The 72,089-nt window shown below is 47.4% G+C and overlaps 1 protein-coding gene and 1 long non-coding RNA gene across 5 annotated transcripts; one reads left to right on the top strand and one right to left on the bottom strand.

The window, feature by feature from the left end:
- Positions 1–22,576: 22,576 nt before the first annotated feature.
- Positions 22,577–24,512, bottom strand: LOC140419418 (uncharacterized). The gene is made up of 2 exons (XR_011945773.1): positions 24,311–24,512; positions 22,577–24,148 (listed from the first exon to the last, which is right to left on the bottom strand). It is a non-coding gene; the product is annotated as an uncharacterized lncRNA (long non-coding RNA).
- A 55-nt stretch (positions 24,513–24,567) lies between these two features.
- On the top strand, positions 24,568–48,031 carry LOC140421655 (uncharacterized). Of its 4 annotated transcripts, none has more exons than XR_011946969.1 (4): positions 24,568–25,033; positions 28,784–28,890; positions 30,755–30,870; positions 32,612–32,756. XR_011946969.1 is itself a non-coding variant. In XM_072506460.1 (4 exons), exon 4 carries the CDS (start codon positions 44,722–44,724, stop codon positions 45,691–45,693), a length of 972 nt encoding a protein of 323 aa, XP_072362561.1. In that variant the 5' UTR covers positions 24,572–25,033; positions 28,784–28,890; positions 30,755–30,870; positions 44,193–44,721; the 3' UTR covers positions 45,694–48,031. The 4 variants fall into 4 exon arrangements, 3 of the variants coding, with proteins under 3 accessions (XP_072362561.1, XP_072362562.1, XP_072362563.1); XM_072506460.1 differs by lacking the exon at positions 32,612–32,756 and adding an exon at positions 44,193–48,031 and having other exon boundaries at positions 24,572–25,033; XM_072506461.1 differs by lacking the exons at positions 24,568–25,033; positions 28,784–28,890; positions 30,755–30,870; positions 32,612–32,756 and adding exons at positions 43,480–43,564; positions 44,193–48,031.
- Positions 48,032–72,089: the final 24,058 nt, after the last annotated feature.

Here is a 72,089-nt window from a genome sequence, read left to right as displayed (position 1 = left end):
TGATGCAAAGTATTCATTTAGTACCTCGCCCATTTCCTCTGGCTCCACACATAGATTCCCTTGCCTATCCTTCAGTGGGCCAACCCTTTCCCTGGCTACCCTCTTGCTTTTTATGTACGTGTAAAAAGCCTTGGGATTTTCCTTAACCCTATTTGCCAATGACTTTTCGTGACCCCTTCTAGCCCTCCTGACTCCTTGCTTAAGTTCCTTCCTACTTTCCTTATATTCCACGCAGGCTTCGTCTGTTCCCAGCCTTTTAGCCCTGACAAATGCCTCCTTTTTCTTTTTGACGAGGCCTACAATATCACTCGTCATCCAACGTTCCCGAAAATTGCCGCATTTATCTTTCTTCCTCACAGGAACATGTCGGTCCTGTATTGCTTTCAACTGCCACTTGAAAGCCTCCCACATGTCAGATGTTGATTTGCCCTCAAACATCCGCCCCCAATCTATGTTCTTCAGTTCCCGCCTAATATTGTTATAATTAGCCTTCCCCCAATTTAGCACATTCATCCTCGGACCACTCTTATCCTTGTCCACCAGTACTTTAAAACTTACTGAATTGTGGTCACTGTTACCGAAATGCTCCCCTACTGAAACATCTACCACCTGGCCGGGCTCATTCCCCAATACCAGGTCCAGTACTGCCCCTTCCCTAGTTGGACTGTCTACATATTGTTTTAAGAAGCCCTCCTGGATGCTCCTTACAAACTCCGCCCCGTCTAAGCCCCTGGCACTAAGTGAGTCCCAGTCAATATTGGGGAAGTTGAAGTCTCCCATCACCACAACCCTGTTGTTTTTACTATTTTCCAAAATCTGTCTACCTATCTGCTCCTCTATCTCCCGCTGGCTGTGGGAGGCCTGTAGTATACCCCCAACATTGTGACTGTACCCTTCTTATTCCTGATCTCTACCCATATAGCCTCACTTCCCTCTGAGGTGTCCTCTCGCAGTACAGCTGTGATATTCTCCCGAACAAGTAGCGCAACTCCGCCTCCCCTTTTACATCCCCCTCTATCCCGCCTGAAACATCTAAATCCTGGAATGTTTAGCTGCCAATCCTGCCCTTCCCTCAACCAGGTCTCTGTAATGGCAACAACATCATAGTTCCAAGTACTAATCCAAGCTCTAAGTTCATCTGCCTTACCCGTAATGCTCCTTGCATTAAAACATATGCACTTCAGGCCACCAGACCCGCTGTGTTCAGCAACTTCTCCCTGTCTGCTCTGCCTCAGAGCCACACTGTCCCTATTCCCTAGTTCTCCCTCAATGCTCTCACCTTCTGACCTATTGCTCCCGTGCCCACCCCCCTGCCATACTAGTTTAAACCCGCCCATGTGACACTTGCAAACCTCGCGGCCAGGATATTTATGCCTCTCCGGTTTAGATGCAACCCGTCCTTCTTATACAGGTCACACCTGCCCCGGAAGAGCTCCCAGTGGTCCAGATAATGGAAACCCTCCCTCCTACACCAGCTGTTTAGCCACATGTTAGCTGCTCTATTTTCCTATTTCTAGCCTCACTGGCACGTGGCACAGGGAGTAATCCTGAGATTACAACCCTCGAGGTCCTGTCTTTTGACTTTCTGCCTAGCTCCCTGAACTCCTGCTGCAGGACCTCATGCCCCTTCCTGCCTATGTCGTTAGTACCAATATGTACAACGACCTCTGCCTGTTTGCCCTCCCCCTTCAGGATGCCCTCTACCCGTTCGGAGACATCCTGGACCCTGGCACCAGGGAGGCAACATACCATCCTGGAGTCTCTTTCACGTCCACAGAAGCGCCTATCTGTGCCCCTGACTATCGAGTCCCCTATTACTATTACTCTTCTGCGCTTTGACCCTCCCTTCTGAACATCAGAGCCAGCCGTGAGAGAGCAACAAAGATTCACAAGAACAATACCAGAACTGACAGCATTTAACCCTCACAGAATCCTTACAGTGCAGAAAGAGGCCATTCGGCCCATTGAGTCTGCACCGACCCTTCGAATGAGCATTCTGCCCATTTACAAGTGACTATCCCTACCTATCCCCGTAATGCCATAACCTAACCTACACAACCCTGGACATTAAGGGGCAATTTAGCATAGCAATCCACCTAACCTTCCCATCTTTGGACTGTAGGAAGAAACCGGAGCACCCGGAGGAATCCCAAGCAGACATGGGGAGAACGTGCACACTCCACACAGACAGTGACCCAAGCTGGGAATTCGAATCCAGATCCCTGACGCTGTGAGGCAGCAGTGCTAACCACTGTGCTACCATGCTGCCCTATGGCTCGGATTGCTTTTCTCTAGAAGGGAGAAGACTGAAGGGTGACCTGATGGAAGTCTTTAAGGTTATGAAAGGGTTCAACATACTAATAGGGATTTCAGTAGAAACCTCTTTATGTAGGAAATGTATTTACTTTAGATCTACCTGTCTTGGCAGGAGAAACACTATTTACTATCCAGGATAAAATACATCTACTTCATCAGCTTCTGTAAATCGTTTCCATGGAAATGTATTCTCCCAGGCTCAAAGAGCATCAGCCCACTGAAAGCAGAGTTGTGAGACCGGCCAGTCCAGCAAAAAGAAACCCTCCGTTTCCGGGTGCGGCGATGACCAGCTGAGTCGCACGCTTCGGCAGCTCCCTGTGAAACGGACTTTCGGGCTCTTGATCGGAGCCCCAACGGCAATTTTGACGGCTAAAAACACTGTGCGGTAAACCAGAAGGGAATCCCCCCTGGATATGGATGGAAAAAGGAGGAGAAAGTGGCCAGATTGCAGTGGATCCTTTAGAACAGCGGCAAGGAAGGCAAGCAAAAACCAAGATGGCGTCGGAAGGTGGCAGTTTAACATGGGGCCCTGAACAACAAGAGCTCTTGAAATGCTGTGTGGAAGAGGTCAAAAAGGAAATGAAGAAAGAGCTGTTGGCCCCGATACTACAGGCGATCGAAGGGCTAAAGGAGGAACAAAAGACCCAGGAGCGGGAGCTTCGGGTCGTGAAGGCAAAGGCAGCCGAGAATGAGGACGACATACAGGGCCTGGTGGTGAAGACAGAGATGCAGGAGGCACATCAGAAACGATGTGTGGAAAGGTTGGAGGCACTGGAAAACAACGCAAGGAGGAACAACCTGAGGATTCTTGGTCTTCCTGAAGGTGTGGAGGGAGCGGACGTCGGGGCATATGTGAGCACGATGCTGCACTCGTGAATGGGAGCGGAGGCCCCGGCGGGTCCGTTGGAGGTGGAGGGAGCATACCGAGTGATGGCGCGAGGACCGAGAGCAGGAGAAATTCCCAGAGCCATAGTGGTGAGATTCCTCCGTTTTAAGGATAGAGAAATGGTCCTTAGATGGGTGAAGAAAACTCGGAGCAGTAAATGGGAGAACGCGGTGATCCGCGTTTATCAAGACTGGAGTGCGGAGGTGGCGAGAAGGAGGGCGAGCTTTAATCGGGCCAAGGCGGTGCTTCATAAAAAGAAGATAAAATTTGGAATGCTGCAACCGGCAAGACTGTGGGTCACATATCGAGGGAGGCACCACTACTTTGAGACGGCGGATGAAGCGTGGACTTTTATTGTGGAAGATAAACTGGAATGAGCGGGTTATTAAAAAGAACGTTCGAACAAAGTGGTGGGGCGAATGTGGGGGGGCAAAGAGGGGTTTTATGTACTAATCCTGCGATGTGGTAACTTTTCTCTCTCCCACAGGTGGTGATGGGGGGAGGAGGGGAGGTGGAGGAGATGGGGCGTTGGCCATTGGGGGCGGGGCCAAGGGAGAAGCGCGGGCTTGGTTCCCGCGCTATGATAATCATGGCGGGAATAGAGAAGCAGGAAGGAGGGGGCGTCGCACGGTGCGAGCCGAGGTCACGGGGGGAAGCCGAGGTCAGCCAGAGTTTGCTGACTTCTGGGAGCAACATGGGGGGAGTAATTACGCTAGCGGGGGGGGGGGGGGGGGGTGGGAGGGGGGAATTACTGGGTTGCTGCTGCTGGGGTGAGGGGGGAGCTGGTATGGGAGAGGATGGGCGGGGGGGGCACCGCCTGGGGGAGATACAGCTGCGTGGGAACCGGGTGAGGAGCTGGAAAAAGGTGATGGCTAATCGACAAGGGGGGGGGGGTAGGAAGCCCCCCAACTCAGCTGATCACGTGGAACGTGAGAGGGCTGAACGGGCCGATAAAGAGGGCACGGGTACTCGCACACCTTAAGAAACTTAAGGCAGATGTGGTTATGTTACAGGAAACGCACCTGAAACTGATAGACCAGGTTCGGCTACGCAAAGGATGGGTGGGGCAGGTGTTCCATTCGGGGCTAGATGCGAAAAACAGGGGGGTGGCTATATTAGTGGGGAAGCGGGTAATGTTCGAGGCAAAGACTATAGTGGCGGATAACGGGGGCAGATACGTGATGGTGAGTGGCAAACTACAGGGGGAGACGGTGGTTTTGGTAAACGTATATGCCCCGAACTGGGATGATGCCAATTTTATGAGGCGGATGCTAGGACGCATTCCGGACCTAGAGATGGGAAAGCTGATAATGGGGGGAGATTTTAATACGGTTTTGGAACCAGGGCTGGATAGGTCGAAGTCCAGGACTGGAAGGAGGCCGGCAGCAGCCAAGGTACTTAAAGATTTTATGGAGCAGATGGGAGGTGTAGACCCGTGGAGATTTAGCAGACCTAGGAGTAAGGAGTTCTCGTTTTTCTCCTATGTCCATAAAGTCTACTCGCGAATAGACTTTTTTGTGCTGGGTAGGGCATTGATCCCGAAGGTGAGGGGAACGGAGTATACGGCTATAGCCATTTCGGATCACGCTCCACACTGGGTGGACTTGGAGATAGGGGAGGAAACAGGAGGGCGCCCACCCTGGAGAATGGACATGGGACTAATGGCAGATGAGGGGGTGTGTCTAAGGGTGAGGGGGTGCATTGAAAAGTACTTGGAACTCAATGATAATGGGGAGGTCCAGGTGGGAGTGGTCTGGGAGGCGTTGAAGGCGGTGGTTAGAGGGGAGCTGATATCAATAAGGGCACATAAAGGGAAGCAGGAGAGTAAGGAACGGGAGCGGTTGCTGCAAGAACTTTTGAGGGTGGACAGACAATATGCGGAAGCACCGGAGGAGGGACTGTACAGGGAAAGGCAAAGGCTACATGTAGAATTTGACTTGCTGACTACAGGCACTGCAGAGGCACAATGGAGGAAGGCACAGGGTGTACAGTACGAATATGGGGAGAAGGCGAGCAGGTTGCTGGCACACCAATTGAGGAAAAGGATAGCAGCGAGGGAAATAGGGGGAGTGAGGGATGAGGAAGCCGAGATGGAGCGGGGAGCGGAGAGAGTGAATGGAGTGTTCAAGACATTTTATAAAAAATTAAATGAAGCTCAACCCCCGGATGGGAGGGAGAGAATGATGGGCTTCTTGGATCGGCTAGAATTTCCCAAGGTGGAAGAGCAGGAAAGGGTGGGACTGGGAGCACAGATCGAGGTAGAAGAAGTGGTGAAAGGAATTAGGAGCATGCAGGCGGGAAAGGCCCCGGGACCGGATGGATTCCCAGTCGAATTCTACAGAAAATATGTGGACTTGCTCGCCCCGGTATTGACGAGGACCTTTAATGAGGCAAAGGAAAGGGGACAACTGCCCCCGACTATGTCTGAAGCAACGATATCGCTTCTCTTAAAGAAGGAAAAGGACCCGCTATAATGCGGGTCCTATAGACCTATTTCCCTCCTAAATGTAGATGCCAAGGTCCTGGCCAAGGTAATGGCAATGAGAATAGAGGAATGTGTCCCGGGGGTGGTCCACGAGGACCAAACTGGGTTTGTGAAGGGGAGACAGCTGAACACGAATATACGGAGGTTGTTAGGGGTAATGATGATGGCCCCACCAGAGGGAGAAACGGAGATAGTAGTGGCGATGGATGCCGAGAAAGCATTTGAAAGAGTGAAGTGGGATTATTTGTGGGAGGTGTTGACGAGATTTGGTTTTGGAGAGGGGTATGTTAGATGGGTGCAGCTGTTGTATAGGGCCCCAGTGGCGAGCGTGGTCACGAATGGACGGGGATCTGCATATTTTCGGCTCCATAGAGGGACAAGGCAGGGATGCCCTCTGTCCCCATTATTGTTTGCACTGGCGATTGAGCCCCTGGCGATAGCGTTGAGGGGTTCCAAGAAGTGGAGGGGAGTACTTAAGGGAGGAGAAGAGCACCGGGTATCTTTGTATGCGGACGATTTGCTACTATACGTGGCGGACCCGGCGGAGGGGATGCCAGAAATAATGCGGATACTTGGGGAGTTTGGGGATTTTTCAGGGTATAAATTGAACATGGGGAAAAGTGAGTTGTTTGTGGTGCATCCAGGGGAGCAGAGTAGAGAAATAGAGGACCTACCATTGAGGAAGGTAACAAGGGACTTTTGTTACCTGGGGATCCAGATAGCTAAGAATTGGGGCACATTGCATAGGTTAAATTTAACGCGGTTGGTGGAACAGATGGAGGAGGATTTCAAGAGATGGGATATGGTATCCCTGTCAATGGCAGGGAGGGTGCAGGCGGTTAAGATGGTGGTCCTCCCGAGATTCCTCTTTGTGTTTCAGTGCCTCCCGGTGGTGATCACAAAGGCATTTTTTAAAAGGATTGAAAAGAGCATCATGGGTTTTGTGTGGGCCGGGAAGACCCCGAGAGTGAGGAAGGGATTCTTACAGCGTAGCAGGGATAGGGGGGGGCTGGCACTACCGAGCCTAAGTGAGTATTATTGGGCCGCTAATATTTCAATGGTGAGTAAGTGGATGGGAGAGGAGGTGGGAGCGGCGTGGAAGAGATTAGAGAGGGCGTCCTGTAGGGGGACTAGCCTACAGGCTGTGGTGACAGCCCCATTGCCGTTCTCACCGAGGAACTACACCACAAGCCCGGTGGTGGTGGCTACACTGAAGATTTGGGGACAGTGGAGACGGCATAGGGGAAAGACTGGAGCCTTGGGGGGGTCCCCGATAAGAAACAACCATAGGTTTGCCCCGGGGGGAATGGATGGGGGATATGGAATGTGGCAAAGAGCAGGAATAACGCAACTGAAAGATCTGTTTGTGGATGGGAAGTTCGCGAGTCTGGGAGCGCTGACCGAGAAATATGGGTTGCCCCAAGGGAATGCATTCAGGTATATGCAACTGAGGGCTTTTGCGAGGCAACAGGTGAGGGAATTCCCGCAGCTCCCGACACAAGAGGTGCAGGACAGAGTGATCTCAAAGACATGGGTGGGGGATGGTAAGGTGTCAGATATATATAGGGAAATGAGGGACGAAGGGGAGACTATGGTAGATGAACTAAAAGGGAAATGGGAAGAAGAGCTGGGGGAGGAGATCGAGGAGGGGCTGTGGGCAGATGCCCTAAGCAGGGTAAACTCGTCGTCCTCGTGTGCCAGGCTAAGCCTGATTCAGTTTAAGGTATTACACAGGGCACATATGACTGGAGCACGGCTCAGTAAATTTTTGGGGGTGGAGGATAGGTGTGCGAGGTGCTCGAGAAGCCCAGCGAATCATACCCATATGTTTTGGTCATGCCCGGCACTACAGGGGTTTTGGATGGGGGTGGCAAAGGTGCTTTCAAAAGTAGTAGGAGTCCGGGTCGAACCAAGCTGGGGGTTGGCTATATTTGGGGTTGCACAAGAGCCGGGAGTGCAGGAGGCGAGAGAGGCCGATGTTTTGGCCTTTGCGTCCCTAGTAGCCCGGCGCAGGATATTGCTAATGTGGAAAGAAGCCAAGCCCCTGGGGGTGGAGACCTGGATAAATGACATGGCGGGGTTTATAAAGCTAGAGCGGATTAAGTTCGTCCTAAGGGGGTCGGCTCAAGGGTTCACCAGGCGGTGGCAACCGTTCGTCGAATACCTCGCAGAAAGATAGACGGAATGGGAGAAAGAAGGCAGCAGCAGCAGCCCAGGATCGGGGGTGGGGAGGGGGGGGGGGAGGAGGAACCAGAAGGACTCTCAGGGTTGTTAATATATACTGTATAGTATGTATAGGTCGTTGCTACAGATAATTATATATTGGACTGTTAAATTATATTTTTGGAGAGTGTTACTTGTGACAAGGCAGTTGCCAATTAGGGCTAGTTTTCATTTTTGTTATTTAATATTTATTCATTTTTTGTTTATAAAATAGGTCATTGTTATTTGTGTTGTTATAATATTGTGTAAAGGATGCACAATGTACTGTGTTGGTTGACCAAAAATTTTCAATAAAATATTTAATAAAAAAATAAAAGAAACCCTCCGACCTCCCACTTCACCCACTGTCAGAATGAACATGGTTCAGTTCTGGATGTGATTAACAGCAGCAAAAACAGCAGAATTCAATCCCTGTGATCACTTGTGAACACGCTGGTGTCTCAGCAGGTGGGATGACTGAGTGAATCCCTTCCCACATTCAGAGCAGGTGATTGGCCTCTCCCTAGTGTGAACTCGCTGGTGTCTCTGCAGGGCAGATAATTGAGTAAATCCTTTCACACACTCAGAGCAGATGAATGGCCTCTCCCCAGAGTGAACCCACTGGTGTATCTGCAGGGTGGATGAATTACTGAATCCCTTCCCACACTGAGAACAGGTGAATGGTCTTTCCCCAGAGTGAACTCGCTGGTGTAGCTGCAGGTTGGATAGCTGTGTGAATCCTTTCTCACACTTGGAGCAGGTGAATGGTCTCTCTCCAGTGTGAACTCGGTGAGTCAGAAGATGGGATGAATTAGTGACTCCCTTCCCACACTCAGGGCTGGAGAATGGCCGCTCCCCGGTGTGAACTCGCTGGTGCATCAGCAGATGGGATGACTGATTAAATCCCTTCCCACATGTTGAGCAGATGAATGGTCTCTCCCCAGGTGACCCCGTTGGTGCATCAGCAGGTTGGATGAATCACTGAATCCTCGCCCACACTCTGAACAGGTGAATGGCCTCTCCCCGGTGTGAATTCGCTGATGTGACTGCAGGTGGGATAACTGAGTGAATCCCTTCCCACACTCAGAGCAGAGGAACCGCCTCTCCCTCGTGTGATCCCGCTGGTGCATCAGTAAGTTGGATGATTTTCTGAATCCTTTCCCACATTCAGAGCAGGTGAATGGCCTCTCTCCAGTGTGAACTCGCTTGTGTGTCTGCAGGGAGGATAAAGGAGCGTCTTCCTTCCTACACTCCAAACAAGTGAAAGACCTCTCCCCATTGTGACTGTGTCGATGATTTTCCAGTTGATATGGAAAATTGAATCCTTTACCACAGTCCTCACATTTCCACAGTTTCTCCATGATGCGTGTGTCCACGTGACTCATTTGACAGTCAGTTTAAGCCTTGTCCACACAAAGCACCTGAATGTTCTCACCTCACTGAGACTGGCGATGTTTTTTTCAGGCTGTGTAACTGGTTGAAGCTTTTTCCACAGTCAGTGCACTGGAACACTCACTCGGATGTGTATATCTTGCTGCCTTTCCAGTCACACTGATGTTTCCAGTCAGTGCACTGGAACACTCACTCGGGTGTGTATATCTTGCTGCCTTTCCAGTCACACTGATGTTTCAAATCTTTGAAGCATACAGAACAGACAAATATTTAACTTTGTAGATTTAAAAGTCAACATTATTCTGATGAATCAAATCTCAGAGCTCCACATGTTATTTGTTTTGAGATTTGTGACTTGAAATCCTCCTCCTCTCCTGATATTCTGTAAAAGGAGTTTACAAAAGTTAGCACTGTCAGTACGGCTCAGAAATTCAGAACTGACAATTCTAGTCTCTGTAGAAAATTAGTCACTTGCTCCCTCCATTCTTACTCTGTTATGCCAAACATACACCCTCCCAATTCTCCTAAAGGTGCCAATTCACGTTGATTGACAAATCCATGTTCATCGCATCCTATTCAAATGTGTGTAATATACACCACTCATTACTTTGTGAGAGAAGTGGTGAGATGTGCAGTGAGCCGGCATGATCTGGAACTGGCTGTCCACGGGTGTGGTGGTAGTAGGGGCAATCGAAGATTTGAAATTGAAATTGAGTGGGCACTTGAAGGAAATAATCTTGCAGAGGAACGGGGACATAGAAGAGGAGTAGGAGTGATTGGATTGCTCGACAGTGGAGAGTTGACATGGACTCAAGTTGCACTCCTACTCTATGACTGGAAATATATAACATGGCTACAATACTGTGCTACAAGACTAGAAATAATAATGGTTGTATTTTATTATTGAACTGTGAATAACATTTCTGAGAAGGGTTTCTTTAACAGGATTTTCAAATTTGCTGATGACAGCACCGTAGTGGGTCGGATTTCAAACAATGACGAGACAGAGTACAGGAATGCGATAGAGAAGCTGGTGAACTGGTGCGACGACAATAATCTCTCCCTCAATGTCAACAAAACAAAGGAGATTGTCATCGACTTGAGGAAGCATAGTGGAGAACATGCCCCTGTCTACAACAATGGGAACGAAGCAGAAAGGGTCGAGAGCTTCAAGTTTTTAGGTGTCCAGATCACCAACAACCTGTCCTGGTCCCCCCATGCTGACGCTATAGTTAAGAAAGCCCATCAACGACTCTACTTTCTCAGAAGACTAAGGAAATTTTACTCACAGATGTGGCACAAGGGGGGGTGGTCAGTCTGTGAGAGGCTCAAACGCGATGAATACAAATTCCGCATTCTGATTGGCTGGAGGACCAGAGAAAATTCCGGTCCTCCAAGTCATCCCATTGGTCAGCGCCTCAGCACAAAGGTCAAGGTGGGTGGCAACTCTTCTCCTTTGGACAGGCGCTTTTCAGGCCGTTGGATAGAGCGGTTTCCCCGGTGCGGAGGATTCTGGGATATGCGGCAGCCATTATTCAGGTGGAATTTCAGCTTCGAAATCCTGGCTCTGGGGCGCACTGACCCAGCCTGACACAAAGTACACGTGGGTGGTCACTGGATTTGATTTGATTCCCTTCGGAAACGTTTGTTGACTTCAGATGTAAAGGTTTAGACAGCCGGCGGACATATTGAGGATGACAATAGGTGACTGCAACTGAACCCGAAATTAGCACCTTGAGAGGATGAGAATTTGGCAAAAGAAACAGGTGTATAAGAGGATTAACTGGCGCTATTATCAATAGAGAAGATGAGTGTGTGCGGGACAGAGATTTATAGTTTCAGAGCGAGATGGATGTTCAGTGACAAGTAGAATTGTCAGTTCTAAATTTCTATCTTCATTGAATAATAGAATCTCTACAGATCAGAAGGAAGCCATTCAGCCCATCGAGTCTTTACCTTTAAAAAAAAATGGAGTATTCAAACAGGCGCCTAGGGGATTTTTACAGTAACTTCATTGCAGTGTTAATGTAAGCCTACATGTGACACTAATAATCATTATTATTATTAAAATTGAATATGGGGGAAAAGCAATGTGTTCCCGATAATTGCCAGGGGCAGGAGAGGAGGCGGGGTGTTGCCGTTCCAAGTGGTGGGGGTGAGTTTGCACTATCTTGGGATATAGGTGGTGTGGAGTTGGGTCCAGCTGGATAAGTTCAAGGCGGACTTCAAGAGGTGGTATGTGTTGCCCTATCTTTGACAGGATGTGTCCAGACAGTGAAAATGATGTTGCTGCCCAAGCTTCTTTCTATTCGAATTTCAGAACCTCAACATCTTTGTTCCCAAGTCCTTTCTGAGAAAGGTGAATGGGATGATGTGTGGGTGGGGAATGCTCTGCGGGTGAGGAAGGTGTTTCTGGAAAGGGATTGATGTGGGCGTGGGGGGGCGGGGGTTGGCTTTGTCAAGCCTGTTGAATGACTACTGGGCAATTACTAGGAAATGGGTGTGGGATGAGTGGTCAGTCTGGGGACTGGATAAGATGCTGTTTGAGGGCACTGTTGTTGGCATCCATGCTGTTCTCGCTGATCCGTACTCCACAAGACCGGTGGGGTTATCAGCGTTGAGGGTTTGGAACCAGTGCAGGCAACACTTCGGACTGAAAGGCATGTCACTGTGGATGCCAATATGTGAAAACCATAGGTTTGCAGCGCTGGACCAGAGGTTCACATGTGGTGGCAGGTTGGGGATAGAGTACTTCAGGGACTTGTTGCTGGGAGAAATGTTTGCAGGCCTGGAGGAGCTTGAGGAGTTGTATCACTTGCCTAAGGGAAACAGTTTTTGATTATAAATCTAGAGTACCTAGTGTGCAGGATGTGGGGGCGATGAACCATGTGCATATGTTTTCGGTGTGCCTGAAATTGAGGGTTTTTTGGATGAAATGTCTGAAATTTTGGGAGCAAGGGTGGCTCGAAGTCCGGAGGTGGCGATATTCGGAGTATCGGAAGATCTGGGAGTTCAGGTGGGGAGAGATGCTTTGGCCTTTGTCTCCCTGATAGCCCAGAGACAAATTTTGTGGAGTTGGCGGGACTAGGAACAGCCAAAGACGAGGGAATGGGTGAGTGACATGGCAGGATTTCTGCACGTGGAAAAAGTTAAGTTTGTCCTACATGGAGTGGAAGGCGGATTCACCCTGAGGAGGAAGCCATGCATCATCTTCGTTAAAGTAATTAATTGTCGGTGGGGAGGGGGGGGGGGGGGGGGGGGGGGGGTAGTTAGGGGTGATTTGTTCGGAGGTGTTGGGAAAAAAAGGTTACCTGTTGCCGAGGATTGGCTTTTGTATTTTTGTATACGTGAAAAATGCCTTCGATAAAAATAAATTCTTTGCTCTTCAGGTTAAGAAAAATTGTGCAGCTCCATCCAATCCTGATCTGAAATTTTATGTGAAATCTTGACCACAAATCGTCCCCTTCTGAGACCAACTATGTTAACACGTATAACAAAGCTGGAGCATGGTTCAGTCCTGGATATGATTAACAACAAAATCCAAGCACAATAGTTATTTGTGAATTTGCTGGTGTTTCAGCAGAGTGGATGAGGTAACAAATCCCTTCCCACAATCAGAGCAGGTGAACGGCCTCTCCCAGTTGTGAAATCGCCGGTGTGTCAGCAGGTTGTCTGACTGAGTGAATCCTTTCCACACATGCAGCAGGTGAACAGCCCCTCCCCAGTGTGAACATTTCACCCCAAGACGAGATTCCAACTACATATCCACATAACCAAGAGCGCTTAATTCCACCACAGTCACATCGCTTAACTCCACTCCGGTCTCCGCTAATCTGCTGCTGACACCTCATTCATTCCTTCTCACATCTGGATTTAACTCTCCGAACACAATCCCTGCTATCCTCCCAAATTTAACCTCCCCGTAATCTTGAGATTATCCATAACTCCACTGCTCATGTGTTTACTCACACCAAGTGCTGTTTACTCATCACCCGTGCTTGCTGGCCCACAAAGGCTTCCAGTCAATAAACAAGTAAATTCCAACATTCGCAGCCATGATTTCCTTCATCTTGTGATCATCCCGGTCTCTGTAATGTGTGTACCCAGAATGCAATGGTAATGCTGCTGCACTTTGATACTATTGCTCAGACATTAGACTGTGTCAGCTCTTATTTATACTGAATAAAATCTAACCACTGCCACCAATAAGGGCTATCACTGTGAATCATTTCAGAGTTTGGAAAAGTGGGGGTGTTAAGGGTCAATACAAATTAGGAGTTGACCATTCGGCCCCTTGATCCTGCTCCACCATTCAATGAAATCAGGGTTAATCTGATTGTGGTCTCAACTCATTTCCTTCCTCCACCCTTTCACTCCCTTGTCAATCAAGAATCGATCAAATGCAGCCTTAAAGCAGATTCAATGGCCCTGCCTCCACCACTCACTGGGGAAGAAAGATTAACAGACTCACAGCCATCAGGGGAAAAACAATCATCCTGATCGCCATTTTAAATGGGAGACCCCTTATTTGTAAATGGTGTCCCCTCGTTCTAGCCTCTGCCACAAGGGGAAACATCCTCTCAGCATTCTCTCTATCAATTCCACTCAGCGTCTCTAACATCATCTCTCATTCTTCTAAACTGCAATGGATACAGGCCCAACCTGTCAAACCTTTCCTCAGAGGATAATCCCCTCAACCCAGGAATCCGGGGTGTCAACCTTCTCTCTACTGCTTCTAATGCACTTATCTCATTTCTGAAATAAGGAGACCCAAACTGTACACAGTGCTCGAAATATGGTCTCACTAAAGACCTTGTACAACTGCAGCAAAACATCCCTACTTTTATATTCCATTTCCTTTGCAATAAACAATAATATTCCATTGACCTTCCTAATCACTGGCTGTACCTGCAGACTAACTTGGGATCAGGCACCCCCGATCTCTCTGTAACTCAGAGTTCTGCAATCTCTCTCCATTTAAATAATATTGTTTTATTTAATACTTTCTGACAAAGTGGACAATTCATATTTTCCAAAGTTGTGCTCCGTCAGTTTTTTACCCACTCACTTAACCTGTTCGTAGTCCTTTGCAGAGTCCTTAAATCCACTTCACAAATTACTTTCCTACCTGTCTTTGAGGCATCAGAAAATTTAGCCGCCATCATTCAATCCCGTCATCCAACACATTCATACAGATTGTAAATGGTTGAGAGCCCAGCACTGATCCTGGTGACATTCCACTTGTCACATCTTACCCACCCAGAAATGACCCATTTATACCTACTGGCTGCTTCCTGTTGGCTAACCAATCCTCTATCCATGCTGATGTGTTGCCCCCAAGCCACAAGCTCTTATTTTGTGTGTAATAACCTTTGATGTGGCACAATGAGAAATACTTCCTGGAAATCCAGATAAAGCACATCTACAGGTTCCCCTTTATTGACATCCCTTGTTACTTCCTCAGAGAACCTTGATAAATTAGTCAGTCACAATTGATTCCCTGAACTCCATTTTCAAACACTGTGTCAAAAGAAAAATCAAATTTCCTCTACCCCTTTGGCTCCTTTGCCAACTACCTTAGAGGGACTCACTTTCTGTTAAAGAGCCTGTCAATCCATCTCACCCACTTACCCGAAAGTGAACAAATTTAATCAGGAAAGGTCCAACCAATTCAAATAATTTCCTGTTAAAAGTTTATTGATGAAACAGAGCGTGGTTAAAAAAAACTAACAGAAAATTACTTGAGGATCAAAGAAAACCAGAGTAACAGGATGTTCACAATGTTCTGGTCCCAAATGGTTCCCTTTAGCTCCTCTGTACTGTGTCCCCATGACTCCCCGCTTTGGACACTGGGGCATTGAACCCTGGGGGGTCACATCACCGTCAGCCTCAGTGACCCTCGCCCCTGAACCCTGATTGGTTGGATGTGCAATTCCCAGCCAGTCCGCCAGCATCTTCCTGTCTCTATTAGCGATGCCCATGGCAGTTCCCAACTGGGACACAGGCCCTGTTATTCTCAGCTAAATTCAGCCCTCAGCTCCGTCGCCTGGCTGTCAGTGACACGAGCAATAGAGACAGAAAGAAAGGTGCCCGAGGCTCAAATAGGAAATCAAAACTCGTCGATAAGGATCTCCATAAAGGTCAGCAACTTCTTATAAAAAAATCAAGTTCCCAGTCCACAAATTAAAGGATCACACGACGGGACTTCAAGTTTTATGACTTTTGATACAACAAACAAACAAACTAGAAGCTACTTTACCTCGGAAACCTACACAGTAAACTATAAAACAGAACTTTGCCCATTTACACAATCTAAAATCACACTCCACGATTATCGTTACTCTGTCCTGGAAGTCAAAACTTAATTGTCTCAGAACCTGTCCGAAGTGATGATTCATTCCCGAGGATTTACTTCAGTTCTTCGACCAAGACACTGAGAAACAAAGGGAGAATAGAATAGAATGTGAACTGGCAAAATACTTAAAAATGGACTGTTAAAGCTTCTGTGACTACGTAAAAAGGAAATGTTTGGCTCAGACAAAAGGTTTGTCCGTTATAGATAGTGTCAAGAGAATGTAGAATGTGAAATAGAGATCTCTACAGCCACCTCGTTCAACACTCTGGGATGTAGATCAGCAGCTTTTGGGGATTTATTCACTTTAAAGCCCATTAATTTCTCCAGTACAACCTTTTCACCAATACTAATCTCTGCCAGTCTCTTGGTTCTCTGGTGTTTTTTGGACAATTTCTGTATCTTCCTCTGTGAAGTCAGACACACATTGTTTAGTTTATCTGTCATTTCCTTACTCCCCATTCTAAACTCTCCTGGCTCTGCCTGGAATGGACCCACATTGGTCTTTGCTAATCTTTTCCTTTTCACACTCCTGGAGAAGCTTTTCCAGTCGGTTTTTATGTTTCTCGCCAGTTTGCTCTCATCAGTTTCTTGGTCCTCCTTTGCTGAATTCTAATGGATCTCATGGAAGCTTTAACGTTTCTTGTTAGCCAAGGTTACATCACTTTTCCTGTTGGATTTTTGTTCCTTAAAGGAATCTATATTTGTTGTATATATGCAAAATAAAAGTTGCAAAAATCCCAGAGGACCATAGGCTTCTCTCCCCTTTCTCAGTGAGAGAGCTGACTGGAGGTGATTTAACCCGAGTGTCAGCACACCTCAGGCGAGGGGCCTGGTTGCGAAGGCGGGGCCTTCATGAATAAACTCAGCCAGAACGGGAGTTGAATCCTCACTGTTGACCTTGCTCTGCATCACAAACCAGCTGTGCAGCCAACTGAGCTAACAAACCCCCTGATAAATATGTAATAATTCCTTAAATATTCGGCATTCCCTGTACCAATCAGTTTCCCAGACCACCTCTGACAACTTGCCCCTCATACCGTGTTGTTTTCCTCTGTGAGGAACACCCAGATAAATTAAACAAAAGAACCATGTAACCACCCGGGCCCATCCCCATGGTAACGTGGCATGCTTTAGGGGGTTTGAAATGGAAATGGAAACTAAATATCTTCACACTTCCAAATACCCTTTCACTCTATGATCCTTGTACAATTCGAAGCCAGGTATTAGCAACAAAGCTCAAAGAGCATCAGCCCATTGGAGGCAAAGTTGTGAGATCGGCCAGTCCAGCAGAAAGAAACCCTCCGACCAGCCCCACTGACCACCTGTCAGAATGAACAAAATGCAGTCCTGGATGTAGAGCAGAAACAATAACAGCAGAATCCAACCCCTGTAATCGATTGTGAAATTGTTGGTGTCACAGCAGGTGTGGTGAAACATGCAATCCCGTCTCACAGTGAGAGGTGGACGGCCTCTCCCCAGTGTGAACTCGCTGGTGTGTCCGCAGGTTGGATAATTGAGTAAATCCCTTCCCACACCGAGAGCAGGTGAATGGCTTCTCCCCAGTGTGAACTCGCTGGTGTGTCCACAGGTTGGATGAATCACTGAATCCCTTCCCACACTGAGAGCAGGTGAATGGCCTCTCCCCAGTGTGAACTCGCAGGTGTGTCTGTAGTTTGGATACTCGAGTAAATCCTTTCCCACACTGAGAGCAGGTGAATGGCCTCTCCCCAGTGTGAACTCGCTGGTGTGTCCGCAGGTTTGATGAATCACTGAATTCCTTCCCACACTGAGAGCAGGTGAATGGCCTCTCCCCAGTGTGAACTCGCTGGTGTGTCCGCAGGCTGGATGAATCACTGAATCCCTTCCCACATTGGGAGCAGGTGAATGGCCTCTCCCCAGTGTGAACTCGCTGGTGTGTCTGCAGGTTGGATAATTGAGTAAATCCCTTCCCACACTGAGGGCAGGTGAATGGCCTCTCCCCAGTGTGAACTCGCTGGTGTCTCCGCAGGTCAGATAACTGAGTGAATCCTTTCCCACACTGAGAGCAGGTGAACGGCCTCTCTCCAGTGTGACTACGTTGATGAGTTTCCATCTTTGACGGGGCTTTGAATCCCTTCCCACAGTACCCACATTTCCACGGTTTCTCCATGTTTTGGGTCTCTTCGTGTCTCTCTAGGCGGGACAATCAGTTGAAGCCTCGTCCAGAGACACAACACGTGTACGGTCTCTCCGCACTGTGAATGGTGTGATGTTTTTCAGGCTGTGTAACTGGTTGAAGCTTTTTCCACAGTCAGTTCACTGGAACACTCTCACTCGGGTGTGTGTTGTGTGGGTCTCGGTGCTTTTCCAGTCACACTGATGTTTGAAATCTTTAGCTGACAGTTCGGGCAAACATTTCACCTTCTAGATTCAAAGGCTGATGCTATTCAGGTTCCAAGGAATCGAGTGACTCTGTCAGGTCGAGACGTAATGTCTGAGATTTCTGTCTGTAATTCCTCCTCGTCTAATATCCTGTAAAAAACAATTTACAAAATTCTTCAGTGTCAGTACAGGATAGAAACTCATAACAGACAATTCTATTTTCTATGTCACATTTTTTCCTCTCTTATTCCCCCAAAGCTGTAAATCACCATCCCACACACTCTCCCTCCATTCTCACTCTGCTGTATCTAATATTCACCCTCCCTATTCTCCTGAAGATGCTGATTGATAGATCCAAGCTCACAGCTTCCTGTCCAGGAGATCACAACAAATATGAGCTGCAGTATGCCATTCGGCCCATCGAGCCTGAACCATTCAATGGGATCATTGGCTGATCTACCACAACACCGTTTTCCCACATTATCCCTCATTTCACAGTGGTTAGCACTATTGCTTCACAGAACCAGGTTCCCAGGTTCGATACCCGGCTTGGGTCACTGTATGTGCGGAGTCTGCACGTTCTCCCCGTGTGTGCGTGGGTTTCCTCCGGATGCTCCGCTTTCCTCCCACAGTCCAAAGATGTGCAGGTTAGGTGGATTGGCCATGCTAAATTGCCCTTAGTGTCCAAAAAGATTAGGTGGGGTTACTGGGTTACGGGATCGGGTGAAGGCTTGAGCGTAAGTAGGGTGCTCTTTCCAAGGGCGGTGCAGACTCGACGGGCCAAATGGACTCCTTCTGCACTGTAAATCCCTCCAAAGATGTGGAGGGGCGATGGATTGGCAACGTTAAATTGCCCCTTAATTGGAAAAAATGAATTGGGTACTCTAAATTTATTTTTAAAAAAGACTCAATGAACCGGAGGAGAGAATCCTGAACGTTCAGCAAGATGCCTCCGTCGAAATTCAATCCTTTGAAAACCAACCGAGTGGCCTTCGGAGGTCATGGATGACTTGGAGAACCGAGGGTCGGATAAAGAACATCTGAGTCGTCGGCCTGTCAGAAAGTGTGGAGGGTAAGGCTCCCGTTAGCTTATTCGAGGACTGGCTGCCATGCTGGGTGCCACGGTAGCACAGTTGCTTCACAGCATCAGGGCTGGTTCAGTTCCGGTTCAATTCCTGGTTTGGGTCACTGTCTGTGCAGTCTGCACATTCTCCCTCTGACGATGTGGGTTTCCTCCCACAAGTCCCAAAAAACGTGTTTGTGGGAGGAATTGGACATTCTGAATTGTACCCGAACAGGCACCGGAATGTGGCGGCTAGTTTATTTTCACAATAAGTTCATTGCAGTGTTAATGTAAGCCTACTTGTGACAATAATAAAGATTATGAATGGGCCAAAGGTCCTCTTTCTGTGCTGTAAAACTCTCTGACTCTAAAGTTAGAGGTGGGAGAGGGAGGGAATGACTTTATAGAGAAACTGCCAAAGCCACAACATTCACCAGCTCTGAGGACACACCTTAGCTCCCTTTCCAATCTGAAAGCAGCCTGAGCTGGATTTACATTCCCCTTAATTGATCATTGCTGGGTGATAATCCTGTACTTCCTCACCTCACACCACTGTGACAGCACCTTCACTACACAGACTGCAGCAACTGACCAAACATCACCTTCCCAGTTATTCCTGAAGGCACCGCCTTCCCAACCTGGCCCCTTGCCTGAGGTGCGGTGATCCTCAGGTCACATCACCGCCGGTCAGCTCTGTCCCGGGAGAAGGCCCTGGTTCACAGCCGCCATCTTGGTTCACCGAGGCAGCAGAGCGCATGCGCTGGCCTCGGTGATGCAGTAGCTGTGGGCGGGACCTGAAAGTTTCTGTTCCCAGCCGGGTCCTAGTGCCCGCCCGTAAGTTACCGTGCAACAGGTTTTTAAAATGTTTCACTCAATCTCAGGCTGCAGCTGATGTTTGTGGCCTGGAGGTGTCTCTGGATTACGTAGACATTCAGTGTGAGAGGCTGCAGCCTCTGTATAGCTACCTGAAAGGGGTTATACAGCGTTTGATTACATTTCGTGGTCCTTTCCATTCCATTATCAGGATGTTTGTGTGATATTTCCTTACCCTCAGTGTGATTTTTCTTTATTTAAAATACATTTCAGCAGCAGGCTTACTGGTAATTTTTAAAGGAATAAAGGTTATTTATTATCACACTATTTCCCTGGATGTTTGAACATCTCAGTCTCTCGTCTCTTTCACACTCACTGACACATACACAGAAATTAAGTACAGATCAAGGTGAAGTTGTAATGATGAAAATGGAATGTAGACTGCAATCTTTATATCGCTGCAGGCCTGTTGTCTTCTTGTTGAGCTGTTCCTTTAGTTGGAGTGAAGCGTTTTTAGAAACAAATAATTCTCATGAGGCTCTGAAGCTTATTGTAGATGAATAGCCAGGAGGTTGGTTCTCAGGTGGACTTGGAAGCTGGAATAAGTACAGTTCTGTGGCTGCACTGGAAAACATTCAGCTCTGCTGGTCCAGCTGGTTCCTGGTGCTTCAGATGCTTCTCACACACACATTTGATTTGTTCAGGGTTTATTATACTGCATCCCTGACAATTAACTAGAGGGTTACAAGTCTGAGACCCAGAACACCGCAATACAATAGCAGATAACGATGATCACTCACTCACTCTGTTCCAATTCAAGCTCATTCTCCGGTGTTCAATACGGCACTTGGAGACCAACAGTCGAGAGATTTTATATTCCTCAAATGCTGGTTCATCCTGACACAACAAGACATTTAAACTTCACAGGTGGCTGCAAAGTTTCCTTATTCAGGTCCGTGTTTAACTAAATATTGGTCACAGAATCGGATATTGCCCACAGTTTAATGTTCATAATAACCTGTTAAGTTGCAGCCATCATGACAGAGTTTGTGGATCTTACAGTCTATAGTATCCTTCTGCCGAACGTGACATCTTGAATCTACTCTTGGGTCTGGTTAAAACAGTTCATTGTAGCTGGGTGGGATGGGCGGTATTGTAGCAAAGTGGATAGCACTGTTGCTTCACAGCTCCAGGGTCCCAGGTTCTATTCCCAGCTTGGGTCACTGTCTGTGCGGAGTCTGCACATTCTCCCTGTGGGTTTTCTCCAGGCGCTCCGGTTTCCTCACACAAGTCCAGAAAGACGTGCTGTTAGGTGAATTGGAAATTCCGAATTCTCCCTCTGTGTACTCAAACAGGCGTCGGAATGTGCCGACTTGGGGCTTTTCACAGTAACTGGCAGTGTTAATGGGTGGGTGGGTGGGTGGTCACTCTGGCTGCCGACTTCTATTCCGTGGTCTTGTCTGTTCCCAGTGGCCCTGCAGAGGGAGCATGCGGTACCCGCCAGAATGCTTGACACCTTCCACAACCAGTGTATACCTCAGTGGACAGAATGTTTCAGAGACACTGTGAACAATATTCTGGTTCAGTTAGGAAGGTTCCCGGCACTTTTGTTGGGATTTCTAGCTGATGTTGGTCTTTTATTTTGACTGGACCACATGCTTGGGAAAAGCAAAAGAGGAAAGAAGGTTCTATAGAAACTAGAATGATCTGTTGTGAATTTCTATCCCATTCTTACAGTGATCATTTTTGTAAACTTCTTTTTTGGACATTAGGACGGGAGGATTGGCAGCTGGGCAACTCGAACCAAATACTACTCAAGATCTTTCTTGACAGTCACTCAATTCATTAGGATCTAAATATCACAAACTGTCAATGTGCTTGTCTGTTCTGGCTGTGGGAAGTGATTTCAAACATCACTGTGACTGGAAACGCCCCGAGACACACACACACCTGAGTGAGAGTGTTCCAGTGAACTGACTGTGGAAAGAGCTTTAACCAGTTACACAACCTGAAAAATTATCTTGTTTCCTCCGTGGGAGAGTCTAGGACCAGAGGGCATAATCTCAAAGTAAGGGATCTCAAATTTAGGACAGAGATGAGGAGACATATCTTCTCTCAGAGGGTAGAGAATCTGTGGAATTCTTTAGCTGGGCAATCAAACTGTTGTCTAATTGTCCCGGCAGTTACCAGGCTCCTGTGAGCTCCTCCAGCTGTTATTTTAATGCCGACTTCAACAAACTATTTTAAGTAGGTTTCTATTCAATTAATTCATTGTGACTGTCACACAAACACATTTTCAGTCTGGAAACTTAAACCAGCTGCTTTACATTCAATCAGGAACATCACAGTTTTACACCAATCTCTGATTTGACAGCACGTTTCCAGCATTCACCATCGTTCTTCCTGACTCTAAACACAGTTGTAAAGGTGCTTCTGTTCCGTGTCTAGGAGGTCTGAACCATGGAAGAGAACAGCTGGGACACATTTCTCTCACACCTCAGGATTAACCCACATGGGGACTTTGCTGACAGTGAAGAGAGATGAGAAAGACCCAAGTGTCTTTTGTCCCTCTCAGTGTGACCCTGAAGGACTATGTCCAGGCTGAAGTTCTGTTCCTGCCGTGTGATCCTCCTCCAGATTGTCCTTTCTGAGCTCCAGCCAGGTGCTGTTAAACACTCATGTGGGAAAGACAAAAATCTTCAATGTTTCAAACCAAGCTTATTTATTTCACATTTATTCAGAATATTAAACCTCATCAGCAGATTAAGACTGTCAAGAGTGAACCTGATTCAGTCCTGGACATAATTAACAGCATCAATAAGGGTAGAATCCAAACCTTGTAGTCGCTTGTGAACTCACTGGTGTGTTAGCAGGTGGGATGAGTGAGTAAACCCTCTTTCCACAGACGTTACAGGTGAACAGCCTCTCCCCAGTGTGAACTCGATGATGTTTCAGAAGATAAGATAAATGAGAAAATTCCTTCCCACATATGGAGCACGTAAACGGCCTCTCTCCACTGTGAACTCACTGGTGTGTCAGCAGGTTGGATAACTGACTGAATCCCTTCCCACACACAGGGCAGGTGAACGGCCTCTCCCCAGTATGAACTCGCTGGTGATTCAATAGGTTGGATGAACGAGTGAATTCCTTCCCACACACTGAGCAAGTGAACAGCCTCTCCTCACTGTGAACCTGCTGATATGTCAGAATGTTGTATGAACGTGTGAATCCCTTCCCACATTCAGAGCAGGTGAACAGTCTATTCCCTGTATGAAGTTGCTGGTGTATCAGAAGGTTGGATGAATTAATGAATCCTTTCCCACAGTCAGAGCAAGTGAATGGCCTCTCCCAGTGTGAATTCTCTGGTAGTTCAGTGGGGCACTTGGACGGCTGAATCCTTTCCCTCACACAGAGCAGGTGAACGGTCAGTCCCCAGTGTGAACATATTGGTGTGTTAGTGAATCCTTTTTGTTTTTAAAGCTCTTCTCACTGTCAGGACAGTTAAAAAGTTTGTGATCAGAGTGAACAAGTTGATGTGTCTGCAGGTGGGATGACTGAATGAATCCTTTCCCACACAGGGAGCAGGATAACGGTCTCTCCCCAGTGTGAATATGTTGATGTGTCAGCAGATCCTTTTTACATTTAAAACTCTTCTCACCGTCAGGACATGTAAACGGTCTTTCATCAGTGTGAACAAGTTGGTGAGTCACAATGTGGGATGACCGAGTGAATCCCTTCCCACACACAGGGCAGGTGAATGGCCTCTCCTCAGTGTGAACTCGCTGGTGTGTCAGAAGGTTGTATGAATGGGTGAATCCGTTCCCACAAATGGAGCAGGTGAACGGTCTCTCCCCAGTGTGACTGCGACGATGAACTTCCAGTTGTGATGGGTAACTGAATCCCTTCCCACAGTCCGCACATTTCCACAGTTTCTCCATGGTGAGGGGTTTTTATGTCTCTCCCGGTTGGAGCTTTGTCCACACACAAACAGCCGTTTAATTTCTCCCTGCAGTGAATGACGTGATACATTTTTTGAGCCTGTGTAACTGGTTAAAGCTCTCTCCACAGTCAGTTCACTGGAACACTCTCACTCGGGGATGGGATGTATATCTCGGTGCTTTTGCAGTCGCACCGCTGAAACTGAACAGACAAATATTTCTCCTTCCAAATTCAAAGACTGATTATATTCAGCTCCTGATGAATCAAGTGACAGTCAGATTTCGATGTGATGTTTGGTTTGATTTTTCTGTCGGCCAATCCTCCACTTCCAATATCCTGTAAAAGGAGTTTACAAAAGTCATCACTCAGTCCAGGATAGAAATTCTGAACAGGCAATTCTAGTTTCTCTGGAACATTATTTCCTCTCTTGTTCCTCCAAAGCTGTAAATCCCCGTCCCACACACTCTCCCTCCTCCCTGGGCTGAAATCCAAACCCACCTCACCATCTGCACCATTTCTTTCCTCCACTCCCAGTTTTCTCCCTCCCTCTCCTCTGCCTGGGTTCAGTTCTCCAGCTCCTGTCTGCAGACTGACAATAAAACCAATGGGTCTTATTGGGGGGTTTGGGTTCTCACCATTGTCCCCGCTCGCGGCGGCTCTCATTCAGCCTCTGGGAACCGCACTCACTCTCACCGCGGCTGCGCTCAGCCCGGAGCAGCACCGCGCATGCTCCACACAGGGGGAGGGATGGGGGAGCGACTTCCGGGGACGGGACATTCTGACGCCTGCGCGTTCTGGCTCCTGTGACGAAGACAACATTCATACGCGCCGGGCATTCCGGGTAGCCTTATCCGCCATTATTCCATCACGTTCCTCAGGCTGATAAATTGGTTCCGGCACTTTTGATACAGATCAGGTGTCTGTACGGAATGGGGCGGCCGCATCGGTGTTTTTCTCTCTGATCGGTCCCTGTCATCTGATTCGGGGGCGATATGCCGAAGGGCGCCTGCGCGGCCGCGTCGTTCTCAGGTGCAGCAGGGCGCATGCGCGGCCGTCCAGGACACGGAAGCAGGAAGGGAGAATCTTGTGAATTTCTCTCCTGGACTGAGAGTGAAATTCCTTTCGAAAGAGGCGGATTTACTAACGGGAACTTCAATCCAAACATCACATCATCATCTGACAGAGTTACTCGATTCAACAGGACCTGAATATCATTGGGAGGTAAAATGGTTTCTCTGTTCTGTCCGTGGATAAGGATTTCAGATATCAGAGTGACTGGGAAAATTTAAATGACCATTCCGGGTTAAATTTGAGACTAATTACACCGATCACATTGGAGAAGTTAAATAATTTGCTGTTGTACTCTTATGTATGCAGGTAAATTTTAAAATTACCACATTAGCATACTTGGCAGCTAAACTGGGCAAACTGCTGACCTTGTTAGTAGTGAGAGTTACTATCCCGGATTTTATTAAAGTTTGTTGTTCCTGTTGCATTTCATTCAGCTCATCGTGGCTACAAAGTAGGTATTCAGCCTAAACCCAATTTCCAGATTGTGGCCTGTAGCTTTTTAAGTTACATCAATTCAGATGTCTATCTAATTACTTTTTAAATGTTATGAGGGTTTCTGCCATCATTTCAGGCAGCATGTCACAGATCCTCACCACCCTCTGAACCTCCTAGTCCTTCCTTAAAACTCTGCCCCCTTTTATAAGTATCCCTCAACCAAAGGGAATTGGACCTTCCTATCCAATCTATTTAGATCCCTCAGACTTTAAAAAAAATATTAATTTATATATTTTTCTAATTAAGGGGCAATTTAATTTGGCCAATCGACCTACCCGGCACATATTTGGGTTGTGGGAGTGAAACCCACGCAGACAATGGGAGAATGTGCAAACTCATTACAGACAGTGACCTGGGGCCAGAATCGAACCCGGGTCCCCAGCACGCAAGCACACAAGCACTGTGCCACCATGATCCCCAGAATTTTATATATTTAGAATAATCTTTATTATTGTCAGAAGTAGGATTACATTAACACTGCAATGAAGTTACTGTGAAAATACCCTAGTAGCCACACTCCGGCACCTATTCGGGTACACAGAGGGAGAATTTGGAATGTCCATTTCGCCTAACAAGCACGTCTTTCGGGACATGTGGGAGGAAACCCATACAGACACTGGGAGAACATGCATTTTCTGTACAGTGTCCCAAGTGGGATTTGAACACTGGGACCCTGGTGCTGTGAAGCAACAGTGCTAACCACTGTGCTACCGTGCCACCCATAAAACAGTTCAGCTCAATGTTCTCAGATTAAAGAAGCTGAAGCGCCCAACGTGGGTCTAACCCACGGCCCTGGGATTAAGACTCCCATGCTCTACCGACTCAGCCAGCCAGGCTGCTTTTCAAAATTTCATTTTGGTCTCCCCTCAGTCTTTTCTGTTCCAAAGAAAACAGCCCCAGTTTACCCAAACTTTCCTCTGAGCAAACATTGTCAATTTCTGGCTGATGTTCTTAAATCCCCTCTATACTCTCTCTGGTGCAATCTTCCTCTACAGGAATCTAGCTCTGGCCTAACTAGTCTTGTCCTGCCATTTATCATGTAATCCTTTGCCTTGTTTTCCCTACAGCTTTTTCCTCACTATCAAGTGTTCAATTATTTTTGTGTCACAGGTAAACTTCTTCCACGTGTTCCTACATTTACTTTCAAATCAATTTAACCAGGAGTGAAGGGCCCAGTACTGATTCCTTTGAAACCGGCGCTGGAAACAGCCCTTTGATTTTCTCTATTCTTTATGGGATGTGAGTGTCACGGGCAAACCAGCTGGGTTGCCCATTCCTAATTGTCCTTAAACTGAGTGGCTTGCTGGGCAATTCAGAATTAACCACATTTCAGTGAGTTGGCCAGATCAGGTAACACAGGTACAGACTCGATGGGCCGAATGGTCTCCTTCTGCACTGTAAATTCTATGATTAATTCTGACCTTGGATCACTGTCTGTGTGGAGTTTGTACATTCTTCCTGTGTCTGCGTAGATTTCCTCCAGGTGCTCTGGTTCCCTCCCACAGTCCACAGATGTGCAGGTTTGATGGATTGGCTGTGTTAAATTGTCACTGGGAGGGATTGCGGGGATTGGGTGGGGAATCCATCAAGGTAGGATGCTCTTTCAGAGGGTTGCTGCAGATTCGATGGGCCGAATGGCCTCCTTCTGCACTGAGGGGATTCTATGATTCTACATTGGGTCCAATGATGTGTTCACTCACACACTGCAGCCTGACTCTTATTATGGGAACAGACACTGTGTTTGTTACTCTCAAAGTGAGTGAATCCTTTGCTGTTTCTCCTCTGGGCCCCATCTCCACTATTATTGTCTAATTGTCTCACTGAGACTCTCACTGTTATTATTGGGCAATCAGCGAGTCAGCCTGAGCCTGTGGCCGCTCTCACCATCTGTAACCGTCACAATACCCGGGTGATTGTCGGCAGCTCCTGACCAGTAGGAAGAAGCGGGGCGGGTCTGGAGGACCGAGTGAGGGCCACTGGTCCTCCAACCAATTGGAGTCAATGAGGGATGGGGTCCGCTGTGATTGAAGCATGCGCAGTATGGGTAAGTGTGAAGCATAAGGGCGTCTTCTTCAGATACCGGTAAGACGTCTTACAACACCAGGTTAAAGTAACAGGTTTGTTTCAAACACTAGCTTTCGGAGCACTGCTCCTTCCTCAGGTGATTCTTCGGATCCAAAATTGGTAAGAGGCAATAAACAATATGGAGGAAGCGAGAGATCACGGGGGTGGCCGGAAATGTTGTGTAAAGCTCTTGTAAGCCGCAAACCTCGGAAAACTTTACAGGACCCAGTTTGTACCGAGCGGGGCTGCAGCACGGTAGCACAGTGATTAGCACAATTGCTTCACAGCTCCAGGGTCCCAGGTTCGATTCCCGGCTTGGATCACTGTCTGTGTGGAGTCTGCACGTTCTCCCTGTGTCTGTGTGAAATGAAAAATCAAATGAAATGAAAATCGCTTATTGTCACAAGTATGCTTCAAATGAAGTTACTGTGAAAAGCCCCTAGTCGCCACATTCCGGCGCCTGTTCGGGGAGGCTGTTATGGGCTGTGTGGGTTTCCTCTGGGTACTCCGGTTTCCTCCCACAGTCCAAAGATGTGCAGGTTAGGTGGATTGGCCATGCGAAATTGCCCCTTAGCATATAAAATTGCCCTTAGTGTTGGGTGGGGTTACTGGGTTATGGGGATAGGGTGGAGATGTGGGGTTCTGGTAGGGTGCTCTTTCCAAGAGCCGGTGCAGACTCGATGGGCCAAATGGCCTCCTTCTGTACTGTAAATTCTATGAAATCTATGAGCTCCTCATGTTCGGCTCGGGTTAACGGCCGCCATTTTTATTGGATGTGCATCAGGGCGCATGCGCGTTTTGTCATCTTTGTCGGGGGGCGATGTTTCAATGAGTGGGAGGAGCTTGTTCCCCATTATTCAGAATGAGACAACTTGTCCATCAAACTGGATTAGTCTTTGAATCCCAATGTCTTATTGATGATGCAAAGCGGTGGCAGAGATGGAAAGGAAAGGAAGCCAATCCTGCTCTCCGGATTTCACTGTCTTATTGGACATCCTGCCCCATGTGTCCAAAGCTCAGTGACTCTGTTCAGCCACATGAAGACCCAGGGAAGAAATTCACAACCCTGAGTAGACGTCACCCTCAAATCAGGGGACTGCTGATGACAAGAGGGTCAGTGTGCAGCGGGGGCATGAGGGGTCATCCTGGATCCATAAGCAGAAGGGAAGAATGTTGTGAATTTCTATCCTGGCCTTACGGTGATTAATTTTGGAAACTCCTTTTACAGATGATTAGTAGGGGAGGATTTACACACAGCAAATTCAAGCCAGGCGAAATGTTTATCTTTCCTGAATTTAATTTCTGGACTGACAGTGGTGCCTTTGTAAACTTCTTTCACAGGGGCTTAGAAAGGGGTTCACAGACAGAAAACTCACAACCAATCCTCACATCAAATTCTAACACCACTGTTCGAGTTACCAGGAACTGGAGATCATCGACCTTTGTGGGTAAGCATTGAATTCCACATCATTATAACTCACTGAATAAAATGTCTACCTCCTATCTCCCCTGTAGATCTTGGTCACAATCTTAAATCTGTGTCCCGTAATTCTTTTACAATCTACTGATGGGAACAGTTGCTGGGTTTGCCGTTGTCGTTTCTGGTGCCTGGGTCGATGCCGGGTGGTCCGTCCGGTTTCATTCCTTTCTCATGTTTTTGTTGTGGTTGAATCAGCTTGGACCAGTCCATTTAGGATCCAGAACACAATTGAAGTCTCCTCCAAGAATCAATTGATCTATATCCAGGTCTGGGATGGATTCCAACAATTTTTTTACAAATGTTTCGATGAGATCCCCTCATTTAAAAAAAAAAGATAGAGAAGCAGAATTAGGCCATTCAGCCCATCGAGCCTTCGAGGTTGCTCTGCCATTCGATCATGGCTGATATGTTTCTCATCCCCATTCATCTTGTATTGTAGCTCTCTTGAAATGAATGCGAACATTGCATTTGCCTTTCTAACTGCCAACTTTCCTTTATTTGTTCTTGGGATGTGGGTGTTGCCTTGGCCCAATGTTACTAATCGTAATCAGTTCGCAAAGCATAATTTAAATCAAACATATCCATTTCAATAGTGGGTTTATTACCCAATATGCGTTGCAGCTGAGAATGTGCTCTATCCACATGACAGAAGCTTCTCGCACATGCACAGAGTCCGGCTGTGACTGGAGCATGCGGCGTTCGGGGCTGTGACCGGCGCATGCACAGTTCAGGTTGACACTGACGTTGCAAGGAGCGGGAAAGAAACAATCGAGCGACTTCCAGGATTGGAGCCGTGGGTGGCCTGGGAGCGATAGAAGCTGCGGGGTGAGCCGGGAGGGTTCATAAATACCCCGTGGAGGCTTCAACTCCCGAGGAAAATGTTAACGGTCCCGACTTAAACAGCACCGAACAGAGTGAGAGCTGAGCGGTGACAGGCCCGGGTTACCGGCCGCCATCTTTACAGAGGACAAGGAGCCGCAGGGGGCATGCGCTGCGAGCCTGGACCGGATGCCAACTCTCCCGGATTGACTGACTGGAGTCTCCAGGATTTTATTTTATTGATTTGTGGGAGTCACTGGCTGGGCCAACGTTTATTGCCCATCCCTAATATCCCTTAAACAGAGTGGCTTGCTCGGCCATCTCGGAGGGCATTTAAAGAGTCAACCACATTACTGTGGTTTGGAATCGTGTCGGCCAGACCAGGCAAGGACGGCAGATTTTCTTTTCTATTCATTCACGGGATGTGGGTGTCGCTGGCTGGGCCAGCATTCACTGCCCATCCCTAATTGCCCTTGAACTGAGTGTATCTCAGAGAGCATCTCAGAGAGTCAACCAGCTGACTGTGGATCTGGAGTCACATGTAGGCCAGACCAGGTAAGGATAGAAGATTTCCTTCACTGAAGGACATGAGTGCATCAGGTGGGACTTTGCAACAACCAACAATTGTTTCAGGGTCTTCAATAGACTTTAAATGAATTCAAATTTAACCTTCTGTCTTGGTGAGAATTGTGTCTGGGAAATCACGACAGTAAAGAAGATTTTAATGTAATTTTCTTTGAACATTTCTCTTCAGTGGATATAAAAATATTGAAGATGGGGTAAAGGTTATTTGGCTGACAATCACTGTCCTGTAAGGTAGCAAATCCTTTTGCTTCCCAATTGGCGAGAAGGCAGTGTGTCACAAGAATGGATGTGTTGACCGATTAATGGCTGGAGGATGGCGGCAGGTCATGTGACCAAACCTCCAGGAATACATTTAATCAAAGTTGGTGAGGAGAGAATGTTGTGAATTTCTATCCCAAACCAACAGTGAGATTTCTGTAAATTTACAGGATACTGGAAGTGGAGGTTTAACAGACGGGAAACGCAAACCAAACATCACATCGCGATCTGACAGAGTCACTCGATTCATCAGAACCTGAATATCAACAGCATCTGGGTGTGGAAGGTAAAAGGTTTGTCTGTTCTGTCTGTGAGGGAAGATTTCAGGTCTCAGTGTGACTGGAAAAGCCCCAAGATTCACAAACCCTGGTAGACCAAACCTGGAGAACTGTGTTCAGTTCTGGGCAACAAACCCGAGGAAGGATAGAATGGCCTCGGAGGGAGTGTAGCACAGATTTACCTGAACGATATCTGTCCCCCCCGGGGTTAAATTACAAAACTAGATTACACAAAAGAGTCAGAGACATGATGGTACAGAGAATGGCATTCGGCCCAGTGAATCCATGCCAGCTCTCTGGAGCAATCCAGTCAGTCCCATTCTCCTGCTCCCTGTATCTTCGCAGGTTTATTTCCCTCAGGTGTCTATCCAATTTCCTTTGGAAATCAAATGATTCATGGATCTATTTTCAAACTCCCTCATAGGCAGCAAGTTTCAGGTCATTGCCGCTCGCTGTGTGAAAACATATCTCATGTCACCTCATATCTCCTGTACCTTTTACATACAAACTAGGAACAGGCCACTCGGCCCCTCGAGCCTGATCAGCATTCAATAAGATTGCGGCTGATCTCATTCGAACCTCAACTCCACATTCCTGCCTACCCCTGATGACCTTTCACCCCCTTGCTCATCAAGAATCTATCCAGCTCTGCCTAAAAATATTCAAGGACTCTGCTTCCACTGCCTTTTAAGGACGTGAGTTCCAAAATCTTACAACCCTCAAGAGAATAAAAAATCATCATCTCCATCTTAAATGGGTGACTCCTTATTTTGCTCTCATTCTCGCTTCTCCCACAAGAGGAAACATTCTCTCCACATCCACCCTGTCAAGTACCCTCAGGATCTTTTATAGATCAATCCAGGTTTTACCCAAAACTTTAAATCTGTCTCCCTAGTGCTTGTACGATCAGTGAATGGAAACAGAGTTTCTTTGTCCACCCAATGGAACCTGGCGTAATCTTGTGTACCTGAACACAAATCTCCCCTCAACCTCCTTTGCTGGAACCATTCTGGTAAATCACCTCTGCACCTTCTCAAGAACCTTCACATCCTTCCTGAAGAGTGGTGACCAGAGCTTTATAAAGATTCATAGAATAGAATTAGAACCATAGAATTCCTACAGAGCAGAAGGAGGCCATTTGGCCCATCGAGTCTGCACCGATTCTCTGAAGGACACCCTGCCTAGGCCGCCCCCCCCCCCCCCCCCCCCCCCCCCCCGACCCTCTCCTTGTAACCCCATAGCCCCACCTAACCTGCACATCCCTGGACACTACCCGGGCAATTTATCAAGACCAATTCCACCTAACTTTCCCTTCTTTGTATTGGAGAAACCTGAGCACCAGGTGGAAACCCACGCAGACACGGGGAGAAAGTGCAAACTCCACACACACAGTCACCAAGGCCGGAATTGAACCCGGGTCCCTGGCGCTGTGAGGTAGCAGTGCTAATCACCGTGCCACCAAAAGCATAGTGTCAGTGTCAATATTTCTATTTATGAAGCTCAAGGTCGAATATGCTTTGCCAACTACTCTCTTAATATGTCTTCTGGATATACAAAATCCCTCTTCGCCTCTTTCTCTCTCCTCCAAAAGAGGCCAATTGGGTTTTTATGACAATCCAACAGTTTTTCATGGTCATTTTTTCCCAGTGCCGACCCCACAAGTGAGCAGATTTAGTCAGCTCAATTTCACAACCTGCCTTGTGGTCTTGTGGGTTCTCTCTCACTCCCTATTTTCTGTTTTTAAATCAGTTTCACAGGGTGTTCGAAGGGGAGGTTTCAAAGTTCGGAAACTCAAACCAAGCATCACATCAGGATCTGACAGAGATCTCTATTTATCACATCCTGAATATCATCGGAATATCATTCAACATGGAAGGAAAAAGCATCGTTCACAGTGGGGGAGAAACCGTACATGATTTGTGTGTGTGTGTGTGTGGACGAGGATTCGCTCTATCATCAGGCCTCACAAGCCACAAATGCAGTCACACTGAGGAGAAACCGTGGAAATGTGCGGACTGTGGGAAAGGATCACTTCCCCATCCCAGCTGGAAACTCATCGACGCAGTCACACTGGGGAGAGACCATTCACCTGCTCAAGTGTGGGAAGGGATTCACTCAGTCATCCGACCTGCTTAGCCACCAGCGAATTCACACTGGGGAGAGACCATTTAGGTGCTCTTACTGTGGGACTGAGTTCAAAAAGTCATCTCACCTCACTGCACATCAGCGAATTCACACTGGGGAGAGGCCATTCACCTGCTCAGAGTGTGGGAAAGGATTCACTCAGTCATCCCTACTCCTGAGACACCAGCTAGTTCACACTGGGGAGAGACCGTTTCAATGTCCAGACTGCGGGAAGTGCTTCAAAGGTTCTGGGGATCTGATACGCCATCAACGTGTTCACACTGATGAGAAACCGTTCAGATGCTCTCACTGCGGGACTGGGTTCAGACGATCATCTAACCTCACTGTACATCAGCGAATTCACACTGGGGAGAGACCGTTCACACTGCTCCGAGTGTGGGAAGGGGTTCACTGAGTCATCTAATCTGTCCACACACCAGCGAGTTCACACTGGGGAGAGACCATTCACCTGCTCCAAATGTGGGAAGGGATTCACTGAGTCATCCCACCTGCTGAGTCACCAGCGAATTCACACTGGGGAGAGGCCATTCACCTGCTCCAAGTGTGGGAAGGGATTCACCACTTCATCCACCTGCTGAGGACATCAACGAGTTCACACTGATGAGAGACCTTTTCAATGTTCAGATTGCAGAAAGTGCTATAAAAGGTCTGGAGATCTGATGCGCCATCAACGTGTTCACACTGACGAGTGACCGTTCGCACTGCTCCGAGTGTGGGAAAGGATTCACCACTTCATCCCACCTCCTGAGACACCAACGAGGCCACAAGTAACCACAGTGATTGGATTTTGCTGTTACCCATTCAGGACTGAACCATGTTCATTTGGGTCTCTTTCTGCTGATAACAAACTCCAGCCCATTTACAGGGGCCAATATTCTGGCTAACAGTCAAATAAATTAGATTTGTGTTAAATACGCAGTGTGCTGAAATTTTTAAAATATCTCTGACACAAATTAGTTCCTTTTGAAGTACTCTTGCTCTTCCCTGTCTCTTCCGTACTCACCTCAACAAGACGTGTGAGGAGCTTGTGGAGCTTCTTTGTGACTGAGATTGAGTAAATCCGATCAGCTGCCTCTGCTGCTTCCCTCCCTTCCACGAGCCCACCAGACCAAACTGTCTCTAAATGTCATCCTTTCCCGAGCCCTGAACCCACATCTTTCTCTAGTTTCTCTCCCATCTCCCCTCATGCCCTCTCAGAGCTCATCTTGTCCATGAAATCCAGCTCCTGCTCCATCGAGCCTATTCCCACTCAGCTACTGATCAGCCAACTCCCCTATGTCCATGGATATTGTCAACATTCTCTCTCTTCAGGTACTGTCCCTCTGTCCTTCAAATCTGCCATCATCACCCCCTCAATAAAACAGGTCCTTGACCCTGCCATCCTAAACAAATTACTGCCCCATCCCTCTCCACTCCAAACTATTCGACCATGTTGTCGCCTCCCAAATCTTTGCCCATCTTTCCCAGAACTCCCATGTTGGAATCCCTTCAATCAGGTCTCTGCCCTGTCACAGTGAAATACAAGAAACAAACAGAATCTTACCCGGAGAGAAGACAGACAATCCGGGAGCTTGGATGCAATGGCGGCACGGTAGCACAGTGGTTAGCACTGTTGATTCACAGCACCAGGGACAGGGTTCGATTCCCGGCTTGGGTCACTGTCTGTGCGGAGTCTGTAAGTTCTCCCCGTGTCTGCGTGTGTTTCCTCCGGGTGCTCTGGTTTCCTCCCACAGTCCAAAGATGTGCAGGTTAGGTGGACTGGCCATGCTAAATTGCCCTTGGTGTCCAAAAAAGCTAGGTGGGGTTACTGGGTTACGGGGATAGGGTGGAGGTGTGGGCTTAAGTAGGATGCTCTTTCCGAGGGCCGGTGCAGACCTGATGGGCCAAATGGCCTCCTTCTGCACTGTTAATTTGATAATTCGATGAGGTGAGATTGTCCTTTCTGAGCTGATTTTAAACATACAGGCGGGAACTTGCTGCCCAGATACGTCTTCCTATTTAGATCCATCCCGATCTACATCCCTAAGGCCTTTTTCAAAGCACTAGACAAACTAATCATGGTGTTCATATGGGGGGGGGGGGGGGGGGGGGGGGGGGGGGGAGTTGGGGGGCGAATGCTAGGATCCCAAAGAAGGTCCTAAAAAAACAAAATCCGGGGGGGGGGGGGGGCCTACCCCTCCCAAACATACAATTCTACCACTGGCCGACAACGCTGAAGGGATAAGCGGATGAATCAAGGAGCCAGAAGCCGAGTGGGTGCGCGCGGAAGAGGCCTCCTGCAAGGGGACCTCCGTCTGGGCCCTCGCCACGGCGGCACTCCCAACCCACCCAAAAAACACGACAGCAGCCCGGTGGTGATAGCCACCATCCAGTCCTGAAACCAACTACGGCCACAATTTGGCCTGACCAAAATGTCGGACAAAGCTCCCATCTGCAACAACCACAGGTTTGCACCAGCGCTGACTGACGCCACCTTTAAAAAGTGGGGACAGGACGGAGGGACACTGACAGTCAGGGACCTATACACGGACGGCAGGATCGCAACAATGGACGAACTGACAGAGAAATTCCAGCTAGCCAGGGGGATGCGAGCTAAGGTACCTGCAACTCAAAAACTTCCTACGAAAGGAGACAAGGACGTATCCACAACCGCCACGACAGACATTACTGGAAGAGTTACTGGACGCAAGCATCCTAGATAAAGGCAACTGTAGCGACATGTATGACCGATTGATAGAAAGGGCCGACACCGTATTGGACGCAACAAGAAGGAAATGGGAGGAGGACCTGGGGATCGAGATAGGGTGGGGACTCTGGAGCAAAGCACTGCATGGGGTCAACTCCACCTCCACGTGCGCAAGGCTCAGCCTGACGCAACTAAAAGTGGTACATAGAGCCCACTTAACAAGAACTCGAATGAGTAGGGTCTTCCTGGAGGTGGAGGATAGGTGGGAATGGTGCCAAGGAGGCCTGGCCAACCACGCCCACATGTTCTGGTCTTGCCCCAGACTTGCGGGGTACTACCTCCTTCAAGAAGACCACCATAATACCAGTACTAAAAAAGCGACTTAACGTCTGTCATCATGGAATGCTTTGGCTGGTCATGAGATGGATCACTGCCAGCATCCCAGATGGTCTCGATCCACTGCAGTTTGCCTATCACCGCAATCTCACTGACTCTGCAATCAACACTCAAACACCTCGACAACAAGGATACCTATGTAAGACTGCTGTTCATTGACTACAGCTCCGCCTTCAACACCATTATCCCAACAAGACTAATAACCAAACTCCGCAATCTTGGACTTGACCCCTCCCTGTGCAGCTGGATCCTCGACTTCCTCACCAACAGACTGCAATCTGTCAGGATAGGCAACAGCACCTCCTCCACAATAGTCCTCAACACTGGGGCCCCGCAAGGATGTGTACTCAGTCCTCTACTGTACTCCCTATACACACATGACTGTGGCAATATTTAAATCAAACTCAATCTATAAGTTTGCGGATGATACGACTGTGGTGGGCCGTATCTCAAACAACGATGAATCAGACTACAGGAGGGAGATAAATCAGTTGGTTGCATGGTGTACCGAAACAATCTCCCTCTAAATGTTGGAAAGACCAAGGAACTGATCATCGACTTCAGGAAGCATAGCAAGACACGCACTCCCGTCTGCATCAATGGCTCTGAAGTGGAGATGGTCGATAGCTTTAAGTTCCTGGGGTCACCATCACCAACAGTCTGTCCTGGTCCACTAACGTTGATGCAACAGTCAAGAAAGCCCAACAACGTCTCTACTTCCTACGGAGGCTAAAGAAATTTGGCATGTCTGAATCAACTCTCACAAACTTCTACAGATGTGCGATAGAGAGCATCCTATCCGGCTGCATCACAGCTTGGTCCAAGATCGCAAGAAACTACAGAGTGTGATGAACTCAGCCCAACGCATCACACAAGCTTGCCACTCCCAGATTCATTCTGTATACACATACCACTGCCTCAGGAAGGCAGACAGCATTACCAGAGACCCCTCCCACCCAGACATTGCCTTCTTCCAGACCCTTCCATCAGGCAGAAGGTACAGAAGTCTGAAGACTCGCACATTCAGACTTAGGAACAGCTTCTTCCCCACAGCTACTAGACTCCTCAACGACTGCCCCTCGGACTGATCTATTCCCTGTAAGAACACTATTCATGACACCCTATGCTGCTCTTGCTCATGTATTTGCTTTGTTTGGCCCTTGTTCCGCACTGTAACCAATCACTGTTTGTTGTTGTACCATTTGTCAATGTTCTCTGTTGATTATTCTTTTGTTCTACTACTGTACGTACTGTGTACGTTCCCTCTGCCGCAGAAAAATACTTTTCACTGTACTTCGGTATATGTGACAATAAATCAAATCAATTTGAGGGTTGCCACTCAAGTGGATAGAGCTGTGAAGAAGGCCTGTAGTGTGTTAGCGTTTATTAACAGGGGGCTGGAGTTTAAGAGCCGTGGGGTTATGCTGCAACAGTACAGGACCCTGGTGAGACCATATTTGGAGTATTGTGTGCAGTTCTGGTCACCTCATTATAGGAAGTATGTGGAAGCATTGGAAAGGGAGCAAAGGAGATTTATCAGGATGCTGCCTGGATTGGAGGGTAGGTCTTATGAGGAAAGGTTGAGGGAGCTAGGGCTTTTCTCATTGGAGTGAAGGAGGATGAGAGGCGACTTAATAGAGGTTTATAAGATGATGAGGGGGATAGATAGAGTGGGCGTTCAGAGACTATTTCCTCGGGTGGATGCAGCTGATACAAGGAGGCATAACTATAAGAATCAGGGTGGGAGATATAGGAGGGATGTCTGAGGTAGGTTCTTTACTCAGAGAGTGGTTAGAGTGTGGAATGGACTGCCTGCTGTGATAGTGGTGTCGGACACTTTAGGAACCTTCAAGCGGCTATTGGATAGGCACATGGAGCACACCAGAATGACAGGGAGTGGGATAGCTTGATCTTGGTTTCGGACAAAGCATGGCACAACATAGAGGGCCGAAGGGCCTGTTCTGTGCTATACTGTTCTATGTCCCATGTACTGGACAGCCTTCTTCGAGGCAATGTCCAAAGTGATGAGGATGAGGGTGGAGCCATGCCCGAATGTGGCAGTCATGGGGGTATCAGACCAGCCAGATCTATTAATGGGAAGGCGGGCGGACGCTCTTGCCTTTGCCTCCCTGATCGCCCGCCATAGAATCCTGTTCAGCTGGCGGTCAGCAGCACCACCCAAAGCTGCAGACTGGCTGTCCGACCTCTCAGAATCTCTGCAAATGGAGAAAATCAAATTCGCCATCCGAGGGTCAGACGACGGCTTCCACAGAACGTGGGAGCCATTCGCCTAATTGTTCCAGGACCTGTTAGTGGCAACAAACAAGCAGAAGAATAGACTGGTCGCCAAGAATCACGGGAAAGTACCCGAGGCGGGCGGAAAGTACCTGAGGCGGGGGGAGAGAGGGATAGACCGTGGTGGGGGGGGGGGATAGCAGCTAAACCTAAGAGGAAAGAAGGGCTAATCACAGGAGAAGGGGCGGAGGTGGAAGAGGGAGGAGACAGGGAACAATAGAGGGGAACCAGTGAGGTGGGAGGAGGCAGGGGAATGATAGCCGGAAGTAGGGCACGGGAAACAAGAACAAACTTGGCATCTACAGGAGCAGAGAACAAGGAAAATCCGTGCAAAAGACGGGACGAATGGCTGAAGTGGAGGTGATCGCGAGATGACGACGGCAGCGAAAACCGTCCAGGAGAAGCAAGCTACAGCACCAAAACCAGATCCATTCGCGTATTGCCCTCTGTAATTGTTCTGTATTTGTTTCCCCCGGTGCCCAAATGTCTATGTACCCACCCAGTTTCACCCCCCCCCCCCCCAAGCAGATGCCTACTTATGTGCTAAAAACAATACTGCCAATTGTACAGAGCTGCTTTTGTTGAGCTAGCACATAATACCCTACCAGTCATTTTATTCTAACTGTTTTTTTGTTGCTGTTTGTTTTGTTTTTTGTGCGTGTTCCCTTCTCCTCCATGTATATATATATGTGTGTGTATTCTATTTTGTGTACATAACGGTAAATATACTTTATTCAAAAACCCAATAAAAAACATTTTTTTTTATTTTTTTTAAATCACTCATCATCCAACCTAAAAACAAAACCCTTGACCCCATCGTCTTGGCAACCTACCGCTCCATCTCCAATCTCCCTTTCCTTTCCAAAGTCCTTGTACTCGGTGTCCCCAAGGATCTGTCCTCAGCCCCTCCTATTTCCCACCTACACACGGCCACTAGGTGACATCATCCCAAAGCACCGTGTTAGTTTTCACATGTACACTGACAACACCCAGCTCTACCTCACCACCATCCCTCTCCATTCCTCCACTGTTACTAAATGATCAAACTGCTTATCCCACATCCAGTGCTGGATGAGCAGAAATTTCCGCCTATTAAAAATTTGGGAAGACCAAAGCCATTGTCTTCAGTCACCATTAGAAATTCCATTCCCTAACTCCCGAGTCCATCCCTCTTCCTGGGAGCTGTCTGAGGCTGAACTGCACTCTGCACAATCTCCGGGTCCTATTTGACCCCAAGATGAGTTTCTGACCCCATATCCACACAATCACTAATACCAGATATTTCAATCTCCATAATCTCACCTGTCTCCCCCTCCACCCCAGCTCATCTGCTGCTGAAACCCTCATCCATGCCCCTGTTATCTTTAGACTTGGTGATTCCAATACATTCCTGTCCACATTTCAGCACGGAAACATGAGATCATCCCAAACTCTGCTGACTGTGGGCTTTCTCACACCAAGTAGTCCTGTTCACCCATCACCCCTGTGCTCACTGACCTACACTGGCTCCTTATGTAGGACAGAATTGATTTTAAAATTCACATCCTCTACCTTGTTTGCAAATCCCTTCATGGCCTTATCCCTCCCTATCTCTGTAATCTCCAGTTTTACAACCCTCTGAGATATCTGCACTCTGCTCACAAACAACAACAAAAAAAAAGTTAGAATAAAATGACTGGTAGGGTATTATGTGCTAGCTCAACAATAATTAAAATTCCCCATTTAAATTATTCCACCATCAATGTCAGGGCCAAGGCCAGAAACTGGGAAATTCTCTCTCTAAACCTCTCCGTCAACGGTGCAATTTTAAACCGTGTAGAATCAAATGTCCCAGCGGTGGTGGGGGTGAAGGGTGGTAAATGTCGACAGTTGGGTGATTAAGCTGTTGATCAAGCTGTTTACAAAAAAAAGCTAATGGGGTCCTCAGTTTATTAATGTAGACATGGAGTGCAAATGCAAGGAAGCTGTGGGAATCTTTGTAAATTACTGACTACCCAGCAGTGTGGAAAATTACCCAGGTATGTCCTGTATACAAAGAGCAGGACAAATCAAACACAGCCCAATACTGCCTCATCAGTCTTCTCTCAATCATCAGTAAGGTGATGGAGGGGCCATCAACAGTGCTATCAAGTGGCACTTGCTCAGCAATAACGTGCTCTTGGGTCATGTCTGTGCGGAGTCTGCACATTGAGTCTCCGGTTTCCTCCCAGAAGTCCCGAAAGACGTGCTTGATAGGTGAATTGGACATTCTGAATTCTCCCGCAGTGTACCCGAACAGGTGCCGGAGTGTGGCGACTAGGGGCTTTTCGAAATAACTTCATTGCAGTGTTACTGTAAGCCTAATTGTGACACTAATAAAGATTATTATTAGATTATCATTGATGCCAGTTTGGGTTCTGGCAGGGTCACTTAGCTCCTGATCTCATTACAGCCTTGGTTCAAACATGGTCAAAAGAGCTGAACTCCAAAGGTAATCTGAGAGTGACTGTTATTTAAACCAAGCCAGCATTTAACCAAGTATTGCATCAGGGAATCCGAGCAAAACTGGTGTCAATGGGAATCGGGGGAAACTCCGCTGGTCATAACTTGCACAAAGGAAGTTGGTTGTGTTTGTTGAATGTCAATTATCTCAGTTCCAGGACATCACTGCAGGAGTTTTTCATGGCAGAGTCCTAGGCCCAACATCTTTATCAATGACCTGCCTTCCCTCATAACTTCAGAATTGGGGATGTTAACACTGCTTCTCACGGTGCCAAGGTCCCAAGTTCGATCCCGGCCCTGGGTCACTGTTTGTGTGGAGTTTGCACATTCTCCCCAAATTTTCTGTGGGTTTCGCCCCCACAACCCAAAAGATGTGCAGGCTAGGTGGATTGGCCACAAAAAATGGCCCATTAATTGGAAAAAATTAATTGGGTACTCTAAATTTTTTTTTAAGAAAAAGAATTGGGGATGTTTGCAGGTGACTAAACAATGTTCAGCACCATTCACGGCTCCTCAGACACTGACGCAGTCTGTTGAATTCGCGGACAGCAGGACACAGAGACGATAGATAGAAAGTAATGAATAAGGTTTATTACGATACAAATCCAAACTCCTCAATCCCCAACACAGGGCTAAATCGCTGGCTTTGAAAGCAGACCAAGGCAGGCCAGCAGCACGGTTCGATTCCCGTAACAGCCTCCCCAAACAGGCGCCGGAATATGGCGACGAGGGGCTTTTCACAGTAACTTCATTTTGAAGCCGACTTGTGACAATAAGCAATTTTCATTTTCATTATCAAGAATCTCCTTCCCTGATTGCCCCCAGACGAGGGTTTTATGTGAGATGGGGCTCTCCCTGTTAAGAGGAAGCCCTGCTCCCTTAAAGGGGCAGTTCCTATTCTGGGGAGGTCATGGGAAATTGTATGGCCTGTCCCGGGACCTCCATTGGGGTTATAACACAATCCATGTCCAAATGCAGCAAGACCTGGGCAATAGCCAGGCTTGAGCTGACAAGTGGCAAGTTACTTTCACACCACACAAGTGCCAGGCAATGACCATCTCTAACAAGAGAGGATCTAATGATTGACCCTTAACATTCAATGGCATTATCATCGCTGAACCTCCCACAATCAACATCCTGGGGGTTAGCACTGACCAGAAAATGAACTGGACTAGCCATATAAATATTGTGGCTACCAGAGCAGGTTGGAGGCCAGAAATCCTGTGGCACGCAACTCAACCCCTGGCTCAGCAAAGCCAGTCCACCATCTGCAAGACCCAGGTCAGGAGCATGATGGAATATTCCCCACTTGCCTGGATGAGTGCAGCTCCAACAACATTCAAGAAGCTTGACAACATCCAGAAAAAACAAGCCCATTTGATTGGCACCCCATCCACAAACATTCAATCTCGCTACACTGGCGAACAGTAGCAGCATTGTGTACCAGCTACAAGATGCACGATAACTCACCCAGGTTCATTTAGGCAGCACCTTCCAAACTCATAACCTCTGCCATCCAGAAAGACAAGAGCAGCAGATACATTGACGCACCATCACCTGGAGGTTCCCCTCCAAGATACTCCTGACTTGGAAATATATTAATGTTCATTCACTGTCGCTGGGTCAAAATCCTGGATGCAGCCTCATCCTCAAGTTACCGAACAGACTTTCTCCTGTCAATATAGAGCAGCAGGATTGGACTGTGGTTTGTTTATTGCTCATCTTCAGGTAATACAGTTTTGGAGTGATTTAAATTTAAAACAAGCTTTTCAGACATGATGGTCTATTCATACATAAATGAGATGCTATAATGCTATAGGGCACAAACTGCATCCAAATAGGGCTGATTTACATCAGAAATAAATATTGGAATGAACATGGGTCCGGCATGGATGTGATTAACAGCAGCAATAACTGCAGAATCAAAAACAGTTCGGTGGGGTTACAGGAATAGGGTGGAGGCATGAGCTTAAGTAGGTGTTCTTTCCAAGGGCCGGTGCAGACTCAATGGGCCGAATGGCCTTCTGCACTGTAACTTCTATGATATGATATGATGATAAGGTGGAGTTGAACTCGTGTCTCTAGCGCACTGTGCCACCCCACATCTGTGGACACTAAGTGGCAATTTAGCATAGCCGATCCACTTAACCTGCACATATTTGGATTGTGGGAGCAAACCAGAGAACCTAGAGGAAACGTGGGGAGAAAGTGTAAACCATCTCCCAAGGCTGGAATTGAACTTGAGTCTCTGATGCTGTGCCACCGAAGTACTTCACTCAGCCACCCCACATTTTGAGTTTACATTTGACTGGAGCTATTGGATTCTGCTGTCGTGTTGGAAAACTTGAGGGCATTTGAAATTCTCCACCAATTCCTACTCCATCTTTCTGATGGATAATGAAGGGTCTGTGCACATTGCCCCCCAAAATCCACATCACAGCAAAAAAGATCACGAGTCACTAATTAGGATTTTCGATGGGGCTGTATTTACCCAGCATTCCCGCGGTAATGAATGTCCCCCATTCACATCAGAGGAATATGCTGCGCAGGTGCAGTAGTGACCAGTATGGGAGCATGCGCAGTGCGAGTAATGGCGACGAGGAGAGTCGCTCATTTGTCGTCTCTGCAGCGGGAAGGATGCGGAAACTCTGACGGAACGATGGAGCCGGATCTGGAGAGGGAGGGTTTCTAAACACCCGGTGAGGGCCTCAAATCCAGAATCAGACTCTGCAAGTCCCGCGATTCCAGCTCCGGGTCTTTATTTCCCCCAGACCGGGACAACACGTTTTAAAATCAATGCCCCGCTCTCGGGCTGCACCGGATATTCGCCGCCCAGAGGAGTCTTTGGGCCACATATTTATATCCAGTGAGAGGTCGCAGTCTCCGTCTCGTTACCTGAAGGAACTGCTTCGCCATTTGGTTTGCACTACAACCCCACACTCCCAATCACTGCCCAGTGTGGAGGGGACTGGGTAAGTCAGCGGATCTGCTCTTGGGCCTGGTTAAAGCAGCAGCCTGTAGATCGGCAGGGGGTAACTCCGGCTGTCGGCCCCTGTTCTCTGGTCTTGTCGGTCCCTGGGTTGTCCTGGAGAGGGAGGGTGCGGTGTCTACCGGAACACTTGAGACCTTCCACACTGGCGGCCACCTCAGGGTGCAGAATGTCCCATAGACACTGGGAACAACATTCTGGTGTAGTTGAGAAGTAGGTTTGATTGGACCACAAGATTGGGGAAACAAGAGAAAAAACCCATAGAAACTGGAATTGTCTGTTCTGAATTTCTATCCTGTACTAATGGTAACACTGACACTGTCAATGTCTTTTACAAGGTACAAGAGGACGTTGATTTGCAGATGGGGAACTCAGACCAAACATCACATCAAGATCTGACAGAGTCACTTAATTCATCAGGACCTGAATATCATCGGTCCTTGAATGTGGAAGGAGAAATGTTTGTTGGTTCTGTCAGTGGGAAAAAATTTCAAACATCAGTGTGACTGGAAAAGCACCGAGACCCACACAACACACACCCGAGTGAGAGTGTTCCAGTGAACTGAATGTGGAAACATCAGTGTGACTGGAAAAGCCCCGAGACCCACACAAAACACACCCGAGTGAGAGTGTTCCAGTGAACTGACTGTGGAAACATCAGTGTGACTGGAAAAGCCCCGAGACCCACACAACACACACCCGAGTGAGAGTGTTCCAGTGAACTGACTGTGGAACGACTTTAACCAGTTACACAGCCTGAAAAAACAGCACATCATTCATAACGGGGAGAAACTGTACACGTGTTCGGTGTGTGGACGAGGTTTCCATTGATCATCCAGTCTGGAGAGACACCAGGACTCAGACACAATGGAGAAACCGTGGAAATGTGGGGACTGTGGGAAGGGATTCAATTACCCATCCCTGCTGGAAATGCATCGACGCAGTCACACTGGAGAGAGGCCATTCACCTGCTCTGTGTGTGGTAAGGGATTCATTCAGTCATCCCACCTGCTGACACATCAGCAAGTTCACATTGATGAGAGGCTGTTTAACCAGTCAGACTGTGATAACTCTAAAAGCTCCGAGGACCTGGTCAAGCACCAGGTTGTTCGCACTGAGAGACAGTTCAGTTGCTCTCACTGTGGGAAGCTATTCAAACGATCACAGAATCTCATTGAACACGAACGCACTCACACTGGGGAGAGACCATTCACCTGCTCTGTGTGTGGGAAAGGATTCACACGATCATCCCACCTCGCTACTCACAGATTGGTTCACAGTGATAACAGACCTTTCAAATGTACTGAATGCGAGAAGAGTTATAAAACCACAAGTGATCTGCTGATACACCAGCGGGTTCACAACGAGGAGAGGCCGTTCAGATGTACAGTGTGTGGGAAGGGATTTACTCAGTTATCTGGCCTCCAGAAACACCAGCGAGTTCACACTGGGGAGAGGTCATTCACCTGCTCCTTATGTGGAAAGGGATTCATTTATTTAACCAGCCTCCGATCACACCAACTTGTTCACTCAGATAAGAAACCTTTCAAATGTTCTGAATGTGAGAAGAGCTTTAAAACCACAAGTGTTCTGCTGAGACATCAGCGGGTTCACACTGGGGAGAGGCCGTTCACCTGCTCTGACTGTGGGAAGGGATTCACTCGCTCATCCCATCTGCTGACACATCAGCACACGCACACCGGGGAGAGACCGTTCACCTTCTCTGAGTATGAGAAGGGATTTACTCGGACAGCTCATCTGACACAGCAACAGGTTGATAAATGTCTGCAGGGTTTGGATTCTGCTGTTATTGCTGCTGTTAATCACATCCAGCACTGAACCATGTTCATTCTGACTGTTGGAGTTTGTTTTTGCTGATGTTAGTAATCCCTATAACTGGACTGGAGTTTAATCTTCTGAATATATGTCAAGTGAACTAATATTGTTTCAGACACACTATTGAAACCTTCATTTCACCAGGATAAGAAGAGATTAATTGGTGTCCTGTTACTGGCTGCTGCATTCTTGTGACCTTTCCTCCTTTCTAACTCGGGATTATTTCAGTTCTCACACCTTCAGTTACTCTCACAGCCAAGGCCCAGCTCCCCATCACTTCCAATGTGTCTGAGTGAGCTTTGGCATCCAGGGGAGGTATTGGTAACAAACCCAGGATCACTAAACACAAAACCCAGTCATTTGTACTGGGGATCTGGTCAAGCACCAGGTTGTTCGGACTGAGGGGCAGTTAAGTTGTTCTCACTGTGGGAAGCTGTTTAAACGATCACAGAATCTCATTGAACATGAACGCACTCACACTGGGATGAGTCACATGAAGGTGGTCAGTACAAATGATACAAGGACATCCAAAAAAAGGATCCTTACAAACTTCTGCTCTGCGGACCACCTAGAATCATATCATATCTCTGGGAAAAGACTGCAGTCGACCAGCCCGTATGGAGGCAGCACTGAAATTAGTTCAGCTTATTTCAATTTGTGCTGATGTGCTTGTCTCCCAATCACTGAGGACAGTGATGTTTGTGGAGCCTCCTCCTCCTGTGATTTGTTTAATTATTCACCACCACGGAGATGTAGCAGGACTGCAGCTTTGATCTGAACCGCTGTGTGTGAGATCGCTTAACCCTGCTGAGAGCATGCTGCTTCTGCTGTTTAACACGTTTATAGTCTCCTGTTATAGGGTCACCAGATTGGAATCTGTTTCAGGGAAACCTGGTGCTGCTCCTGACATGTTCCCTCCACTCCATGTTGAACCAGGGTTGGTCCCTTGGCTTGATGGTAATGGTAGAGTGAGGGATATGCTGGCGTATGAGCTTACAGATTGTGTTTAAGTATTGTGCTGCTGGTGGCTCACAGCACCTCATGAATGCCCAGTTTCGATCTAGATCTGTCCTGAATCTATCCCGTTTAGCACAGTGATGGACAGGACAATGGAGGCTATATTTTATATTCCAGCCCCCTTACAGAAAAGCCTTCCTAATTACTTGCCGTTCCTGCATGTTACCTTTCTGGGATTATTTTAGGACACCCAGTCCACTCTGTCCAGCAGCATTCTGCACTCTCTCCATTTAAATAATGTTCTGGTTTTTCTATTGCTGTCAAATGGGCATCCTCACATTTTCCCACATTTACTCCATTTGCTAAAGTTAATGTCCACTCACTTGAACATATCTGACCCTTTTCAGACTCTTTGTATCCTCCTTAAACAACTTGCCTTCCTACCTATCCCTGAATCAACAAGTTTGGCAGAAACACAATTGGTTCTTTCATTCACATCATTGATATAGGTTGGAAATAGTTGAGGCCCCGGCACTGATCCCTGCAACACTCCATTAGGTACAGTTTGCTAACCTGAAAATAGACAAGGATGCGCAGTGGTCCCAATATAATCATGGACAGATGAATCAGCGACCGGTAGGTTGGTGAGGATGAGGTTGAGTGTGTTTATCCTTCTTGGTTCCCTCACTACCTGCCGCATGCCCAGTCCGGCAGCGAGAGCTCCTTCAGGACTCAGACAGCTCAGTGGTGGTACCAAGCGAGTCTTGGTGATGGGCATTCCCCCACCCACAGTACCTTGAATGCCCACCCCATCCCTCCCCCCACCTCCTCAGTGCTTATTCCAAGTAATGTTCAACCTGGAGGAGTATTGATTCGGTGGCTGAAGGAGGGCAGTAATCGGCATGAGATTTCCTTGCCCATGTTTGACCCGACACCATGAGATTTCATGGGGCTCAGCATCAATGTTGAGGACACCCTGACGAATGTGATATAAAATAGTTACTTTAGAGATATTAGTCAATGTAATGTAGAGGTAGGCCAGTCTAATTCTGGTGAGTTCACAGACAAAGGATTTCAGACCGCATGGCAAAGCAAAGGAAGAGGTGTGTCCACCAAAGGAGGAGAAAAGGATGCTGGGTAATAGGGGCCAGAGGAAGGGATTGGAAGTGAACCAATCAGAATGTCTGACCAGGTCAGGAGGGGTATAGGATGACCTATGGGAATCGTGTATGTGTAACTTGATACCATTTGAATTGATTTGCAGAGATCCCTTTGTCTCTTTGTTCATTCGCTTTCCGGGGTGTAGGAGACTGGATGTGTCTTATGCCTCTGAGATGAATCAGGCTTGCAAGCCAAATAAAATAACTAATGCTATACCTGCAAATCCATCTCGACTTTTATTGAGGCCAGACTGACGGGTAAAGAAATTTGGGATTTGTCATTTGGTGCCGAAAACCCGGGATTTCTCAAGACGGTTCTGACCAACTGCGAAATCAGAATTAGACTGATTATGAACAGGGAGAGTGGGAAGAAGGGGCCCACAATGTATAGCTGGAAAATCACCACGCATTGCTTTTTCCCCTCTTCTTATCGTCTGATTAGTCTGGCCACTCGCGGTTGGTCCGGAAAGATTGTCTCGACGAAATCAAAGGTCAGTCTGGGGATTAGCAAATTAAACTGATGGGATATCATAATTGATAGTTCAGTTTTGGGTTAATTGTGTTGTTGACGACTGATGTGATTTCAGCAGATGAGGGGTCAGTTAAATAAGTGTTTTTAAATCTGAAGATGGTTCAACTCCATGTGTGAGTTCTGATTCAGCTAAGGTTAGGTTATGGGTTGATGTGACATCTAAAACAGATGGTTCAACTCCATGTGTGAGTGTTTTAAATCTATAGTTGATTAAGCTAAAATTGTACCCTTGGACTGTGGTGGCGAAGGGCGCAGTTCTGAGGACTAATTGAGATTGTGGGGAATGCTGCATATTGGTTGAAGCAGAAGTCTCTCAAAGGGTTGCAGAAGTCTCTCAAAGGGTTAACAGCAGCAGCCAAAGTTAAAGACGACAGACAGTGCTTCTCACTCAGGCCTTGAGATAACAGCAGCAGCCTGTAGTGTAATCGGATACCTTTCCTTTGAGTCAGTGAACTCCAGCAAAGTTACGTTTTGAATTAATTAAAGGAAACCAGTGGGTTTCTCCACCTCTTTGATAAAAGTTATTATTTTCGAAAGCAATTGATTGAAATTGCCAGAATCTTAAGTTTTACTTACTTGAAATAAGGTTTATCTCATTTTATTTGTGAATTAATAGAAACTTAAAGAAGATCACTGACACCATTTTAAAAAGTGTAAATCTGGAGATGACAGTTGACTTTGCCAACATTTTTGAGAATGTAAGAAAAACTTGTTAAAAGAAAAATTGTTAAGATAAAGAATTAATTAAGTTGTAAATGTTATACAAGTTTGTGTTAAGCAAATCGTAAATTTAGTTTTGAGTTGAGATCAGAGCTAAGCTTGCAAGTTGCAGTAATTCAATTTGAATTTTCAAACATTTTTAAGTTTTAAAAGAACACTGTTAGAACCTTTTCAATCGTTTTGCCAAGGGAAAAAAATTGCCAATGGTTATAAATAAGCAAATAAAAATATATACATATATATAATTTTAAAAAAAGAAAGAGCCAAAGTATGAAAGCTAAAGAATTAATTGGATTATGGAGACAATATTGTCAAGAGGAAAGAGATAAGATCATGTTATCAAGTTGGCAGGACAATGCCCTTAAAATGGGAATTCCAATTAGTGAACAGGGTAACAAAAAAAACATTGCACATTCCTTTTTCAAGACCTGTATTCAAAAAACGCGCAAGTAGAGACAGGAAAGGCTCGGGTCAAACAAAAGATGAGCTACGTAGTTCAATGGCTGGCCTTGAATTGACAGAAAATGATCAATTCAATAATTTAAAAATGTCACTAAAAGTTCCGACTGCACCTGTAGCATTGTCTGCACTAATTCCAGAACCACCAGAGTATAATAATTTATATCCAGTCACTGCTCCCCAGATTCCAATCATGCCAGTAACTCCAGCCCTTTTGGTTGATAGTTAGGGTCCCGATTTACCATCTTCACGATCAGTAGAGAAAGAGGAGCTCCGTTCCGCAAGCCCAGTTAGCTCTAGGACCAGGTCTCGGACAGCGAGAGAAGGGCTTGATCCTAACCAGAAACAATTAAGCATACCACCTAAATCCCTCCAGACCAAGGGGAAACCGCAAATTTCGAGAACAAAGGGAGCTGCAACAGATGATTTTGAAGAGAAAGAACTCCCTCTAGTGACAGGGAGGGACGTCGAAGTCTTGGAAGAACCAGAGGAAATAGTTAGAGTGCCCCCTGGTGAGATTCGGAGACAATTGCCGATTAGGAAGATACCAAACCCGGACGCGGTGACTGCCGGGGCGCAACCCACGATAGACGTTTACCTCCCATGGACACCCAGTGAGATGATGGCTATTATGGCTACAATCCCAGATAGAAAAAAATCTCCTGCTGCTTTCGTGTATTCCTTGAGAACTACCATCTCAATTTATCACGCTGATTCTAGGGACCTCTGGGCCCTAGTCCAGCAGGTTTTAACCCCAGCAGAGTACCGCAATTATCTTAATCACTTGAATTATGCTAGCCACGCCGCACTTCAGCAAGCCCATGCGTTAGACGACGATAGACGGACACAGATCCTGAATGCGTTGAATAGCACATTTCAAAAGCCCATAAATATTTCTGCTATCTTAGACCTAAAACCTAAGAAGACTGAAGAGCCAGAGGAATTTCTGGAGCGTTTTAATGAAACCTACCGTGGGCAGTCAGGCGACTTGCTATATCAAAATGGTCAGAATTCCCCTCAATATTGTGCTATGTTAATGCACTGCCTACCACCTTCTGTGGCTACTGCTGTGAAATGTAATAACATGAATTGGACAGAGAACGACCCTTCCCAGATGGCAAGGGCAGTTAGATTTTATTGGAAGGAGGGTGTAGGCCAGGAAGGAGGCTCAGTTACAAAGGTTAAGACTGAGTATGTAATGAAAAAGGATGATCTGCGACCCCAACAAGCGGCAGAAATGGTAGTTTACCAGCAGGAGCCCCAATATTGTGACTTTGGGTGGGTGGATCGCGAGGGGGAAGATATCAAAGCCACCCAAAGGGACCCTCAGCTCCTTTTTATGGCCCACCGTATGCATCAACAGCTTTACAACCGCCGCCCCCTCTGAGGGGCCATTGGCCTACTGGGAGACAAGGACGGGGCAGATATAGAGGGAGCAATGCATGTTTTAATTGCGGCCGTGCAGATCACTGGCAACAGGAATGCCCCTTTAAAAGACAGGCAGCAGAAGGAGATTATCCGACCCAAAGTAGGGGGTACCCACCAAGGGGAGGACAGACGAGATACACTGACTTCTCCCAGGCAAACCCTTTCCCAACACAGGATTGACTAGCTAATTTAGTCATAAGGACTCTCCAATCGGACAGGGAACCTATTATCTCTCTGCAGATAGGAGATCAACATCACTCATTTGTAATCGACACTGGAGCAGCCATGTCTCGAAGTGCAATCAGAACTTCGACTACCATTATCCGACCACACGCAGCAATTGTCGGGGTTCCAAGGACAGGTGTGTGAGTATCCTATTTCTGAACCTGTGACAGTCACTTACGAGAATAAGTCTGCAGATCATCAGTTTGTAGTGACTACTGGATTGGACTGTAACTTGTTGGCTCGAGATTTACTGTGTATCTTCCAGCTACAGCTAGAGTGCGGAGACGAGGGGGTAACGGTTAAATCATGGAGGATGAGACAACAGTGCTATATTTCTATCAGCCCCCAGTGGTGGACATTAGACATTGAACATTCACTGCATCACGTTACCCTGGCCTATGACAGAACCGGACAAAACAGGGAGTTGGAGGACAAATATCGGCCATTAATTGGGACCGAATGGCCAGTCAAGGTTACAGCCACAGTCACGGGAAAAGAAGGTACAGCCGATTTTGTTACAATACCACCACATTTATGGCCACAGTCAGCGTCGGTAAGCCCTCATATTACACGTCAGGTCCACGACCAGTACCATGCCAGGGATCTGGAGCAAATGGTAAGGAGGGCAGTGGATCATTCGGATCCAACAGAGTACGCACTTCAAGTCATGCCGGACGGCACTGCCATAAAATATTTTGAGGTCCCTGAAACAATTAACACTCGACTGCAGCATCACTGGGGACATGATGTTTTGGAATATGTCAATCCACAGGTCTGGGCGGAATACCCATCACAAGTGGGAAAGACAAATGTTACACCTATTAAGGTAATGATTAAGGATCATGTAAAGCTACCTTCCATTCGGCAATACCCCCTGAAATCCCAAGCAGCTCCGTCTATAGTCAAATTAATTCAAGAGCTGTTGCAACAGGGTATTTTGGTCCCTTGCCAATCAGAATGTAACACCCCCATACTTGCTGTGCCTAAACCAGCCAAACCAGACCAGTACCGATTAGTACAGGATTTACGTTCAATCAATGCCATTGTACAGCTGTTACATGCTCTCGTCCCTAGCCAATATTTGTTTGCCTTCACTTACAATGGACAGCAGTATACCTGGACCCGACTGCCACAGGGGTTCGTCAACTCACCTGCACTCTTCTCCAGATGTCTGCAGACCCAATTCCAGGCCTTGACATTGGAGCATGGTTCCACTCTAGTGCAGTACGTAGATGACATATTGGTAGGAAGTCCTGACGAGCCCAGTAATAGGGATGATGTGATCCAATTATTAAACCACCTATCCTCGTTGGGTTATGTTGTCTCACAAGCAAAGGTCTTGGTGGCTCAGAGAAAGGTTAAGTTCTTAGGAGTTTTACTTACAGTCACAGAAAGAAGTCTCAAACCCAGTAGGATTGAACCAATATGCCAATTCCCCGCCCCTACAATAGCCAAGGAGGTTCGTCATTGGCTGGGTATGGTGAATTATTGTCGACAGTGGATACCAAACATCGCTGTTGATACAAAGCTGCTGACGCCTTACACTAGTGAAGGGGGGAACTTTACTCTCACCACCGAGGCACTCGAGGCCTTCCGTTGCCTGAAGCAGGCCTTGTTACAAGCACCGGCCCTCGGGAGGCCCTTGTACGACCGACCATTCCAGATACACTGTACTGTTCTGGAAGGATGTTAAACAGCGGTACTCACCCAGCAACATGGGGACAAGCACCGGCCGGTAGCATATTACTCTTCCAAACTCGACCCAGTGGCGTTGGGCCACCCTGTTTGCACCCAGATCTTGGCAGCGATACACAATAGTTTGCAGGCTGCTGCCAATATGACTCTCTAACAGGATATTACGGTGTATAGCTTCCACTCGGTCATCGCACTACTGAGGCAACTGCAGACTCTGCATCTTACCGCAGCTCGTCAGAATAGGTATGAGATATACCTTTTGAACAATCCACATCTGACATTTAAATATTGTACCACTCTCAATCCAGCCTGTTTTCTTAGCGGCCCCCCTGTCCATGAGGACGCACCTGGTCACGACTGTTTAGCCTTGATTCAGGAAACTACCACAATAAGGGACGATCTGAGTGATATTCCATTAGAACAACCTGACATGATTATGTATGTTGATGGCAGTGCATTAGTAAGCCCCACTGGCCGGAGATTGTCCGGTTATGCAATCGTAGAACAAGATGGTCTGATTCTAGAAGCGGCAGCTTTCCAGACCCCTTATTCAGCTCAACAAGCCAAACTTTTTTCCCTCACCCGTGCATGTATACTTGGGGTAGATCATCGGGTAAATATTTACACTGACTCCCGATATGCTTTCGGGGTAGTTCATGACTTCGGACAACTCTGGAAGAATAGGGGACTCCTTACCTTGGCAGGCATGGAAATATCCCACCGGGGTTTAGTTAATGACCTACTGCAGGCCCTTCTTATGCCCACGCAGATTTCCGTTATTAAATGTGCTGCCCACACAAATGGTAAGACCCCAGTTGACGTTGGTAATGAACGAGCAGATTGTGCAGCGCGGACAGCCGCGCAAATTCATCATGTGATGGTGCCTAAAATGTTAAGTCAGACTAAACGATCTACTATAAATATGTCTGCTTCTGACAAGTCAATGCCAACCATCCAAGACGTCATAAGGTTACAGGAGGACGCTCCTGAGAGTGATAAACAAATGTGGAAACGGTTAGGTTGTACATATGATTCTGTTTCCTCTTTATGGACCACGCCAGCACATCAGACTTGTATGTCTGATGTACTGGCTTTATGGGTCATTGAATGTGTACACTTTGCAACTCATTGTGGAGCTCTGGGGACTAGTGATTGTTGCTGGACACTTGGTGGCACCCTAAAATGCAGGGGTTTGCCCAGAGTATCAGTAATCGGTGTTTGATTTGTCAGCAATATAGCACCGGAAAAGGTATCCCTTGTGGGATGGGGCAAACCCCGTTGCCCAGTGGTTCCTTTGAGATGCTACAAATGGATTACATTGAGTTGGAAAGGTGTCAATGTTATAAATATGTTTTGGTCATTGTGGATGGGTTCAGCAGATGGGTTGAGGCGTATCCGACTACCGATAATAAAGCTGCTACTGTGGTTAAAGTTCTGATGCGGGAAATCATTCCCCGGTACAGTATACCAGCTCAGTTGAGTTCTGATAACGGGCCTCATTTTCTTGGACAGATTAACCTGCCTCCCTTCCCCAGTGCTATTTTACAGGTGTGGAGCATGATGGGGTGGCTACACACCGTCTGTGTGATATTCGGCCTCACCTCGCTTGGAGTGTTATTGGCGACGGACATGGAAAAGGGGAATATTATCTACATTTGTAACCCCAACCAATCTACAAGGATACATCACCTATGCAAAGGTGATGTTCTTCGCTGCCCCCATATACGAGGACATGGTATCGACTCATGGAAGGTCGTCAAAGTTAAGGAGAATGCAGGAGTCATGAAGCAATTGCACCGGTCCCGGCGATGGGAAGGGAACATTATATGGACATTGCCTTGTTTTTGGAATACATGTAAATTTGATTTTGGATGTGTTAAGATTGGTGCAATAAAGGTAACATCAGGCCGTCAGGAGAGTGTAGGAAGAGGCTGTGAGAGAGAGAGAGGGACTAGAGAGAGGACGGGGCATGTGAGAAGGGAAGTACAGCTAGAACGTAGGTTACCGGGAGATACACTTAATTTAGTTAAAGGCCAAACTGAGGAAAACCTGGGTAGTATGAATCTCTTCTACCAGATTTACCACCGCTTGTATGGCCACGGACGGGTTGTCTGCTACCCGAACCCCGCAGCGGTGTCTAGGTTATTTTCTGTTTCACCGCTTTGGGGCACTCCCCAAACGGTGGTTCATTGTCAGTGTTCCGAGCCACCGCCCGAGCAAGTCACTCTTCCTTACGATCCGGGTTCAGCACCACCGGCTATTTGCCTTCCCCTTCCTCGGGATAATTCCCATTCACAGTATGATAGGCTGCAATGGTGGAGGGCATATATACCTAGCCACTTCACTCCCAATAGGGATTCCCGGTCGTACGAGAATTGTTTCAGCAGTGAAGGATACGGCTGTTTGCTGGTAGAGGTGGAAACGAATATAACATGTCTGTTCCCCACCTGTACGGACAGGAGGTGCCATATCACCCAGGCGTCTGGCCAATGCGTTTGTTACAACACCACTTGCGTTCCATTGAAAGCCGGCCTCCAGCTCCTTTGTGGCTGGGCGAATATCTCTCATATCACTGTTGGGACTAGGGCTTTCTGCATTGCTGGGCGGCCCGAATGGGCGTTTCGAAGCTGGATAAACTGGGCTACTGGGGGATCCGTACGCAACCGATATACTGATTGTGATGCTAGCCTGCACACGGAGCAAAGATACTACTTTTTATTTAATGGCACAGCGACCAATGTTTTGTCACCCCCATTTCCCCGCCTAATTGCTATTGGGACTCTAGTCCCTACCACAGTCCCCTGCCCTTCGGCGTGGAAGCTGCATAATCAGTTAGCACGGCGGGCAGTCTCGGCAATCTCGGCTGGAAAGAAACCTCAGGTTCTCGCACCCAACCGGGGTCACTCAGCCGGATGGAGGTTCTGAGCGTCTTGACACTGGGAGGTGTGGGGGGTTCCCTGGCTGTCAGCAATAGGAATTATTTTATTTGTGGCCTTACCATCTTGGGAAATGAAACCTTGGGAGCCCTCGGGGCAATAACCAAGGAATTGTCTCAGCTACGGTTGTTTGCAATGCAGAACCGGTATGCTCTTGACTATCTTCTGGCCCGTGAGGGTGGGGTATGCGCCATAGTGCAGGGCAAGTGTATCATGGGAGTTCAGGACTTGACCGCTAACATCACTAAATTTATGGATCACATACGGGATCACCTGGATGGAATGCAGGATCCTGGCTCTTGGGGTAACTGGGGATTTGGAGGTTGGAAGGACTGGTTGATAAATATGGCCATGTATTTAGTGGTGGCTATCGGCTGCATCTTTGTGGGCCTAGCCATCCTTAAATGTGTGATGGGTAGAATGCGGGGTGCACTGGAACAGATCAACGCCCCTAAAATCTTAGCTGTCAAAATCCATGAGGGTGCAGCAGATGAAGGGGGGCTACGCCAGGAATTGGAAATGCAGCGACGGATCTTTTTAGATGAGGAACCGTAGCTATGGATTGGATAGTTCGGTTATCATGGAATGATAATAGGAGGGAATGACGAATGTGATATAAAATAGTTACTTTAGAGATATTAGTCAATGTAATGTAGAGGTAGGCCAGTCTAATTCTGGTGAGTTCACAGACAAAGGATTTCAGACCGCATGGCAAAGCAAAGGAAGAGGTGTGTCCACCAAAGGAGGAGAAAAGGATGCTGGGTAATAGGGGCCAGAGGAAGGGATTGGAAGTGAGCCAATCAGAATGTTTGACCAGGTCAGGAGGGGTATTGGATGACCTATGGGAATCGTGCATGTGAAACTTGATACCATTTGAATTGATTTGCAGAGATCCCTTTGTCTCTTTGTTCAATCGCTTTCCGGGGTGTAGGAGACTGGACGTGTCTTATGCCTCTGAGATGAATCAGGCTTGCAAGCCAAATAAAATAACTAATGCTGTACCTGCAAATCCATCTCGACTCTTATTGAGGCCAGACTGACGGGTAAAGAAATTTGGGATTTCAACCCAGGACCATCTCTCACACTGTATACGTCCGTGCTGCTATCTCTACTCTGGTTTGACCTACTGGTGGGACAGGACATTTTGACAGGAAGAATAAAAGAGAAGCACATTATCTAAATGGTGAGAGAGTGCAGAGCTCTTCAGTTGCAGAGGAATCCGGGTATCACAGAATCTACGGCATGGAGACAGGACCTTTGGCCCAAACTGGTCCATGCCAGCCCATCTAAGCTAACCCCATTTGGCCCATATCCCTCTAAATCTTCCTGATCCATGTATACACCTTTTCAATGTTGTCAATGTCCCTGCCTCAACCACTTCCTCCGGTAGCGGATTCCACATACGTACCACCCTATTAAAAAGTTGCTCCTCAGATTCCCATTAATTCTTTCCCCTCTTAACTTAAAGCTATGCCCTCTAGTTCTCGATTCCCCAACCCTGAGAAAAAGACTGTGCATTCACCCTGTCCATGCCTCTCATGATCTTATACACCTCTAGAAGATCACCCCTCAGTGTCCTACGCTCCAAAGAAACAGGTCCTGGCCTGTCCAATCTCTCCCTAGAACTCAGTCCCTCGAGCCCTGGCAACATCCTTGTAAATCTCTTCTGCGCTCTCTCCAGTTTAATAACATCTTTCCCATAGCAAAGCAGCCAAAACTGAACACAATACTCCAGGTGCGGCCTCATGACGTCCTGTAGAACTGCAACATAACTTCCAACTTCTATACTCAGTGCCCTGACTGATGAATGCCAAAAGCCTTCTTCACTGCCCTATCTACCTGTGACTCCACCTTTAGAGAACCGTGCACCTGAACTCCAAGATCCCTCTGTTCCATGATACTCCCTCAGGCCCTACCATTCACTGTGAAAGTCCTACCTTGATTTGACTTTCCAAAATGCAACTCCTCACACTTATTGTATTGAACTCCATTTGCCATTTCTCGGCCCACTTCCCCACCTGATCAAGATCCTGCTGCAATTTCTGATAATCTTCCTCACTGTCTACAATATCACCTATTTTAGTGCCATCTGCAAACTTACTGATCATGCCTTGTACATTCTCATCCAAATCGTTGATATAGATAAGCAGATACAGCTTAATTGGGAAAGCTAACAGAATGTTGCCCTTTATTGTGAGGGGAAAGTTAATTACATAAATAGGGAGGTTGTGCTTCAGTTATCCAGAGCACGAGTGGGACGATAGCTCCAATACTGAGTACAGTATTGGTCTCCTTATTTAAGGAAGGATGGAAGGGTGTTGGAGGCAGTTCAGAGGTTTACCAGACTGATACCAGGACTGGGTGGGTTGTCTTCTCAGGAAAGATTGGGATTGTATCTCCTGGGGTTTAGAAGAGTAAGGGGCAACTTGATTGAAACATATAAGATCCTGAGGGGTATTGACAGGGTGGGTGTGGAGAGGATACATCCTGTTGTTGGAGAATCCAGAACTAGGGGTCACAGTTTAAAAATAACCTGTCGCTCATTTAAAAGGGAGATGAGGAGATTTTTTCTCTCTGAGGATCGTGTGTCTCTTCCTCAAAGGGCTGTGGAAGCCGAGTCTGCGAATATTTCTAAGGCAGATTTTTGGATTCTTGGTCAGTAAGGTGGTGATAGGTTATCGGGGGCGGCGGTGAGGTAAGCAGGATGCAGGTTTGAGGTTACTATCAGATCAGCCACAATCTGATTAAAGGAGCAGACACTAGGGGCTGAGTGGCCTCTTCCTGCTCCTTGTGTGAATGAGACATCGGCAATAAGGTGTGATCCACTGAGTATGACCATGTCAGCTTGTTACTGACTGGACTGTGGAGCTGTAGGCAAAGCCATGTTTAATAATTAATTTTAGTTTATGTGTAATGGTCAGGTAATTGAATCATAGAATCTCTACAGGGCAGGAGGCCATTCGGCCCATTGAGTCTGCACTGACACTTGGGACGAGCGCCCTACCTAGGCCCACTCTCCCGCCCAATCCCCATTACCCCACCTAACCTTTTGGACACTAAGGGGCAATTTATCATGGCCAATCCACCTAATCTGCTCGTCTTTGGACTGTGGGAGGAAACCAGAGCACCCGGAGAAAATCCATGCAGGCACGGGGAGAATATCGAAACGTCACACAGACAGTCTTCTGCCTCCCTCCCTTCTTAAACAGCATTGTGACATTCGCCATTTTCCAGTCCTCTGGGACCCTTCCTGCCTCCAGTGATTCCTGAAGGATCACCACCAATGCCTTGACAATCTCCTCCGCTATTTCTTTTAGAACCCTGGGGTGTAGTCCATCCAGTCCAGATGTGTTCTATTGAAGTATTAACCCGAGAAATTGTAATATAAAACAATACAGAGTCTAATGTCACAATAACTAAGACGGAGCCCTGTAATATAAATGGAAACATGGTCTTCAGTAGTAATAACAAAGACTGGGCCTGGTAAACACAATATGTTTCATGTAATAATTAATAAGGTCAGAATTATTTTTAAAAATGATCTGCAATTACAGTTAGAATTACATTTTAAAATGCTGAAAAATAAATCGTGAAAATAATTAGTTATAATTATGGAATACATTTGCAAACAGTAATGGGTTTGCACACAATTAGAGATCTTAGTTTTATTTGAAAAGTACCAGGAGACAAGGGTTCAGTTATGTGGAGCGATGAGAGATTTGTGGAATCATTCAACACAAGACCATTCGACCCATCATATGCGTGTTGTCTCTTTGAAATAGTTCTCCAGTTAATCCCACTCCAGGGCACTTTTCCTACACCTCTAATTTTGCCACTTTGAGTCTGTATCCAATTGCTTTTTGAATGTAATTATTGAAAGTAGTGACCCAGTCAGGCAGTGCCACCAACCAGATCAAAACTTCTGCCTGAAATAAACACCTCCTCATCCGGCCACTTGCTCCTTTGCAGATGATCTGAAATCTGTGCATCCTCTGGTTCTTGCTGGTTGGAAGTTTCTCCCCATCCACTCCATCAAAACCCTTCATGACCTAAACACCTCAATTCAACCTCGCCTGGATCTACTGACATTTCTCCCAGATGGTTTGTCCAATAAGGTGCAGCTTCAATGTGTCATTGCTGATGTAGTTCTCCCGCTCCGACAAGGGGATCAGATGCTTGATCTGGGCATTCCCCGAGTGCGGAACTTCGAGTGTCTTCATGTCATTCACAAACCACACGCCATTGACACATCGGTAAAGCAGAATGTTCAGCTTGTGAGAATGTGTCTTCCCAGCTGGGTCACAATTGCTTACTGAGGCAGAGAGAGTGGAAAAGTCATCGTCCTGCCGAACATTCTCAGAACGCGGGCGATTGACCTTTGGCCGCTGGATTAACGTCCTTTGACCTTTTGGGGAAAAGGTAACATACCATCGAGTCTTCAGTTTGAAATTGCTCTCGATAATGATGCCGGAATAGATGTTTTCCCCATCATGTCATATCCTTTGATGTCCCAGGCGTGGCTGAAACTTTCTGACCTCTACAGCCTCATGGTAAATGGGATGGTGGTAATATCATGGTGTTGGCTGATGGCATCCGTGGGTAAAAGGTGCACTTGGTAGACCAGCAAACGTTCCTGGAGCAGGTAGCTGGAGATTGCCTCGGGCAGGCTTCCTCTGGCTTGGAGATCATACAGTTTCTCTGGGGGCAACATAGGGTAGCGAATGTGATGCAGCATTTCCTCAGTATGGGCAGGATGCAGGGACAGCCAACTCACCAGGGCTTTGAAAAGGACTTCATCTTCCACAACCAGGTCCGACCTTTGGAAGAGAGCAGAGAGTTGGTGGGGTTCCATCGATAACCAGTCTGGGGACTTTATGATGGTGCCAATGTTCCAGGCTATAAACCGGAAGCATTTCTCTTCCAGTTGGGTCAGGCCAATCAGCTTGGCATATCTCTGCCATGTGATGGCACGGTTGGAGGAGCCCAGGGCAGCCACATTGGCCAACAATAACTGCTGGCAGCTTTCTCTCAGCTCCTGGACGTTGTACTCTTCTGAGAGAAGGTGAAGGGGAAGCACATTCATGGTGCTGAGGGTGACACTCCCGTTGTAGAGATACCTCAGGAAATGCTGGAAGTGATCCAGGCACTCCTCTTCCTCAGTGAGGTGGACAGTCTGGTCTTTAACATCCGACCAACGCTCAGTGTCCAACAGGGTCCTGAAGACATCGCTGCGCACAACCAGGATGAACTTGTGGGCGTTCAGTGTGAGCTTTTTGTTCACAATCAGTTTGATGTCGCTGAAATCCTCCTTGTTGAACAGGGCAGAGAGGGTATTCACGAAGCTGGTCTGCTGATCGAGAATCGTCAATGGCCCAGTGACATCCATCATCTGTCAGTGAAGTTCAGCACTAACTAACTAGGAGCAAGGAGACAGTGAGCAGGGATAATGGATACCAATGGAGAGCAGAATGTGACTAACGGAGCCTCCTTACCCCAGCCTTCACCCAGGGATCTGTACTGGGGTCTCAGATACTCACTATATTTCTGAACAAGTTGGGTGAAAGACTATTTTTAAAATAAATTTGGAATACCCAATTCTTTTTTTTTCCAATTAAGGGGCAATTTCGCATGTCCAAATCACCTACCCTGCACATCCTTTTGGGTTATGGGGGTGAAACCCACGCAGACACGGGGAGAATGGGCAAGCTTTACACGGACAGTGACCCAGGACTGTGACAGAACCCGGGTCCTTGGTGCCATGAGGCAGCAGTGCTAATCACTGCGCCACCGTGCTGCCTCTGGGTGAAAGACTAAAGACCATATTTCTAAGTTTGTTGATCACACTACAATGGCATAAAAATAAGTAATGTAGATGGGATAAGAAGGGGTGGCGCAGTGGTTAGCACTGCTGCATACTGCAGTGAGGACCCAGGTTCGATCCCGGGTCACTGTCTGCGTGGAGTGTGCACATTCTCCCCGTGTCTGCGTGGGTCTCACCCCCACAACCCAAAGATGTGCAGGGCAGGTGGATTGGCCATGCTAAATTGCCCCTTCATTGGACAAAAAGAATTGGGTAATCTAAATTTATAAAAAGATAGTAGATGGGATCAGAAGCTGGGAGAAAGTTACAAAGGTGCATTGTGACAGGTTAAGGGATTGGATCAAACATTCCATTCTGAATGCTGTGAAGCGAGGAGCAGATAAGCAGAAAACTTTAAGCATCCAAATCTGCTCGACAGATAGAAAAATAATGTAACAAGATAATGGATTGTTGGCCTTTACCTGGGGGGAACTGGACTACAAATAGGTTGACCTTGTGTTTCAATGATAGAGAGATCTGGTTCCATCCATCTGGAGGCTGTGCTCAGTCCAAGGCATCACAATACAGGAAGAATATGTATTGGCCTTGGAGGGTGCAGCACAGATTCACGAGAATGTTGAGAATAAAAGTCCAGACTCACTGAAGAAGAGGCATCAATCTCTCCTGTACAAGGTATCATTTCAATCTTCCTGTTTGATATAGGATTGATTCTCTGTCTGTCTCTCTGATGTGCTTTGTCACAAACTCTCTTTCTATCCCTCTATCATTGCCTCTTTGGTTGTCTTTTTCTCTGTCATAGAATTTACATTGCAGAAGGCCATTCGGCCCTGAGTCTGTACATACGAACATAAGAATTAGGAGCAGGAGTAGGCCACCTGGCCCCTCGAGCCTGCTCCGCCATTCAATGAGATTATGGCTGATCTTTTGTGGACTTAGCTCCACTCTCCGGCCCGAACACCATAACCCTTAATCCCTTTATTCTTCAAAAAACTATGTATCTTTATCTTAAAAACATTTAGTGAAGGAGCCTCAACTGCTTCACTGGGCAAGGAATTCCATAGATTCACAACCCTTTGGGTGAAGAAGTTCCTCCTAAACTCAGTCCTAGTACTTGCCTTGGAAAGAGCACCGTACTTAAGCCCAGGCTGCCACCCTATCCCTGTAACTCCACCTAACCTTTTGGACACGAAGTGACAATTTATCATGGCCAATCACCTAACCTGCACATCTTTGGACTGTGGGAGGAAACCGGAGCACCCAGAGGAAACGCACGCAGACACGGGGAGAAAGTGCAAACTCCACACAGACAGTCACCTGAGGCCCTGTAGCTGTGCGGCATCAGTGCTAACCACTGTGCCACCCTCCATACCTGCCTGGCTATGTCTCTCTCTCCCTTTCCTGTCTCTCCAACTCTCTGTATCTCTCTATCCCGGTCTCTTCCACTATCTCTGCTTCTCCTACTCCATACCTGTATTGCAGTAAGATGCTACAGTAACGTCAGAGTTCTCACCACTGATTTAAACGTTTGAACGAATGACACTCTATTAGAGCAGGCAGGAATCTTCAGCTCCCTACTTTCACTTCCTGGTTCTGACGCGATTTCTCAGTGATCGGGAACAATAAATTCCACCCATCCCACACAGGAGCCACCAACATAAAACCCTCAAAAACAAACTTAAAGACAGAAAGAAAAACTCCCGAGGGACATCACAGGTATGCAACATCAGACAAAACAAAATGTTTACCAAGCCAAAGGGGAGGTAAGAGCAGAATCTGGATCAGTGAAGTAGGTTTAACACCCAGCTCTCCCTCAACATCACTTCTCTTGACCCTCTCCACTGACTCCAAAATCTCACACTGGGTTCTGACACCCAATTGGAAAAGTAAATAATTCATATATAGATATATAATTGCATTAGAAGCAGTTCAGAGATGGTTCACTGGACTAATTTCTCAGCTGAAGGGCTTATCTTATGAGGAAAGGTTGAACAAGTTGGGCTTGAACCCACTGGGGTTTATGAGAGACAATCTTACAAAAACATGGAAGATGCTGAGGGGACTTGATAGGGTAGATATCTGGAGGCAGTTTCCTTTTACGGGGAAGATTAAAATTAGTGGACATTTCAGAGAGCTCCCTCTTAAAACAAGATGTGGAGATGCCGACATTGGACCGGGGTGAGCACAGTAAGAAGTCTTACAACACCAGGTTTAAGTCCAACAGGTTTGTTTCAAATCATTAGCTTTCTGAGCACAGCTCCTTCCACAGGTGAGTGAAGAGGTGGGTTCCACAAACACATATATAGACAAAGTTAATGATGTAAGATGATACTTTGAATGGGAGTCTTGGCAAGGAATTAAGTCTTTACAGGTCCAGGCGGCACAACAGGAGAGAGTGATAATCACAGGTTAAAGAGGTATGGATTGTCTCAAGCCAGAACAGTTGACAGGATTTCGGAAGCCCAGGCCAGATGGTGGGGGTGAATGTAATGTGACATGAATCCAAGGTCCCGGTTGAGACCGTATTCATGCATCCGGAACTTTGCTATCGGTTTCTGATCGGCGATTCTGCGTCATCACGCATCCTGAAGGCCGTCTCGGAGAACACTTACCCGAAGATCAGAGGCCGAATGCCCTTGACTGCTGAAGTGCTCCCCGACTGGAAGGGAACATTCCTGCCTGGCGAGTGTCACGCAATGTCCATTCATCTGTTGTCACAACCTCTGTAAGACATGTCAGATCATTGACATGGATACCCCATTACACGCGAGAACACCACCCACCAGGCACAGGGCACATTCTTGTGCGACTCGGCCAACGATGTCCACCTCATACGCTGTAGGAAAGGATATCCCGAGGCGTGGTACATTGGCAAGACCATCGAAAAGTCTCTATAATCGGTGTGACTGCCTTGGTGTCTCAGCAGGTTGGATGAACAAGTGAATCCCTTCCCACACACAGAGCAGGTGACCGAATCTCTCCATTGTGAACTCGCTGATGTCTCAGCAAGTTGGATAAATCTCTGAATCCCTTCCCACACATGCAGCAGATGAATGGCCTCTCCCCATTGTGAATGCGCTTGTGTGTCTGTAAGTGGGATGACTGAGTGAATCCCTTCCCACACTCAGTGCAGGTGAATGGCTTCTCCCCAGTGTGAACTCGCTGGTGTCTCTGCAGGTTGGATGAATCACCAAATCCTTTCCCACACACTGGGCAGGTGAATGGCTTCTCCCCGGTGTGAACTCTCTGATGTCTCAGTAGATCGTACGACATTCTAAATCTCTTTGTGCAGTGACAGCAGCTGAACGGTCTCTCCTCAGTGTGAATGTCTGCATGATGGTCCATCAGTGCAGGGTTTAGAAAGCAACTCCCACAGTCAGAGCATTTAAAATGTGTCTCATTGCTTTGGGTGCCTTGTCGTTGCTACAGACTAGACGACTGAGTTAATCCCTTTCCACACCTGGAGCAGGTGAATGGTCTCTCCCCAGTGTGATCGTGACGGTGTCTCACCAGGCTCGATAACTGAGTGAATCCCTTTCCACACATGGAGCAGGTGAATGGTCTCTCCCCAGTGTGAATATGACGGTGTCTCACCAGGCTCGATAACTGAGTGAATCTCTTCCCAGACTCGGAGCAGGTGAATGGTCTCTCCCCAGTGTGATCGTGACGGTGTCTCACCAGGCTCGATAACTGAGTGAATCCCTTCCCACACTCCGAGCAGGTGAATGGTCTCTCCCCAGTGTGAATGTGACGGTGTCTCACCAGGCTCGATAACTGAGTGAATCCCTTCCCAGACTCGGAGCAGGTGAATGGTCTCTCCCCGGTGTGAATGTGACAGTGTCTCACCAGGCTCGATAACTGAGTGAATCCCTTCCCACATTCCGAGCAGGTGAACGGTCTCTTCCCAGTGTGAATGTGTTGGTGTTTCAGCAGGTGGAATGAGTGAATGAATCCCTTCCCACACTCGGAGCAGGTGAACAACCCCTCACCTGTGTGGGATCTCTGGTGATTCCGCAAGGCGGATGACCGAGCGAATCCCTTCCCACACTCAGGGCAGGAGAACGGCCTCTCCCCAGTGTGAACCCGCTGGTGTGTCAGCAGGTTGTATGAATCACTGAATCTCTTCCCACACTCAAGGCAGGAGAATGGCCTCTCCCCAGTGTGAACTCGCTGGTGCCTCTGCAGGGTGGATGAATCAATTAATCCTTTCCCACACACTGAGCAGGTGAATGGCTTCTCTCCGCTGTGACTGCGCCGATGGGTTTCCAGCTCACAGGGAGCACGGAATCCCTTCCCACAGTCTCCACATTTCCACGGTTTCTCCATGTCGGTGGCTGTGTCTCCAGGTTGGATAATAAGTTGAAGCCTCGTCACGTGTGAGGTCTCTCCCCGCTGTGAATTGTGAGATGATTTTGAGGCTGTGTAAGTGGTTGAAGCTCTTTCCAGTCAGTAAACTGGAACACTCACTCGGGTGTAGGTTTATCTCGGTGCTTTTCCAGTCACACTGATGTTTCCACAGTCAGTTCACTGGAACACTCACTCGGGTGTGGGTGTATCTCGGGGCTTTTCCAGTCACACTGATGTTTGTAACCCTTTGAAGCAGACAGAACACACAAACATTTCTCATTGTAGATGCAAAAGCCGATGATATTCATGTCCTGATGAATCGAATAACTGTCAGATCTTGTCTTGATGTTTGGTTTGAGATTTCTGTCTGCAAATCCTCACTTCTAATATCCTGTGAAAGGAATTTACAAAATTAATTCGTGAGAACAGGATAGAAATGCAGAACAGACAATTCTAGTTTCTGTGGAACATTCTTTCCTCCCTCAATCTTCAAAATCTGCAAATCTCCAGACCACACGGTCTCCCTCGTTTCCCCCCTGCAATATATACACTCGCAATTCTCCTGAAGGTGCTGATTCAAGCTGATGGACAGATCCATGCTGACTACCTCCTGTCCTAGACTCGGAGATCACAGGAAATGGGAGCAGAAGTAGGCCACTCGCTCCATCAGGACTGCTCTGCCATTCAATAAGGTTATGGGTGAAAAGTTTGCCCCTTTGTCTTCCCTTTTCACCCCAGCAGCCTCCGCATTCAATAGTTCATCTGCCAGTTCTGTCAAATCCAGCACGATGCCACCATGAAACAGATCTACTCACCACCCCAGTCAGCATTCTGCAGGGACCTCTACCTATATGACACCCTGGTACACTCCTCCATCTCCCTCAACCCCTTACTGCATTTCCTCCAATGCATTCGCAGAAGGTGCAATACCCACCCCACTACTTCCTCCCTGTCCAAGTTTCCAAACTCTCCTCTCAGCTGAAGCAGCGTTTCATTGCACCTCCTTCAATTTAGTCTACTGCATGTGCTGCTCCCAATGTGGTCTCCTATACACTGGGGAGACTAAATGCTGACTGGTTGATCTTTGCTAAGTCCACAACCTTCCAGTCAGTTGCCATTTTAACTCACCATCTTGCCTTTGACCTGCTGCAATGCTCCAGCTGTGCCCAATACAAACTGGAGGAACAACACTGCATCTTCCGATTCGGCGCATTCCAGCCTTCTGGACTCTACATTTAGGTGAACAAATTTAAACTGTGAACCTTCCTTCTGAAAGAGGCCCACTCCCCCCGCCCTATCCCCCATCTAACATTTGAACACCAAAAGCAACTAAGCACAGTCAATCCACCTAACCTGCACATCTTTGGACTGTGTGAGAAAACCTACGCAGACACAGGAGAACGTGCAAACTCCACACAGTCACTCGAGCCAGAATTGAATCCGCATCCCTGGCGCTGTGAGGTAGTAGTGCGAACCACATGTGCAATAAATGTCTCTGAGGCAGATTCCTGCAACTCGAGATAAAATATGCCCCTGTCTGGCGGCGGGGCCAACCTGGATCTCCGGGGGTCGCTCCCTGCGCATGCGTCTTTCTTCAGGTTGCCCTCAATAAAGATGGCGCTCGTGCATGCGCCCTCCTGTATATCGCCCAGTTTCAAAAAGGCGGCCATCAATCCGGGACTTTCACCGGAACCGCGAAAGCTTGGTGCAAACAGCGTACCAGGAGATTCATATTCGGGCTTCAGAGGTTCTACTCAGTGTTTATGAAGCCTTCCAATCCAGGCACCGGCTCCACCGTTCCCTCCTTACCGGGTGATTTCTCAATTTAAATCACTGCTGATTCCAACCCAACTCTCACCTTCAGTAACCAGACTGCGCTTGCTCTGCATCACAATGCCCGGCTGATTGACGGAAGGTCGCGACCAATAGGAAGAGGGGGCTAACACTGCAATGAAGTTATTGTGAAAATCCCCTAGTAGTCACACTCCGGCGCCTGTTCGGGTACACGGAGGGAGAATTCAGAATGTCCAATTCACGTAACAGCATGTCTTTTGGGACTTGTGGGAGGAAACCGGAGCACCCGGAGGAAACCCACGCAGACACTGGGAGAATGTGCAGACTTCACACAGACAGTGACCCAAGTCGGGAATTAAACCTGGGTCCCTGGCGCTGTGAATCAACAGTGCTAACCACTGTGCTACTGTGCATAACATTGAGAGAGGAAGGTTTGTGTTATTGCTGATGAGAAGCAGCAGCTCCAGTCAGACACGCACATACTATCTATCCATTCTATCTATCGTACACATCAAAACAGAGAAAATAGGAGCAGGAGAAATTCATTCGGTCCATCGAGCCTGCTCCACCATTCAATGTGATGACGGCCAAACATCTAACTCAGTAGTTTTGTTCCTGTACCCTTTGATCACTTTAGCCACAGGAGCTATATCTAATTCCTTCTTGAAAACATACAATGTTCTGGCCTCAACTGCTTCCTGTGGTAGGGAATTCCACACGCTTACCACTCAATGGGTGAAATAATTTTGAAATGTCTCCTCATTTCAGTCCGAAAAGGTTTACCCCGTATTCTTAGACTATGACCTCTGGTTCTTGACACCCCCACCATTGGGAACATCCTTCCTGCGATTACCTAGTCTAGTTCTTTTAGAATTATATAAATTTCTGTGAGATCCCACCTCATTCTTCTAAATTCGAGCAAATTCAATCCTAACTGACTCAATCTCTCCTCATAGTCAGTCCCACCATCCCAGGAATCAGTCTAGTAAATTTTCGCTGCACTCCATTCAAAGAAGCACAGAATAATATAGCAGAGGGCTTTGGCCCATCGAGTCTGCCCCAACACATGAAAAACACCTGACCTGTCTACCTAATTCCATTTGTCAGCACTTGGCCCATAGTCTTGAATGTTATGACATGCCACGTGCTCATCCAGGTACTTTTTAAAGAATGCGAGGCAACCTGCCTCTACCATCCGACCAGGTAGTACATTTCAGACCATCACCACCCTCTGAGTAAAAAAGATTTTCCTCAAGACCCTCTTAGAATCACATCAGAGCAAGAACATCCTTCCTCAGATAAGGAGACCAAAATTGCACACAGTATTCCAGGTGTGGCCTCACCAAGGTCCTGTAGAACTGCAGCAAGAATCTCTGCTCCTAGGTATGAATCCTCTCGCTATGAAGGCAACATACAATTTGCCTTCTTTACTGTCAGCTACACCTGCATGCTTACCTTCAGCGACTGGTGTATGAGGGCACCCAGCACTCATTGCTCATTCTCCTCTCTCAATTTATAGCCATTGCGATAATAATCTGCCTTCCTGTTTTTTGCTACCAAAGTGGATAACCTCACATTTATCCACATTATACTGCATCCGCCGTCCATTTGCCCACTCACCCGTTTGTTCCTCCTATTTATTTTAAATGAGTTAGCACCTACCATAAAATGCCACACAATATAACTACCATAGTCATTTTTAATCTGGAAACGTAAAGCTGCCGTTTCACTCTCAGTCAGGGACAGATCCCAGTTTTACACCAACTCTGATTTAACAGCGCGTTTCCAGCATTCACCATTGTTTTTCCTGACTCTGAACACAGGTGTAAAGGAGACTCCTGTTCCATGTCTCGGAGCTCTGAACCATGGAAGAGAGCGGCTGGAACATATTTCTTACACGCCACAGGTTAACCCACATGGGGACTTTGCTGTTAGTGAAGAGAGATGTGAAAGACCAATGTGCCATTTGTCCCTCTCAGTGTGACCCTGAAGGACTGTGTCCAGGCTGAAGTTCTGTTCCTGCCGTGTGATCCTCCCCCAGATTGTCTTTTCTGAACTCCAGACAGGTGATGTTAAAAACTCAGGTAGGAAAGATAAAAACCTGCAACAATATTTTTAAAACAAAGCTGATTTATTTGACATTTATCTGGAATATTAAATTCCAGCCGAGTTTCAGGGATTATTAACATTCGCAAAAGCAAACAGCAACTTTCAGAATGACCATGGTTCATTCCTGGGTGTGGTTAACAGCAGCAATTTTTTTTCTTTTTAACAAGTTTTTCCAATTAAGGGGCAATTTAGCAGGGCCAATCCATCTACCCTGCACATGTTTGGGTTGTGGGGGTGAGACCTACGCAGGCATGGGGAGAATGTGAAAACTCCACATCGACAGTGACCCATGGCCACGATCGAACCTGGGTCTGCAGCGCCGTGAGGAAGCAGTGCTAACCACTGCAACACCATGCCACCGTAACAGCAACAATAACAGAGAATACAACCTCTGTAATCACTGTGATTCGCTGGCGTGTCAATAGGTTAAAACACCAGTGAGTCCCTTCCCACACATGGTGCAGGTGAACAGCCTCTCACCAGTGTGAATGTTGTGTGTCAATAGACATGTTTTGCTTTTAAATCCCTGCTCACGCTCAGAATATTGATAGGTGTGAATAAGTTGACGTTATTGAAGTGGGATGACTGAATCAATCCCTTCCCATACATGGAACAGGTGAATGGTCTCTCTCCAGAGTGAGTGCATTGCTGGACACGGAGTTTATCTAAACCCAGTCCCACAGAGAGATCCTGAACCCAGTCCCACAGAGAGATCCTGAACCCAGTCCCACAGAGAGATCCTGAACCCAGTCCCACAGTGAGAGATCCTGATCCCAGTCCCACAGAGTGATCCTGAGCCCAATCCCACAGAGAGATCCTGAACCCAGTCCCACAGTGAGATCCTGAACCCAGTCCCACAGAGAGATCCTGAACCCAGTCCCACAGAGAGACCCTGAACCCAGTCCCACAGAGAGATCCTGAACCCAGTCCCAGTGAGAGATCCTGAACCCAGTCCCACAGTGAGAGATCCTGAACCCAGTCCCACAGAGAGATCATGAACCCAGTCCCACAGAGAGATCATGAACCCAGTCCCACAGAGAGATCCTGAACCCAGTCCCAGTGAGAGATCCTGAACCCAGTCCCACAGAGAGATCCTGAACCCAGTCCCACAGAGAGATCCTGAATCCAGTCCCACAGAGAGATCTTGAACCCAGTCCCACAGAGAGATCCTGAACCCAGTCCCACAGTGAGATCCTGAACCCAGTCCCACAGGGAGATCCTGAACCCAGTCCCACAGAGAGATCCTGAACAGTCTCCTGTCAGTGTGAACATGTTAGCTCCACAGAAACTTCATCCTTCCCACATCCAGATATTTAAAAGATCTTCCGTCAGTATGAATTTACTAGTGTTTTAATAGGTTGAATTACTCAGTGAATCCCTCCCCACACATGGAGCAGGTGAATGACCTTTCGCCGGTGTGAACTCACTGGTGTTGCTGCAGGATGGACAATCGGCTGAACATCTTCCTGCACTGAGAGCAGATGGAGTGGAACCGGAGTGAATGTACTGGTGAACCATCAGTGAATGTGGGTTTTACAGCTCCTGTCACAGTCTCAGCATTTAAACCCTCTCTCTGCAGTATGAACTCACTGGTGTGTGGGGGGGCTTGATGGAAGGGTTGGTCACAGAGAGATATTTGTCCGAGTTAATTTTTTACTGGAGAGAATTCTTAGAGACAGGATCTACTCCCATTTGGAAGCAAATGGACGTATTAGTGAGAGGCAGCACGGTTTTGTGAAGGGGAGATCGTGTCTCACTAACTTGATAGAGTTTTTCGAGGAGGTCACTAAGATGATTGATGCAGGTAGGGCAGTAGATGTTGTCTATATGGACTTCAGTAAGGCCTTTGACAAGGTCCCTCATGGTAGACTAGTACAAAAGGTGAAGTCACACGGGATCAGGGGTGAACTGGCAAGGTGGATACAGAACTGGCTAGGCCATAGAAGGCAGAGGGTAGCAATGGAGGGATGCTTTTCTAATTGGAGGGCTGTGACCAGTGGTGTTCCACAGGGATCAGTGCTGGGACCTTTGCTCTTTGTAGTATATATAAATGATTTGGAGGAAAATGTAACTAGTCTGATTAGTAAGTTTGCAGACGACACAAAGGTTGGTGGAATTGCGGATAACGATGAGGACTGTCTGAGGATACAGCAGGATTTAGATTGTCTGGAGACTTGGGCGGAGAGATGGCCGATGGAGTTTAATCCGGACAAATGTGA

The sequence above is a fragment of the Scyliorhinus torazame genome, chromosome 5 (genome assembly GCF_047496885.1).
Source record: "Scyliorhinus torazame isolate Kashiwa2021f chromosome 5, sScyTor2.1, whole genome shotgun sequence".
Taxonomy (NCBI): domain Eukaryota; kingdom Metazoa; phylum Chordata; class Chondrichthyes; order Carcharhiniformes; family Scyliorhinidae; genus Scyliorhinus; species Scyliorhinus torazame.
This window is presented reverse-complemented; position numbering and strand designations above follow the sequence as displayed.

Bases quoted from the DNA above. Each gene is read 5' to 3' on its own strand.
- LOC140421655 (XM_072506460.1), top strand. From the start codon at position 44,722: ATGGAGAAACCGTGGAAATGTGGGGACTGTGGGAAGGGATTCAATTAC.